The 72,089-nt window shown below is 37.4% G+C and overlaps 2 protein-coding genes across 2 annotated transcripts; both read right to left on the bottom strand.

Annotated features, from left to right (window-relative positions):
- Window positions 1–12,528: 12,528 nt before the first annotated feature.
- Window positions 12,529–29,545, bottom strand: tbx5a (T-box transcription factor 5a). Its single transcript, XM_051895149.1, has 9 exons — window positions 29,104–29,545; window positions 28,304–28,483; window positions 27,356–27,450; window positions 25,577–25,696; window positions 24,577–24,724; window positions 21,853–22,005; window positions 18,601–18,692; window positions 15,570–15,802; window positions 12,529–14,304 (listed from the first exon to the last, which is right to left on the bottom strand). Exons 2-9 carry the CDS (start codon window positions 28,445–28,447, stop codon window positions 13,718–13,720), a joined length of 1,572 nt encoding a protein of 523 aa, XP_051751109.1. The 5' UTR covers window positions 28,448–28,483; window positions 29,104–29,545; the 3' UTR covers window positions 12,529–13,717.
- Window positions 29,546–48,094: 18,549 nt separating this feature from the next.
- tbx3a (T-box transcription factor 3a) lies at window positions 48,095–64,558 on the bottom strand. The gene is made up of 8 exons (XM_051895237.1): window positions 64,435–64,558; window positions 54,382–55,681; window positions 53,523–53,790; window positions 53,033–53,179; window positions 51,722–51,798; window positions 51,356–51,510; window positions 50,422–51,044; window positions 48,095–49,613 (listed from the first exon to the last, which is right to left on the bottom strand). The coding sequence occupies exons 2-8, from the start codon at window positions 54,771–54,773 to the stop codon at window positions 49,194–49,196; spliced, it is 2,082 nt and encodes a 693-aa protein (XP_051751197.1). The 5' UTR covers window positions 54,774–55,681; window positions 64,435–64,558; the 3' UTR covers window positions 48,095–49,193.
- Window positions 64,559–72,089: the final 7,531 nt, after the last annotated feature.

The following is a 72,089-nucleotide window of genomic DNA, read 5'->3' as shown; positions in this document are numbered from 1 at the left end:
TGATGATGGCTGCAAAGCTGAAGACCAAAATAGTGTTGGTCATGTCCTAATGTCTCACCGAAGCGAATGCTGAAGGACAGATAAGTCTGACAAAATGCAGATGCTGTTATTTCTGTCCTGAGGATCTACTTACTGTCCATCGAGTCAGATAACAAAGACGGTCTGAGAGCTGCTCGTAGCTGCGTCCATTCTGCTGCTGTCATATTTCAAACCAAGCTCATCTTTAAGTACTTGTAAAGTGTGTTGTACGGGACGCACAGCAGCATCACCCCGGTGATTGGAGCCTTTAGAACAGAGAGAGACGTAGGCGCAGAGTAGATGCTGTTATGCACCACTTAAGCACTTTGATCACAAGAGTAAATACGCCTCCATCTACACAAGAGGCCGTGTGTATATGACTACGAGAGCCAATGTTATGATGAACGTGTCGTCGGCTCTCTGCAGAGAACAGGACTGAAGACTTTCTTCTGCGGCGGTTATGAAGATGTCGAAGTGACACTCTTGAGATTTATTTGCACTGTGTGGGACAGTAAAAGTGGGTTCATTTTTAGGACTTATTTGTCTTCTGAAGGAATTGAAAAATGTGAGGCATATTAGTGCATAGGTACTTAATAAACAATCTGTGACAAGAAGTCAAACAAGACCAAGACACTGGCCGGCAGAGCATTTAATGTCGCCTTTCCTTATCTAAAAATAACAGGATCGCTGCCTCTTACACACATCAAAGATCCTTCTAGACTCGCACACGCGGTTGATCCTCATAGGCAGACTAAACCAACAGAAAGGATTTCTCAAACATATGTGCTGACCAACCACCTGTGCTTTCATCAATCTCAGCTGTAGTCAGATTGCGAGATAAGCATGAGATTGTATATTCCATCCCAGAAGAGGCCGACTCTTTGTAGAAATGACAAAAACTTTCACTTGTGTCAGCTGTGTGTCTTTGTTATTCTCTCTCATGCTAATGCTGTGCTTGTGTTTTGAGCTGTCGTTCATTCACGTTTTCATCCTGTTATCTGGATCAATGGCATGACGCTCATTTGTTTTGTTTGTTTTTTACTAGAAGTTTTACAAAATCACACATATAATGACTTGAATACACTTCTTTAATTTCTGTTTTTAATTTTTGAAATAAAATTAATCTGGACATTTTTTTTGAGGCATGTAATATTGAGCTAAAATAGTCTCAAAATTAATTTCTCAAAATGTGCAAGGTAATACACATTCACAAAGCAGTAAAACACAAACTCGTAACTTCATGAATGTGAATTAGCTTATGCATTTGTGAATAATATTATAAACACATTTTAGTGCCATATCTGTTCTGATTTCAAAATGAGCAAAAAAGCATAAAAAATGAAATTCTTGTGCATTAAGTAGTTTGACATTCTTTTTTATTAAAGATAAATAAGTTAAAGTTTAAAATATTAAGTTAATAAGATTTTAGATACAATATTGTCTTTTTTTTGCCCTATTTTGCCAACAAAAAAAAAAGTTCCAAACAAAGCTGCAACAGAAACTGAGAAACACACAGTGGTTTTTCATTCCAGAATGAATCAGCATTTTTAAAAATGGAAATCAATTTAAGGTGGCAAACTGCAGTGAACTGACCACCGCACAGAATATGAAGAATATGAAAAGCTTTCTGAGTTTATGAATGTAAACTTTGAGCTTAACTCGTTCTGTATGTGCAGACACTCTGACACTTTATCAGATGTCTTTCTCTTGTGCTTTACACTGACGGTCTGCCCCTCCGAGGGGGTTAAGAGGGAAAGCAGCCCTTAAAGAGAATGCTGCTTAACCCTGACCTGTGTGTGTGTGTGTGTGTGTGTGTGTGTGTGTGTGTGTGTGTGTGAGCCACTGCCTCCACCGCCACTTCACAGAGTGTTTACATTCTAGCGATCGGTCTTTATCTTCCCCAAGCCTGGATCTCTTGCCACAAGTTTACACAGTATCACACAGTATACACAGTATCACACACACACACACACACACACACACATACACACACACTCTCTCTCTCTCTTCAGATGTGCCTGTCACAGTCTCATCCATCTTGACTGTAGCAGCCAAGTTAACTTTCTACAGACCTGTTTGTGTGGATGGACTAGATAGTATGTAATGTATGTGTGTGTGAACGGTATAATTTTAAAGTCACCATGAAATCAAATTTGACAATTCTTATTTTTTATGGAACATTGCAGTGTTTATAATAAATAATTTATCTGTGCACATCATTGTTTTAAATTCATGTTCCTCATAATCTTAAATCAGGGCAACCTGTCACTCACATGAGATCCACCAATAGCAAACCACAGCCATCCAATCAAGCCCCACCCTACATTTGTTCTTGTTTCAGAGGCCGTTTCACTCAGATTGTTTTTTTTTTTTTTTTTTAAAGTTTTTGAAAGGGTCCTCTTCTGCTCACCAAGGTTGCATTTATTTGATCAAAAATGCAGTAAAACAGTGAAATATTATTACAGTTTAAAACAGCTGTTTTTTGTGAATATATTGTAAAATGTAATTTTATTCCTGTGATCAAAGCTGAATTTTCAGCATCATTACTCCAGTCTTCAGTGTCACATGATCCTTCAGAAATCATTCTAATATGATGATTTGCTGCTCAAGAAACATTTCTGATTATTATCAATGTTGAAAACAGTTTAATATTTGTGTGGAAGCCGTTTTAACCGTGTACATGTTTTTTCAGGATTCTTTTTTAATTAGACCCCAAACATTTGAGCAGCAACCTGCATCACTGTTCAAAAGTTTGGGGTAAGGTTTTTTTTTTTTTTTTTTTTTTTTTTTTTTTTTAATTAATATCTTATTTAGCACTTTTGGATGCATTAAACTAATCAAAAGTGAGAGTTAAGATTCTATTTCAAATAAATACTGTTCTTTCTGTTCTTCAAAGAATCATGAAAAAAATGTATCACATTTTCCACAAAAATATGAAGCAGTCTCACTCAGGGACTGACACTATTCTTAGAATTTTTGCTTTCTGATTGTGCTATTTTCAGTTTCTTTATATTCATAAAAACACATATTCAGGCTAATCAGTGATTCTCTGCCAGTCCACCGTGATAAAGCAGAGTGAGTTTGTGCCTGTAAGCTGTCAACTGTAAGTCAATTTGAATAAACGTGCACTTACAAAAAATGAAATACTCTGACTCAGAAAATCTACTTTTCTTCAATGCAAAATTTTATTTTCATAAACAAGTAAAAAGACAGTAATAAAATAACAAATAAACAAAACAACTGCACAAATAAATGCAATAGAATAAAGAGAGATATGAAATAAACATGGCTTTAAGAATTTATGCACGGACCCAATATACTGTTACACAACTTGCGTTATCTTAACTAATTCGATTCCAAAACTGACTGTTTACACCTGGATACTTGCCAAGATGGGCATTTTGACATAATTTTGTGTGTGTTTGACCGTTTAAGCGCAGTAAGCCAGTCATTTTGGTACTTGCGACTCAAAAGCTATTTGAGAATGAGAGGCAGCTTATGTGCGCGTCACTGTATATAGATCAGTGGTACGCACACTTTTGGTGTGAGCTCAAAACCTGTGGAAATTAGTAAAATTATGTGCAATACAAGCTCTATGTGTGTCTCGTCATGTCCGTAAATAGAGAAAAGTTGCTCCGGCTACTTTGACGCGTGTCTGGTGTGGGAATGGCAGAGGTTATTTGTCACAACGAGTGAGAAAGGTTGACATGGAGCCTTTAAATCTCCAACCTCCGGGGAATCGCCCGGTTTAAAACGACGGCGAACAGAGGAGAGTCTGCTGGTGAAAAGAGAATGCGACAGAGCTCGTAATAAAACAAGAATCAACATAGGCTTGGCTTTTCAAAGAGAGTGAGAGCTGAGGGATTTTAAATGTTGAAGATGCAGAGATGATGGCATTTTTATTACACAATAAAAAAGTATTAATTTATTTTCAGTGAAGGACCGTGTCTTTTAATGGGTAAAGCTACAGTAACGTCTTCAGCTAGTCAGTTTGAGATCCTTTTTATATAAACTGGTTATATCTCTTTAGCCTAGTAGTGAATGTTTTATGAGCAGTAGGATAATCACATTCATCCGCAGAGCCAAAGCACAACCAAAACAATGTTCTTCTGTATATTGCATGCAGTTTTGTGTTTTAACCACTAGAGGGCCAAAAGTTACATAGTTACCTTTAAGTAGTAAAGCAAAGGCTTTGATTGACTGTTTTTAGCAGGTTAAGAGGAAGGCCGCATTATGATTGTATATTGATGACATTCAGTCAGTTGTATTGACCTGTTGCTCTTCACAATATCAGTGAGATTCAGGATGAGAAATACAGAGATGAATGGATTGTGTCTGCACCTGTAAACCAACCCCAGTTTATCGTGAACTAGTTCATGTGCTGGAAAACAGCGTTAAAGTCACTTTATACAATACAGGTTGTTTCAAATCAGCTTCACAGTAATAAACAGGAAAATAACAGAATCAATGATGCAAACTTCTGCTGTATAGCAGCTTCAAAACGACAATCGTGTCAAGCTAAAAATTCTAATCCAGCTAATGCATGTGTGTTTTCTAGAGCAAATATAGAAGTCAAAGCCTTTACGAACAAGACGACTGACTTTTTTAACCGAACTTCATTTTCTACAGTTGCCATACTGGGCAATGTAAACGATTAGCCTGGTAATCTTGATCTCAGGTAATATTCAGTGTTTTATATTTGTAGTTATTTTAGTTGTAGTTTCAATTTGTGCATGCAGTCCTTCATATCTTGTGTATCTTTGTTTGATGCTCATGCCAGTGAATGCCAGCCTGCGCTTTCTGGAGTCCAGAGGGCATATAAAACACACACAGCAAAACAACGACAACAGCGAGACATTAAGCTGTATGGATGGAGAGGGCAGAGCTGCTGGTGAGATATTGAGTGTTGGCATCCTAGAGAGAGGCTCTCCGCTGTGGCGGGTCTGTGCGACAGCGGCGGGTCGTGACTCCAGTCTGTAGCGGGAGCCGCTTTTATTGATATCATCAAGTCACACATTGGCCTCATCCGAGGTTCCTTGCTGTCTTGCTTGGCGTGCTGAGGCAGGAGCTGGTGTGTTCAGACAGCCCAGAGACTGTCATTCCCACCAGAGCAAGAGGCTTCCAGACCCCTGCATTTAGGGAGATCGATACCCCTCAAAGAACAGCTGGCGGAGTGTCGAGGGATCGGCCTGTATTGATTTCAGACCGCTGTTAATACACTGAGCAGATAGCCTTGCTTAGCACCCAGATTTTTTTATTATTATTTCTCTCTGTTGCTGCCTAGCTGAACTGCAGCTCTTTGCAGAAAATAAAGTGATTTCTGGGTTACTACTTTGAATATTTCGGCTGTAAATGATAAAAAGTTTATCAGGAGTTGGCAGCTGAGAATTATTACAAACTTGTTGTTTGTTGTTAAATCTAATTTACATGAGAAGAGAGATGTGCAAACTTAAAGGGTTAGTTCACCCAAAAATGAAAATTCTGTCATTAATTACTCACCCTCATGTCATTCCATACCTGTAAGACCTTCGTTCATCTTCAGAACACAAATTAAGATATTTTTAATGAAATCCGAGAGGTTTTTTACCCCCATAGAAAGCAACGAAATTAGGCCGATGCTGTTCACGTGAGCTCCACGACGCATGTTGACGCAAGAGCTGGCCAATACTGAGCCGGCGTTCGGACGTAAACAAGGAAGCGTCAACTGCGTACGATCCTGACAGGGTAGAGAAGAAAATGTTGAATGAAGTCGTTATTTTTGTTTTGTTTTTGTGCACAAAAAGTATTCTTGTCGCTTCATAACATTAAGGTTGAACCACTGTAGTCATGTTGAATATTTTAACAATGTCTTTAGTACCTCTCTTGATCTTGAATGATGGTAATTATGTTGAGTTCGATGGGGGATTAAAAAAACAACAACCTTGGACTTCATCACAAATATCTTAATTTGTGTTCCGAAGATCTTAGGGGTTTGGAACGACATGAGGGTGAGTAATTAATGACACAAATTTCATTTCTTTTTTGAAAAAAGTAAAGCAAAGAAAAATAGTTTTTCGTCCTACTGCGGTACTTCCGCCTACGTCACACGTGACCTTTCCAACGTGATTACGTAATGCATGGGGCATCGCAGAGCAGTGCAAGATGAGCATTTGTGATTAAACAGTATCTAATTTATGGAGATAATGTATATCACTATATGGAGAAAAATCCTGGAATGTTTTCCTCAAAAACCTTAATTTCTTTTCGACTGAAGAAAGAAAGACATAAACATCTTGGATGACATGGGGGTGAGTAAATTATCAGGAAATTTTAATTCTGAAGTGAACTAATCCTTTAATGTTAAGGTGTTTAACTGTTTATTTTAAAAATGGATTGTTAGATGCTATTAGGGTGCTATATAATTAGCATTAAGGAGGTCATGAATCTTTCCGTAGGGGTTATAATGTTTTAAATCAGAAACTGTCAAACTGGCCGTTCATCATTTTCATTTAAAACAGAAAACTTTTTATGCATTTTGGCCGTTCATTTACACAAAAACTGTGTTTTGGGGGCCTGAAAATGCAAACTTTTGAAAACTGGTTTCAAAGAGCACATTTTTGAAAATGATACCGTTATCACCTCTGTGTAAACTGCAAAAACCCATATTTGTGAAAACGGTGACATCATGCGCATGCAAGTAAAGCCGGGATACACTGCACGATTTTAGCAATACTATAAGATCATTACTTTATCACACTGTGCGACATGGATCTATTAAACTTGGGTATGACATGCATGTAGACTGTACGATGATGACACCTATTGACTCGTAGGCTACGATGCAAGTTTCTATAGAAGAATAAAAGACCGGGAAAACAGCCGTCTTTGAACCTGTCTCACTGTACGACATAGGACCACCGACTAAGAGCCACGATCACAGAATTCGCCACAATTTTTTCACGATGGCAATCTTTCACCTGGGACAGCCAAAAATCGTGCAGTGTATCCCGGGCTTTACGCGTTCAGTCTACAGGTGTGTAGTGTTTCTTTACAAAGTGACATCGCCATCTACTGGCCTGGCAGCAGAATACAGTGTTTTTAGTCGCTTTCACGGATCCGTGTGAACGGGGATCATTTTGACAATGTTGTTGTCTACATGCGAAAAAAAGCAAAGGAAAACCTTTTCCATTTTTAGTACATTGTTGTCATGTACCCAAAATGTAGAAATAAAAGGCAATTTTTTAAACCTCATTTTTGCCCTCTGCTTTAAATACTTAGTTTAGAGAGGCGTGTCTCCTTCAAGACTTCATTATAAACGCCCACTACTATGATTGGGTAACATCTTTGCCTACAAAATAAGTATTACACACGTTGAGCTCTTTTGAAAGAACAAGACTAACTGATTATGAAAAGTGTTGCTTACATTATTATATTTATACCATTGCATAAAAGGTTGCAGCGCTGCATTGTAGCTGAATGCAATGATGAACTTGATTTCTGCACTCTTACAAATGCTTTCATCATAACTGACAGTGCAAACACTGAGATTCATTGAGCAGGCAACTACAGTGAGATTTGGCAAGAACTTGTGCTGCTAAAGTGATTGACAGATCCAGTGATTATAAGCAGGATTGGACACCCATGATCTACTGAAATGCAGGATTTTAAGGTAAATCTGAAAGGGAAGGTATGGATGTTGATGATAATGCATTACTTCTGGAAGCGTATTTAAATGCTTACTCTCACTTTGGTTGTTTCATGTATGCAATGACTGAAATTTATCAAGTTGAGACTGCAGCATATACAGATCTTTCTAACCCATCTTATTATAGTATAGGCTGCATTTTGTACATGGACCTTATTGTTAATAAATCGTTAGTCCAGTCATGAGTATATAGTATGTGAGGTGACTAGTGGGCATGTCAAGATCAGTTTAGAGGTTCATGACTAAACTTCATGTAATTTCTTCCAATTAATGAAAGAATATTATTGAATTATCTGCCAGTGTTCTTTACATTTTGGTGACTGATGGAAAACTTTTGGTTAAAATAAATTTGGAGGAAGGTTTCCCACTAAGTCTTGTTTTCTCCCAAAGTATCTTCCTCATACATGAACATCCTAAGGAGCTTTTCCTTGTAACTATTCTGCTTTCCCTTTCCCTTCAGTTTCTTTTTTTCTGTAAAGCTGCTTTGTGTATTTTAAAACATGCTATACATATCAATTGAAATTGGAAGAAAACCCTCCCCGTCTGTCTCAATGTCTCTGACATGGAGATCATTTGTAGAAGTACCTTGGGATTTCCAATGACAGACTTGAGTGGACTGACAACACAGAGACTGTTCACAAGAAAGACCAAAGCTGAGGAGCTTCGGGTCAGTAAGACCTTGCCTGACATACATAAGAGTCTCGACATAGGGTACAAAGAGAGATCAATCCCATACAACTTCAGTAACATTTGAACATTTTTGCTTGATGGACACATTTACATGCTGTCAACAAATAATGAGAAAGACAGACCCTGAGATGGCACAGACCCACAGCCGCTCCCCACGAGACTAAATATTTTCCATATGGAGGAAAAATTCAGGTGAAGGAGCTGTAGCTGGGTGGACCAGACCATCCAGCGGGACTCTTACCTTTTCCCACAGACGGGCCGTAGGTGGAGGGAACTGGGTGCCTTATCAGTCCTAATGATTAGACAGCTGGAAGTTATTTTCCAGTCCTAGTTTCAGATTAGGCTCCAAAACCCCCACTGGACAATCCAGCCTTTCCATGACAAGGACAGATGGAGATGTTCTGACATACATTACGATCTGATATGAGTGCATTTTACATCAATGCCATGATTTTACCCTACGTTATCTCTGGGCCCGTGATTTTAACCATGCTGTGGCTGTTCATCAGTCTCACAAGGCTGTCTTAATAAATCATTGGACTTGGTGAGAGCATCCAGGATTGAAGTCTTGATCGATGGACTCTGTGGCTTCATTGTGATTGTGGAAGTAAGGATGAAAGCCTGAAAGCAATAAATTCTCATCTTTATCAGGTCCTGATGATATTATATAGAAGTCCTCCTGTATTGTTCGAGATGTATTTTTAATAATCAAAAAACGTGGAATCACTTTCATCTGATGAATGATAAAAACATTGACAGCCAATCAGAATGGACATTTTCACATTTCCGGGGTTGAGAAGTCGTCATAGTCGGGTAAACTTTGAACAAGTACAGTTTTTATGTTCTCATTTGCCCCAGTAGCAAAGAAAAAAAATCCACTATAGTGTTTCTATGACTTTACAAAAGAGGACAAAAATATCACAAAAATGATTACGTTGATCAGATGAGAGAAATATGACAGAATTGCTGTCACTCCCTCAGCCGTTTGCGTTAGAAACACACACAGCTGCGTTAACTAGTTTTATGTCATTTAATGCCAAGGTAATATATTACAAAGTATAGTGTTATAAATGTACATTAAAGGATTAGTTTGCTTTAAAATAAAAATTACCCCAAGCTTTACTCACCCTCAAGTCATCCTAGGTATGACTTTCTTCTTCTTTTTGATGAACACAGTCGGCGTTATATTAATAAATATCCTGACGCATCCAAGCTTTATAATGGCAGTGAACAGGACCAACGAGTTTGAAGCTCAAGAAAGTGCATCCATCCATCATAAACGTACTCCACACATATTTAACAAGTTATAGTAAAATATCTTGCTTTCGCCAGACTGCCTTCCGTATTCAACTTACGAAGAAAGTGTACCGCCTCTCGCAGTTCAAAACCCTTATGCTACGTCCTACGCCTTCCCTATTCAACTTATGAAAAAAGTTTAATATGGAAGGTGGTCTGGCAGAAGCTAGCTATTTTACTTTATAACTTGTTAAATATTAATATTTTTCTTACACAAACGCATCGGTTCACTTCAGAAGGCCTTTATTAACCCCCTGGAGCCGTGTGGAGTACATTTATGATGGATAGATGCACTTTCTTGAGCTTCATACTCGTTTGCCCCATTCACTGCCATTATAAAACTTGGATGCGTCAGGATATTTATTAATATATCTCAGATTGTGTTCATCAGAAAGAAGAAAGTCATGTACACCTAGAATGGCTTGAGGGTGAGTAAAGCTTGGGATCATTTTCCTTTTAAAGTGAACTAATCCTTTAATAACTGTGGAAACACAACATCAATCTGTGAAAAGAGTCTGTCCTCACAATGTTTTATATTGCAGCACAGGCTTATAATAAACACAACTATATCGTCCACTGGTGTGGACGCTAATATAGTTGTCATTACTGGTGCGAACTGCCCTTTATACTTTAAATTCGCATTGGAGCGTCAGCATTTAACAGGGGCACTGCCTGTTTCGAGCCTCACATGAGAGAGCAGTCTGATATCTTTTGGCCTTCTGGCTGTTTCTTACCCTCTCAACACTCCAGTTTCTTTTGCTCCAGACCCGATCTGGGTGCTGAAAGCCTACGGGCTGCAAATCCAGCATTCAGCACAGATGCTATATGTCAACAGGGTGATGCATGTCTCTGCTGATACACCAGACGTCTTTACATGAACCAGAAAACGTGCTATCTGACAAAGTCTCGACTTCCCTGTTTCTCTCGCCGTGACCCAGTTTTCCACTTCAGCTTCGATGTGTTCACTAACCAAAGAAAGAGATGCAAAATCCTGAAATAACCTGAGAATTCTCCAATATGTTTGGTCATCGTGGCGCTCTAGAAAGACTCAGGGAGTCAGTGTTTCTAATGACAGGGCTTTGACTGCTACAGTTTGGCCCAGGCAAACGTTTCAAAGCAGCTGCGCGACTCCTGCGGCAGACAGATTTGCCTCTCGGACCCTTCCTTTTTGAACTAGTCATCCGTCACGAGTCAGCCGCATTTCACTACATCTTAATAAAGTAATCCCCCTCTCGTTTTTTCTCCCCTTTGGAATGCTCTTGTTCTTTCTATTCCTCTTTGCTCATTCAGGCCTCTGACAATGATTTGTTTTCTTTTCAGATTCTGGGTTGAGTAGGGCCGTAGTTTATCATTACTCCAACTTCCCTCTATATCTTTTTTTGTAAATCTTTGGTTTGCTGGCCCCCTTTCCATTCCAGAATATTTATGTGAATGTCCATGTTGTTACTGTAGGACGCTGTTTTATTATTTCTTTTCTCCCTTTCCAATGATCTACATACATACACACATGTATACAGAAATGTCCTATTGATTAGGGTATTGGTTGAACTAACATTGGTAGAAATGGCCAATGTCAGCCATCAGTTAAATATATGGACTCTCACATTGGCATGTGTTTTTTCCCCCCTCCTGTTCTTTTTTACTCTTAATTCTCTTCACTAGGATTATTAAAGTCTACAAAGGCTCATCACATAATTAATGGCTATAACCCTCACCACTTAAACCCTGACGGCTAGTCCAGTGAACCTGCCTTTGAAAAACATAGCCTGTCTTAAAGCATTTTTCAGAAACCTACGGTATAATCCATCTTGGGTCACACATGCACGTTTGGCCGATCGGAAGATGCGTGGGGGGGCGCGCTCATAAATCAGCTGTTAAGCAGTAGGGACGAGGCCGGGAGGCTACAGGGTTAATGAATTTCTCCGGCTGGATGGGGGTCGCTGAGGGTCTCGGCGAGGGATAAGACTGGATGCGTAGGAGCAGGTTGTCCAGAGAGGCCCCATCAGTCAGATCAAAGGTGTCTGCAGGGAAGGTCACCGCTTTCGGCCAAAGACCTGTCCTGAGCGAGAGAGACTGAAGAACACTAATAAACAGTTCTGCCATTCTGCACAAGGTCTGTATGTTACTTAGTGTGTGATACACAATTATATTTCAGAATGCTTGAGTCTCTGTGCACTATGGACAAAAGAAAAAAATAGTGTTTCATTCTTGTGGAATTAGTGTTTTTCTTCTAGCCAAAAAAGTTGAATACACACACACTTTAAGCAATATTTGTAGGATTGTGTCCCTTTAAGTGTTTCAGCTATTTCAGTTTTTCACATTCACCGGTTCAGCGATCCGCTGACTGCCACTAGAGGTCAATGGTTAACTCCATTTTGGCTCAGAATGGACTGTTTTCTCAAGGGTGACATGTTGAAGATTTAGAGAGAGGCCTCAGCACTGGCGGTGTAATTGTTGGTTAAACCTCCTTTAATCCAAAGGATTATTCTACACAACTGCTAATTTGTCATGACCACCATTAATATCTGAAACAAAATACAAGACGTTCCTCAATCACAATTCAAAAGTGTTGCACTCAAATGGGCTTAAACAGTGAATAACTCTTAGAATAACACTTACATTTGTGTAGTTTATTGATTTTCAGTTATTAAAATGTCTATTATCACTCCAGTAAACTTCAGCTCCACCAATTCTGAAAAGCCATTATTCATAGTTATTCATACACTGTAAAAAAAAATATTTTCATGATTTATTATCTTTTACAGTGTAGAGTTAATAGGTGTATGGTATGGCATAGATTTATGCCACAGTCAGTAGAGTTGCATTAAATAAACTCAGAATTCAAGGAAGAATCTTTTACATTTATTCTGTTTTCTATGTACATTTTGTTGTATGTACAGCATGTTTGTATGTTTTTGACAGTTTTTTTTGTATGCATTCAAAATTTTAAACCAGTCCGATTATCTTTTTCTCTGTATCCCCCCCATCTTTTTTTTTTTTTTTTTTTTTTTTTTAGCTTAAAGGAAAGTTTGACTACAAAACTCAAAGTACTGAAAAAACAAATGTCAAAATGTCAATCTAGCAAATGGCCTTTAAGGTAAAGTAACATGAAGTTTTATAATACAAGAAAAATAAATACTATTAACAGGAAAAAAAAATCTGCGTGTCCAAAAATAAACATTTCCATACCGTTTGTTAAGGTACTACATGTTGCATGTAAATCAAAAACAATATTGTATCTTAGATGTTCTAGAATAACTCTAAAGCATTTTTAGTTGTCTGTGTTCTTACAGAGATACTGGGGCCAGTATGTCAGTGATAACTAGCTTATAGTACTATTGAACTACCAGTCTATTGTATTTTAGCTTGTATTGAGTGTTGTGCTTTATTTCCAGCTAACCGTTTAGCAAAAAGTGCTCATTTATCAAATTAATTTTACTGATGTTTTGCATCATGGACTTACTGGTAGTTTAGAGACACAAAGATACATAAAAGATTGCTTTAAAACTTGTAATATATCCCTGAACAAAATCTGCATCACCAAAATGTTTTAGTCTTCACCAAGTAAAAATCAGCACTTCTACCGTGATTTGAGAGACAAATGGTGCTCACTGACCAGAAGAAGGTTTCATGTTTTGTTTTTCTACAGATAAGATCCCAAAGACTTGTTCTATAACATATAACCTCATACTTTCAAAAGTACAAAGTCAAAAACAACTCAAACAATGAAATGGAAAAAATACTATAAAACTGGATTTTCTTCCCCCCTCAATTACTTTGCCATCTTTTTTTAATAAGGTTTGTCGGTTGGCATCTTTGTGCATTTGTCCTTGCATTGAAAGGGAAAAGTTCTTTGTCCCTGATATTCAGTCAGTATCATGCAAAAATGCCCTGCTCAAACACAGAGACGTTCAGTGCTGCCTTAGCCAGTTGAACTGGCCTCCGATATTTATGAGTCTCACAAGGCAGCGTAGATATAAAACATATAAATATGCAGGAAAGCGCCTCTCCTCCATGTTGGGGATCCAGTTAGCTGCCTTCATTCCAGTCGGGCATAATGCTGACGCTGTGCACGGCGTGGTACTGGTGCGGGGAGAGGGTGCGAGGGATACCGTGAGTGTACAAGTACTCGTTGCCCTGCAGGCCGGCGGTCGGCGACTGGATTCCCGCGCTTGGACTGCACTGGCGGCCCAGCGGCTGATGAGGCATTGAACCCTGGTACATGGCGTGGGTGTCGCCCAGCTGCGGTGAGGCGTGGCCTGCGACGCCGCTCAATCTGGACACCAGCGGTCCTGAGGTGAAATGAGCAGAGAAGTGCTGATAGGGTAGCCGCTCCATCTGCTGCATGGTGGTCACGGAGCAGCCGCCGTACGGCGAGACCCCCGCCCAGGTGTTGCAGCTGATGTCTTCCAGGCTGGGCACGGGCTCAGTGGATTGTGACGCGCTGGCATACATGCACGCCTGCCGCTGGCCAGACTCGGCCCTGTAGGGGGCGCCGCTGAGACCCAGAGACTGAGAGTAGCTCACGGGCCGGTAGTAGTGATCATCCTCGCTGGATGAGCTTTCCACGTAGGTCTTCTTGTACGAGTGCTCTCCTGCGTGACAGTCGTCCTCAGCTGCGCACAGACAAAATGGGATGGAAATGAATGTGGTATGATGTAGAAATATCACAAGCCAATCAAACGGGACTGAATCTTTGCTTCTAGTCACTGCAAAAAGTTTCCTTACTCTATACTAGGGGTTGCACAGACTACCACTCTGCCATGACGCTTTAAGCATGACGACGACTAGTCGCTGATCGTGGCCTATAGAGGGCGCAACAGGATAAAAATATCTTTGAAGTCCACCTTTACACTCAGTATCCTACAGTTAATTACTAATAAATGCATACTTCGAGAGCGCTCCACAAGATATGTTTGATTATACCATCTGGATGCTCAATATTGATCGGGTGAATGCACGTTTTAAACAACTTATTGTACAAGTTAATCGCCTTTCTAAACTGCGTTGCTACACAGACACTACACACGCATGTGCAGATAGATTGCGCTCATACAGAATCATTCAGTAGCGCAGAAATGTATTGTCAACACTGTTCTGTGATTTATCAGTAAAATAGCTTAGAACCTGAAAAGTTCTAGCATATATTTCTTAGTAACTAAAACGCACAGCTTCACTATCAGTAGAGAGACGCTGGCAGGTAGAAGTAATTCACATGCAAACGCTCTCTCACTAATGCATTCATATAAATGTAATCTTTACTGTGCTACTTTCTGTATCTGATTTAGAACGAGTAGAAATCCGTGAGAAATATAACGACCCAAAGACAAAAGACCTGATAAAAACATGCACGAGATGCTGCAAAAGATGCAAGACGTGAGCGCAAGGGTCATATATACGTCAAGCTAGTGCATATTTACATAATAAAACAATGGAAAAGTAGCGCATTGGAAAGGAAAATGCGACTCGACTTTAATCACATAAAAATCTGAAGTCGTTCAACCCCTACTCCCCAGCAAACATTGGTCCGACGGCAACGTCGTGTCCCACGGTAGGATGGCATAAATTGGTAAAAATATGTAACAGAAAATGTCCTAAAAATGCATTCAGTTACATTTTATAACTTTAATTTTAGAACTATTTTTCAACCATAACGGACGTGTTGGAGGGACGTCTTTTTGACGGTCATTAAACGTCGAAATGTTTGCTGGGTCTATACAATGGAAAAAGTTTGAGTACTGTTAAATCCTTTGCTGCCATATATTTGATGCAAAATTCTGGCAACCACAGCTGCCGTTTTTGCTGAAAATTTTACAGATTTTTTTTACAGTGTTCATTTACACTAAAAACTTTTCAGAAGTGAAATGGATGATGGACCCACCTTTCCTCTTGATGCAGTGATAGTCCTGGCCGTGTTCGTGGGGCAGTGGGTAAGAGGACTGGGACTGAGGCAGCAGATCCTGCGATGTGCTCGTGACCCCGTTCTCACAGGAATACTGGGAGCTCATGCCACTGGGAGTAGAGAGACCTTGGACATCTCCGCCAAACGGACTCTGGCTGGTGCCGACCCGCTGGCGTACAGTACTGCGAGGGACCACCGGGTACTCCTTGGTGCTTTAGAAAACAGAAAGAGCCATTTCATGCCATTCATTTACATGCTTTTCTTTCAGCCAAGGTCTCGAAACCATTCCATTCATAACTAACCACATCCACCACTCCGCTAGAATAATCTCTTCGCCATCTGTCTACAACAGGGGGGTTTTCATGCCAATTAATCTATGAAAGATGCATTAATTCCTTGACTATTTCTTTTGAACCACTGACCTGGTTTCCAGTTGGTCCGCGTTTAACTAAGACCAGACCTGCTAAGTCTCAGTGTTTGACAGTGGAGGACAGATAGGATATCAGGACCTTTGACTTCTACAGAGCACCACGGTGGAGTTTCTTTATTCTCTCTGTATTTTTATGATGCATTACTTTGCTTCGCTGTCTTTTTAACGAATAGCGGCTTCCTCGCTTGTTAGTCATCTCGGATAAAAGCGTCTGCAGAATGAATAACTGAGAATAAAGTTAATAGTAGTGCTGTGTAATGGATTCAGTAGGAGAATCGTACAGGCTTTAGTTGGGTCTTAAAGTCTTCAGGTCATTATCTGGAAACTCAATAGAAGGCTCTCGTGGGAGACATTAGTCAGTTCTTTCTCTGCTTGTTTGAAAGTAACAACAGACAAAGTTAACTACGGCATGGAAAGAGCATTGCCATTTTTTCCTAGTGTATCATGAAGTCTGTCATTTTAGAGTGGACAACGCCTGTGTTGGCTGCTGTCGTCCCTACAACCAGATTTTCTGCTTTGAAAATGTGTTTTTCCACACTCTATACAGCAGTCATCTGGAGAAAATAAGAACACGAGCCATGTGGTCTTTGCCTCCACTGGACAAACTATATCACAACTGCAGACAACTGTTCTGGATCGACATAGAGCTGAAACAGAGATATTGCCATGGCTGTAGGGGGAGTGGACAGTTTTCAAGAGGAACACTCGCATAACAAGTGTCCCCTCAGTCGAGAGCACTGCCTTTGTGAAAGCAGCCGTCTCTGGTTTGTGTCTGAGCTGGTTGAGTGTTTGTGCATGAACTAACACTACCCTGTTTAGTTCAGTTTTAATCTGCTAGGCCATCTGATGATTCTGGTCAGTTTTCCTGTTGTCTTTCAGACACCTATATAAAGAGTGAGCTCCTATGTTGACTCACTGTAAAATATCAGAAAACTTGAGGCAACAAGCTTCAGGACTTTTCTGAGTTTACTCAACTTATGGAAAAAAGTTGGTCGCTATGGAAGTTTGTTAAATGAAATAATGAAATAAATTTTATCTCAGAATTCTGACGTTTCCCCCTCAGTTTATATCTCGTAATTCCGAGCCTATAACTCGCAATTCTCAGAATTATTAGATATAAACTCAGAATTTTGATTAAAAATCCAAATTGTGAGATAAAAAGTCGCAACCGTCCGTTTTCCTTATTTTTTATTCCGTGGAGGAAATAAGCTTCCATAATGCAAACACAATATAATGTTCTGAGCTTATGTTTTAAGTTAATATGAGCATTGATATCACATACTGTGTTGTAGAACTTGTGTATCAGTTATATGTGTATTAAACTGAAAAGGTTATATAGAATTACTTCTATTCACCAAAGAAAGTTGAGTAAATGTGCTGAAACACTAATCACCATAATGGTGACGGACATAACACAACTTTTACAACAAAACAATCCATTTCTTTCTTTTGATGATTTTGAGAAGGTGATTCATGCCTTTGTTTCTGTGAGGCTTGAGTATTGCAACTCTTTGTATGTGAGTGTTTGCCAAACAGCATTAAACCCATTCCAGTTGGTTCCGAATGCTGCAAGCAGGAGCATATTTCCCCTATCCTGGCTTCTCTGGGCTGGTTGCCAGTGCAGTATAGGATTGATTTTAAGCTCCTAGTATTTGTCTACAAGTCCATGAATGGGTTAGCACTCTTACCTGTCAGAGCTCTTACACATGCACAAGCTTTCTAGGTTTTTAAGGTCTTCTGATCAGTCCGTTTTTATTGTTCAGAGGACTAGGTTTAGTAGTAGCGCCGAAGAGATGGAAACATTTTTAAAAGTCGTTTGAAGGAGCATCTTCTTTGTCTACACTGTAAACCCGAATAAGCTGGGCTAACTCAAAAACTGAGGTAATCAAATTTTTTGAGTTATGATGTTCCCAAATTGAAGTAAGCAGAACTATCAAGTTTTGAGTTTGTAGTACTCATGCATGTTAATTGCTCCTAACTTGAAGTACTGACTCATACAGTTTGATACAAATTAACATAAAAGGTTTAGTTAATTAACTTTTTTTTATTTTGAGATCTTGCAAATCAAATGAGTTAGCTTGAGGCATTGTCTGTATGTAGTGTTTTCTTGGTGTCTTGCCTGAGTGTTTTGTCTTTTAATATGGTTTATTTTATTATTGTTCAGCACATTGGTCAACACTTTGTTTTAAATAGTGCTTCATAAATTAACTAACTAATCAAAAACTCTAAAACATTTACTTCTCAATAACATATATTTATGTCATCATAAATCCCCATGCTTTGACCAAAAACAATAATGATTCAAGTGCATCAACAATGATCAAACTAAGCATGCTCAGCAGTTGGGCCCTTATCATCAGACTTGACATGAAACTAACAGACTTGAAACTAAATGGCCAAAAAATGGACTTTAGTAAATATTTTATGTAATGTCAACTTCTTCTACATTCAATAGTTCAGAATAGTTTGTTTGTCTGACAAAACAAAAATGCTGATATGTTTGTTTATCAAAATAATTAACTCATTACGCAAGCACTGGATTATGTACGATTATGTCACTCTTCACAGATTTCGACTCACCTCTGCATTCTTGACATGCGATGCAGCTCCATATCGTCGCTTCCACGAAAGCCCTTTGCGAAAGGATTGTTCTCGATCTTCAGCTGGGTGATCTGTAAAACAACCAACACACAAATGTGGTCTTTTCATTCATTTGGAACAAACAATGAGATCCTCAACCTGATTTGAACTCCAGATATCTTGTTATTAATGGCATGAGAGCATGCGTCGACATCTTAGAGCCCACAAGAGATTGTAAGAAGTTACTCCTAAATGGTAAACCTTGGCAGACAAAGCAGGAAAATTCAAAAAATGACTTGATTTCCTTTTTACTGTTTGCAGTAATGTGTTCATGGATTTGCATTGCCCACTGTTCTCAAATTGATTGTCTTGTATGTTTGTGTTAATTGGGGAACCCATTGTAATTGTCTTTAAAGCATATCTAATAGAATGTTAGATATAGGAGCAAAATGAGCTGCTCTGTGTGGAAATTGACAAATTATCCTGGTGGTTTACTAGTCTGCTTGGTCAGCAGATGATGAAAAGATGAAATCTCCATGTACCCAGCACTGAGGTTTGTTTGATGCTGCTCTAATATAGAAAAACATCTGTCAGTTTGGATAAAGATTGGTGTAGATTTTTGTCTTTGCATAAGCCTGAAAATGTCTAATAATTCCACATGTGAAGCAAGAATAATTAACGTGAATGCTTTCATAGTCTGAGATCTACCATCAGCGGCCTAATATAAAATGTCAAAAGTCAATGTAAAATATTTTGCTTTTTGTGAATAGTGTCCATGCATTTAAAAATATTTAGCTGATTATTTATAGCCGCTTTTAAAGATAATTTGATTATGAAGGGATAAAAAGTATTACTATTAAAGTGCCTCTGTGATAATCTGATTTGACAGATTACAAAATCTGTGAATGTGAATAAAAGATAAAGATAATAAAAATGGAAAAAAAAAAAAAGGTAGTTTTCAAGCATTTGTATGCGAGGTAAATCCCAAGTGCCTCTGGCAAATTTAGAAGCAGTTTTAAAGATGCTCTAGACTGTAATGAGTGAGTTCAGGGATAGTCCTCTAATGAGACTCTCTCTCTGGGAGGGTTTTGTTTTGGCTGTTGTGGTGTGTTTCCTAACAGGACCTGATCTTTGGCATCACTTTGGCTCTCACTTGAGATGAGACCTTGTAAAAATGTGCATGTTGAGACGCACCTTGAGCTCTTATAAACGCACTGTGCGCGTGACAGACTTTACAAAATTCAGTAGTTTTGTATATGACAGTTTGATCTCCTTAATGTGTACCTTTTTTCCATAAAAGTACAAACAGAAAAATTTCAAAATATGTCGATGCATTTGGGAAGGTCGACCATTGTTTTTTATCAAGTATTTTATGGTGCTGTATTGTTTTCGTCTTTATATTCAGTTTATATAATTATCTTACTTTTCACTGATAAATTTGATTAACAGAAGTACAGGTTATTGCATTTTTTTTTTTTTTTTTTTTTTAAAAAGCAAGTCTGTGCGTTATATTAGCAGTACTATACGGCGCGTTTTTGTTTGTATATTCGCATGAAATAACCACATTCATACGGCCTGTTTAATGCTGTTGATAAAGAATATGCGCCATATGCTCTGGTAAATTGTTGTATCTTTTATAACTTGTAACATGTTGCTCATAGTGAGATAAAGGTGGTCCACACATGATTATCAGCGTTGGCTTGTTTAGCTGCAAGCTTAAGACCCAAAAGTTTATTCAAAATCAATTATTTTTAATGGCATACAGGTGCACATGCTTTTACCCTTTTAAAATTGCTTTCTTAAAAAATATTTGTAAAGACGTCGGCTAAATTAACAATCAACATGTTGCATGTAGGCTATAGGATAAATAAAACTTTAAAAAGCTGACTGGTTAGAATTAAAAGTCATAAATAATTAATAGACTTCATCCGTTTATTTAAAAAAAACAGCATTTTTCGCTTTGTGTTAAAAGCGAGGGCGAAAACACCTTCCTTCAGCTCAGCGATCTCTTTCACTTCAACAAAAAATTATTTCGGTCCTCACAGACAAATTTTCATAATAAATTCGAAATATCTTACATTCGAGAGCCGTCAAATAAGCGAGCATTTGACCGTCCCAGTGTTATACACCAATTGCAATCAATGAATAAATACAGGTAGGCCTAACCAAAAGAAGTCTGAATTGAAGCGTGTTAAATGTGTGCAGTTCGATGTTCGTTCTCACATTATCACACAGACCTCAGTTATCCAGATGAGTGTTAGACACACTGAAGCAAAGTGTCCATCTTTGCCATGTTCCTATTAGCGATTTTACGGAATCACGGTGTCATTAAGGCTTTTAACTGGATAAAAGTTACAATAGCAACGGTCCATCCAAAAGTGCAACAAGTGTGACAAAAACAAAGACATGCAATCATTTTATCATAAGCACAATAACGCATTATGTACATAATTGTTTTATCTCTTTATTTAGTTCTATTTGTGCAAACGCTTTCTTTCCGTAGACGATCTGTATTTTTTTAAACTTTCAAGAGAACGACATGCGTAACATTTACGAGGTATAAATGTCTTGGTTTGGGAGCTAAAATATTATACAATAATCGAATTTTGAATTCACGTCTGGAAATATTCTGAGAAGCACAACAGCTGACCAATCAAATAATTTTTAGTAGCCACATAAACTTTTCTGACATGTTTTATTCTTTCTTTCTTTATTTTTTTCTGTAAGTAGAGTATAATTCATGGAAATCTAATAATGCACGCGTTACTTTATTAACTGCAACACAGTCAGAATCTCAGTAGAAGGTTTGATTTCTGGAGAATCGCTTAACCGAGTAATGAATTTAGTGAATTCAGAGAGAAAAATCTAAACAAGCACTGAGATAAAATATATTTTAATTACATATAATGGCTTGTTAGCCTACATAAATTAATATAAATGTAATTAGTATCTTAACAATTCCCCGTTACAATAAGCAACAATATTTCTGATTGCTGAACAATCTCTTTTTTTTTCGGGCAGATCGGTCAGAGCCACTATCACTGTCAAAGTTAGGCTCGTAGTTTGGCTGGAATCATTTTACCAGTCATAAGCTCATACGAATCTGTCACTGACCTGAAACAATTCTATACTAATTCAACAATTCACACACACACACACAAAATCTAATCTATTTTCTTACTTCATGATTTGAATGTTAAAAATGATCTCAACATGATAAACCTAAAATATTTGATCAATCTAACACCTTACCTTATGGTTTTGGTAAGACGTGACTGCAATGAACGCCGTTTCTGGAAACACATGAGTGCAGAAAGCGGTGTTTTTGGATCCAAATCCGTTATTTTCATCTGCCTTCACGATGTGGATCCTGGGTTGATATTTATGCATGGAATTCAGGATGATCTGGAAAGAAAATAGAGCTTAAATATGACGACCAAACGCCTCATAATCAAATGCGTATTATTTCTCGATAATATACAGCAATATATAATATAGCTATAGAAAGACATTTCATATAAAATGATGCAACCATGCGTGATTAATGTAGCCTAACTGCGAAAGACCGACGCTTACAAATTGTTATGACTGAACGTTTATCTTTCTATCAGCTGCGTTTTATAAACACTTTCATTTTTCAGATACGTTTTGAGATCAATAATCGGCGCTGTTGCGCTCCGTCTGTTCGCTTTCCTTGGACAAGCCTAATTGTAGTGTCGGATTTTGGAATTAGAGCCACTTTGCTAAGACAAATCCCGGCTTTTAATATAAGCACGAACAGTTTTGTCCTCCTGTTACATATTGTTCAAACTAGACCGAGTCTGAGCAGCGCTGGATCTGAAGATTTACAGCACTGCAGAAAAATCTCCATATAGTAGCTGTTTTAGCAGTGGTCACTTGTCTTAAATATGGATTTTAAATAGAATATTGCTTTTTGCTCAAGTTCTTGTCGGCTCTGTCGGCTGTTCTTTTCCAAGTCAAATGTGTGTGTATAATGTAGGCAACTTTGTCTAAACTTTGCATTCTGGATGTGGATGCCAAGTTTACACACACATGCATTCCTCTTTTCCATTTTCATGCGTTTTCCCCTCGCATGCATTCTCCAAACAACTGCAGCGTTTCTGCTTTGATCAGTGACATCGGTCCAGTCCCTCTGAGCCGCTTTTGGCTCAAATCAACACTGAGACTTGGAAAGCAAGGCTTGCTGTAAACTTTAAACACTGCTCTCAGCTGGGAATATTGCTTTTGCTCCAGATCGACAAGATGATTTATTAGATAAATATAAATATATAATAATATATAAAAATGCATGTGATGTCAAAATAAAATTCTGAAGCACACTGTAGGCCTACTTGGATACTGCAACCAAACAGAAAATGTGGAAATCTGCATGGACATCAGAAAAGTTTTCTGTGGGACCACCCACTGTTCTGGATGCCCTGTTGCTCCATTTCTCCATTTGCCCCCGCGCTGTATGATAGTTTTTAATGATAGTGAGCGATCACTGAGGGCCATGAATGTTGCCCCACTCTTTCATGTTCCCGACATCACAGGGACTCTGAAACCCTGCAGATTAACAGCCTTTGTATACCTCTGTCCATCACTCATCACACTCTGCCATTAGATATAAACAGTTTGAAGCACAGTTATCCAAACTCCGCCATTTTGACTCAGATATTTCTGGATGGCTGCGAGAGGCAGAGAATGTGTGTATGCCTATTGATGAATGGTACTAAAATGATCAAAGCCAGTTTGCGTCGATCTAAAAACGCCTTGAACTTGGAACATTCAGACTGTGCTCAAGTTAACTATTGCTTTTACTGTGTTCATACTTGGTAAGTGACCCACATGGGAATTATTGTGAGTTTCTTTCAGACATCTTTATCTCATCATTGGAGTCTAATTAAGACAGAGTTGGGAAATATTGGCTGGTTTTATGTATTTCCTAACAGGTTCCAGCTTATAGCGTTGCATGTTCAGCCTTGCTTTTGAGACTAGTAATTATAAATAGGTCTGAAATTATTTCAACCACCTGGAACAACAAACCGATAGATTGTTATTTTGGTCGAGAAGCCGGACTTCATTTATAAATCCCAGGGTACTCTTTCGGCACAAAAGGGGGCACGCCAAGAACCGCTGCAACCAATCAAAAATGCATTCTGGACAGAAATTTACAACTCGGCTCACATTCCAGCCGGGCTCCGATTTCATTCTACCAGCTGAGGTTTGGCAGCAAAACAAGCTTGATCGACTTCAACCTTGTGATCAGAACTAAACAGCAAAGCGCTCACAGTCACAAATACACATATGAGGCGTCTAAACACCATCTGTTTGCAGGAATAAACTCAATGCACACTCTTAAGGTGATCTGGGCTAAATCTGAGAAATGTTGAACAACATGCTCTTGAATTAAGAATACCACTGTAGGCTGAAAAACTCCTCTACACTAGCTTAAGCCGAAAGTGGACGCTTCACATATCAAGATTGCTGGTACCTGGAGAATGAAAAACAGTTTACAGAGCGTAAATTTGTAATCTGAACTAAGTGTGTCCACATCTGAGGCTGTCTGCTGGTGCATTTGTTGTCACAATTATCATTACTGGATTTAAGATGTGTTTTGGTTATTACACTGTTCTGGCGTTTGTCAGTAGCACCTATTCAGGGCTGTATTTCCTGAGCTAGAGTTCCGATGCAATTCACCCGCAAAATGCTACCTAAAAACTCAAATCCTCTTTCTCTGCTTGGCCTGAGGGAAAAAATGAGGAATGCTTGTCATGAGTTCTGTGTCTGAAAAAAATGGTTACTGTTTATATTCAAGTCAAAAATCACTGAACCAACCTATACACATCGATTTATGCCGACAAAACAAGTAGCTTTTTAGGGTGTGCAATCCAACATGATTTTGTCAAATATATTTCTGTGTTCAAGGGTTGGGGTTAGTTTCAAAGCAAAAACATCAGACAAATATTCACTCACATGTCCAAAGGGATCGAGGTGGTTGTTTGTCAGTTTAAGCTTCTGGAAAGACACCAGTTGCCGCATCCAGTGTGCGCCAGTGGCCGGAGAATCCGGATGGACGTACAACCTTCCCGGCATGGCAGGTTCTGCTTTCCCCGTCACAGACCTGAGCCATAGTGCAAAACACACTCAACTGCATCATTGTAACTTCCCTCCAAATTTTTATACTTGCAATATTTTATATTAGTTACTTGTGATTATTGATATGGTTCTCAGGTTTGAGATTCTCTTCATTTGTCCCATGCATTAATTAGTACAAGGATGATTTCATTAAAACTAAAAGATGTTTTGTTCCCTGAACATGTGTTTCCTTTATTGAAATTGAAACTTGTCAAAATGTGATTCAGCCTCCATTTATCATGCATCACTGCCTTGTGCATTGTACATAATGTCTTTCAAAGACCGGTTTATTTGGTTAATGGCTAAGATGATGGTTGATCAAGAGGGTCGTTAGTTCCAGAACATGCACTGAACGGGTAATTATCGGGGATGTTGGCCTGTGGACATCCTCCCTCAATAACCTCAACAATTTAAAACCACTGACCCTGAAAAAGGAGCATAAAACAAGTAGCATAATACTGTGTTTTCTGTTTTGCTGTAGGAAGCAGATGGAATCGAATATTATATAAAGGCTGTTTTTCCTCATCCTTTACATTTTAAAGTGTAAATATAAACTATCAATTGTTTTAAACTAAAATGAACAAGTCTGTGTAACCAATATTTAGGAATATCTGAATCATCTTCTTTTCTTAGTCTTAGTTAAGCATGCATAAAGACCACAAATGAATCTTATTTAATTATTTCATTAAAAGGAATATGTGACAGTTTGATAGGTCTTGCCAAGAACATTTGAGAAGCTTGTCTTTAGTACTAGAAGGTGCTGGGAAGCAATATTGAGAACTTTAAACGTAAGACATCTAAATAATAACCTGAATAAAAGAATTGATGACTCACGAACCATTTGTTATCGGCGAATTTATAGCGGTGGTCATCGGCTGGCACAACATCCATCAGGAGAATGTATTTGGTTTTTGGGTTCAACCCGGTGACCTTCACTTTGAAGCTTGGGAACATCCGCCTGTGGATGAAAACGGGACAATATTACAGCACGGATTGCGTAAAGGCTGTGTTGAAGCTTTTATTAAATGATAATAATAATACTAATTTAAAGTATATTTGTTAATGGAAGAAACAAAACAACAACAAAATCCATAATTTTAGACGTATAGACGAGAAGTGCGTTCTGGAGATACATTTTGACACGCCACAACTTTCAGATTATTTCAAATATAGGCTTTTACGATCGTGTTGGACACCCTTTACTACCTTTAGTATGGTAAATCTGATTCAGATTAATTTCGTCGTACACATGCCGATATAGGCTTTAAGTCAACGCTTAAATTACAGAATATAAAAGGAACATTTTAGGACAAGAAACTAAAATAATGAGATATTGGGGTGAACTAAAACTATGAAAATGTGCATATATGTGCTTTCAGTGGCACAACTTCACACGTGATGCACGGATTCACTTTAAGAAACACATGTATTAAAATGCACAAAAGAACAGAGCAGTTTGTGTCGATTTTGTCAAGTGTTTGATATATGAGGTAGAGAGGGATTTTTTTCCCCCCACTAAACTGTCGAGAAAATTCTATTAGAACAAAAGCCACCTTTGTCCAGCTCTGTGCAGAGAGAAAATCATAAACTGCACATTTTGAAATCTGCCGCGATGTAATTGTTATGAATAATAAATGAGAAGAACTGCAAGACAATTTGCTGCATGCATACGGAGATTTATGACATGAAACATCATCTTAATCTCCCTCGATTAGCTCGGTATTTCTCGAACTTTACCTTGCCTTTTTATCTTCTCACACTGACCATAATGTTAAGCAACAGCACTCAGGAGTTCATGCACACTGATTTCATGCTTTAAACTCGCATGTGATTCCTGAGAAACCTTTACTGTGATTAAAGAAGCCAAATGTTTTGTCAATGAAAGAGGCGCTGAATCACAGTTAGCCTACATGTTCAATATGTTTTTAAAACACTTCTTAGCTATTAGAGAGAAATAACAGCAGCCTTTGTTGTTAACGATTATAAACATTTATAATTTACAAACAGTTAATACCCATTGTAACCTTAAAAAAGCTCCTCTAATTTTATATTTCAGAGGCCATACGCGATGATAGCATTTTCAAGTGCTCTTTTAGTTTTACAGAAAGATCCAAGTTCAGTGCATAACTTTAACATTATTGGAAAAATCTGCATCAAGAATACAGACGATGATTGTTTCCAGCTCATAACTAGGATAAAAACTCATCTTAAATGATGGAGTCAAACCATTGTTTATTGAAGTACGCGGGATTAGTCTGACACTGCAAACTTTCAAAACACATTCTTAACAAAAATAATTTAAATTGAATTTAAAATTTAAATAATAAAAAGCTAAATTAATCGTTATTGTAGTGTAGAAATCTGAATTTTATGTTATCATATATAGAGCCAAGCAAACCAGTCTGTGTCGATAAAAATTAAAATGGAAAATGTATAATTAATTCTAATTCAATAAACTATTTCATGTCCATTGCAGTGGGGAAAACAGACGAAGGAATAGGCTCATATAATATAATTATATACAATCATCCAATGATAATAAAAATTGCATTGCGTGCATTTTTTCTTTGTTTATGTAGGTTATCTGAAAACTGCATAGAAAAGATTTGTGTCTTACCTCCCTGCTTTGGTGATGATCATTTCAGTTCCCACTTCATGAAACTTTGTCCACAACTCTCGCTCGTGTAAGTAAACTTTTATCCCTTCCATTCCCTTTTAAAAAGACAGATGCAGACGTGGAGAATGAACAAATGCACTGCATCTTTTCAAGCATTAATAACGACGCTGCCGCTACTCAAAATGGCATCAAAATGCGTGTGCAGAAAGGAGGAGAAAAAAGTTGTTCAGCTTTAAGTATCTAGATCAATAAAAGTAACTAAACCAGAATAAATGACAATAAACTCCAAGCTTAAGTTTTGATTTTGTACTAAACCAGAATTTTAAAATCTGAGTAAGCTAACATTACCTGAAGTTCTTTTAGAACGACAATTTGTTATTATTTTCGAATGGTGTAGTAGCAAAGAGAACATTTTCAGAAATAGCCTATGTGAACTATCTACTGCCAAATATTCCCACATGTACACACACCTTCATGATCTGCATTACTTTTAGTTGCAATATTTTGTTTTGATGATTTTATGCATCTCATTCCGTCGATCTACATTTGAATCCTCTTCGAAAGCACTCGTGTTACATTATGCCTCCTCGACCATCTGAACAAAAAGTTATTAAATTACTGCACAGCTTTAATTTTCTTATGTCAGCGGCTGTTCAACAATTAACAACTATTAAGCGATCTAAATAGGCTCATTCCATACACTTATATTGTTTTTATAAACAGCTAGTTATAAATACTAAACCCTGACCCACACACTAACCCTAACAGAAAACTTTCTGCAATTTTACACTTTAAAAAAAACTTTGTACTGTTTTACAAATAGAATGTTTTGACAGATGAAGCTCACTTCTGGGTAGCCAAAATATGGTTAAGTAGACACGCACGCACACACACACACACACACACACACACACACGCAATGAAGTGGTTGAAGACAGTAGCTGTTACCTGTTGAATGTAGGTTGTCTGTGATGACGGGGATTTGCTAGCGGCTCCATTCTGCTTGTCTGATTTACCGTCGTTTTGTACATCTTTTGAATCAGTGTCACTGGGAGAGTTTTGGAGTCGAAAGGTGTCTTCGCTGTCCGCCATGTCAGAAGGGCCTGTGAACTACTTCCACCGCGAGGCCTAAATGACAGAAAAGAAAGCGTTAAACAAGCGTTTCAGTTGTTCGGTTCCCTTCAGCCCATTTTGCACCACTTTAATAAGTCCTTGCCATTGATTACAATGAAATTATCATTGTGCTTGTGAGTTTTGCATTTATGCTAACGAAATAAACTTCCAAAACAGTCTTCATTAAAAACTCTCCCATATGGTCCTACAAAAACAAGTGCAGTGTTCATAATATTGAAAAGTCTGTTCACATAAATCATCCAGGTAATCGCAACTTTCTTTGAACACAAACACACACATTATATACACCTACACATTAATACAGCCTACGTATTAGATACATAATTCATAAACATATAGCTTTTTAAACAATGCAGTTCAGTTCTCATTGTCTTCCTTGAAGCGTCTATGAATTCTATGAATGGGTTAGGAGCTATAATCATTGCAACTTTCTTTTGAGAGATGGGAAAAGTGTTTGATAAATAATATTCTGTAATTATAATGAACCACAATAGAGCATTCTATGCATCACGGATGATTTACACATCTGTATGCCGATGGTTTAAGCTGTAGCGATGGCCTAAGTGCAACAACTCAATGAATCAGACTCGAAGAAACTGACAATTGGACAATACCTTAAATTCCGATGCAGTTTTGCGAATCCCTGAAACGGTACAATAAGCTCGTAGCAGTTCCAAATACTCGCGGTTTGATAGCGAACTTCCCTTTGAATGTCAAATATATTCCAAGCGTGAAGCTCACGGGATTCTGCTCGGTGAACCCATGGATTTCCTCTACGTCCTCAGTGAGGCAAAAATCTTCATCCAGATCGATTAAAAACGAGAATCGTTCTTCTGGTGGTAGTGATGGACTTGCACTAATGGCAGTTCGCACGCATTCGGAGGCTCTGTCTAGTATTCCTCGAGAAAAGAAGCACAATCACCTCCTCCCTCGCTCTCTTTCTCTATCCGTCCCCTCTCTCTGTCTCTCTTCCTCTGTTTCTCTAATGGTCAAACCCCGTGCGTTACGCTGGAAAACGGAAGCGCTGGGACGAACCACGTAGGTAGTGTGGGTTCGTCTGCAATGCCGTGACAATATCGGTCCACCCACAGTATAACTGCCCCCCACATTACCCCCACCCGCCCACCCTTAATCTGTATCCTTCTCTGAGGAGACATTTTATACGCACATATATAAAATAAGTTTGCATTTCATCTTAGGCTACCAAATAGGCTAACTAGAAATGTGTGTAGGGTATTTTGCATCTTGTCAGGTCAAATTTGTTTTATTAAGCAGGCCTGAAAAATTTCTTAAATTAAAAATAAAATTCACATTTGTGCATTTGGCAGATGATTCCATCCAAAGCGACTTGCATTGCATTCACGGCACATCAGTTCTTGCTTTCCCTGGGAATCGAACCCATGACCTTTGCTCGCGCATGCTCTAGTGTTTGAGCTACAGGAATGCATAATTTAAAATGGACAAAATACATTGTGATACATGTTTGAAAGCTTTTGGAGATTAAACCTACTAATCCTGAGAGTAAAACAGACACAGGACATGCAAAAATGATTAGAACGCGGATTTCATTTTATAGGACGTTTGAAATAGGAAGTTTGCGCCACATAATGTGTGCAAGATACAATCGTGTGTTTGTGAGCGCGTGTTTGTTGCGTTATGATTCAATAGTGTTAACGTCTACGAGACGGATCTTCCGTGGCCTGCATGAAGCCGTAGATTTAGAAACCAGTGTCGCTGGCAGCTGTGTGTGTAAATTACTACATATTTTACACTTGTCGGTTTCCTAGACAGACTTTTATGTTGTCGGGTTTGGTATTGGATTATTTCCTCAAAATAGATTGAATTTCATCGCTGAAGGCTAAAAGCGATACAGTTAGAAATCAGATTAGATTGTTTTTGACGTAAGTGGAGTTTGAATTCAAGTTTGTCCACAAATTAAACTGATACATGACTAAAGTGATAATCGATATTTTGGTTTCAAACCAAATCCACATAGGCTACAGATCACTTGTAATAAAAGAAAAACTCGGACCCCGCAGGTCACCATAGATAAAGGCTCCTCAAGTCACTCGTTATAGCACAGGATAGTAAAGCGCTAAATCTAGTCAAGAAACTTCCCTGAACTCAGGAACTAAATATAGCAGCTGATAACCCAGGGCTTCAAAGACAACAGCGTGCGAACCGGTGTGTTGAAATCACAGTTCCATGAATGAACAATAATATGACCCGATTTCTACCGCCTCGGGCCCAATTGCGATTCACGATCCGTCGTGAGCATCAGCTCTCTTACAATACATGGAAATCCAACAGACCATTTAAATGCAGACATTTAATTCATGGTCTATATTAATGAGTAATAGTGCTGTAATAACAACCCTCTGATGTGATGAGCTGGTGCGTGTTTCAAAAACATTGCATCGCCACTCTAATTTGTGGTATTATTATTATTATTCCACAAAAATGAAAGAATGCAATTTATTGAAAATGCTTAAGAAACTGAATATATATTTATATATGCTTATATATATTCCAGTGCTTACAGGAAGACAATATGACAATAAAAATATCATGCACCTGCATCAGAGATTATTATCCAAAATCTCTAGAATTCTCTGCAAAACATCTTGTTCTTGCAAACGTTTCAGTACAGAGTGCATAAATAGGCTAAATGTGTGTGAATCAGTCTAGTTCGCAAGAAACAAAATATTAACATTCTCTTTATAAGTTAATAAGTTACATTAACAAGACATTGACCTATTAGTTATGAAACACTAGAGGTAAGAACATTTAAAATATATATTTTTAAATTTGCCAATAATTTCCTAAACATAGTAGATAGAAGATTCAAAATAATTATTTAGTGGTTTAAAAGTTTCCCGCCCGCTTTTACAGTTCATGACATAATCCTTAATTTCTTTTTCAAAACAAAAATTTAATCGCTCAGGACTTTTCCAGTTGATTTTGAGATTTAAATGTAATTCTGTTTGAATCCCTCCGTGTGGGAAGGGCAAGATTATTCCACAAGTCATTTGCCAACTTGCATTGCACAAAATAATTTACCAATGTGAGAATGTAGCTATATAGACTTATGTGGCATAAAACAACTTTTCTCTTAAGTTGAAGCCACGTGGTTCTTTTTAAACATTACAAAAACTTTTTAAAAATGTATCTTGTTGACTTATTTCTGCAGAGCAGTTCGTTTTACGTTGCCATTATTCTACCTTTGGCTCTAGTAAAGCTACAACATATGATGACTTTTTGTGTTGCTTTTAGAGAAGATTGTAGGCTAACAGTAGGATGTTGAACTTTCGGAAAATTGCACATGTAGTTAAAAAAGTTTTAAAAAGTTAGAAACAAAAGCTTGTGAATTAACAAACAATGTACATTATTATTGTTTTTATTAGTATTATTATTGACGAGCTTATGCCTATTGAATTACCCTGAGGCCCAATGTTATCTAGTTAAAAGTGCACGGTCTACTTTATTTATTTATTATTTCTTGAGCACGTGATTCCTCGTATGTGTTTAATTGGATGGCATTTGAGCTAGGTCGAGTCTTCGCTTTATTTTAATCACGAAAATTGTGCAAATATTTGTGCAATAAACTTATTTAACTGAATTTAATTGAACAATGCAGCCTAAATGCATAGGAAAAAAAATGGTCGGTTTGGCCATCTCATCCTCAAAAGACCAGAGTTTCACTCACCGTAAATTCAGAAATTTAGAAAATTTAGTAGGCTAAATTTTACACATAAATTCTGCGCGCGCATATTAATAAGGTAACGTGTATATATCATCATCATCCTCTGTGAGATTGTATTTTTTTATATTTAGATACATTTAACAATAATGATTAAAAAGGAACAAGTAGTAAAGCCCATGAAGTTTTCCCTAAATTTTGATTCGCTCTTATATCTACTTTATGCAGTTTGTTTTAGCGCTATTTATTTTGCTCAAGACAAGAAAAAGTTTCCGTGTGGGACGTTTGTGTTTCCAAACTTCAGTGTGTTTTACTTTTATACAAATACATTAAATCTTAAATCTACAGTAATTAATTCAGTCTACTTTAACAAAGCCTCGCTGGTTCTCTATTACCAGAAGAGAAATATATGAAACGAGGATCTGATTAAGAGGAATTAAATCCAAACCTGAATGTTCCTTCAGTGCTGTGAGTGTCTAGACTGACGCAACTGTGTGCATGTGTGTGTGTTTTTGTATACATGGTTTATGAGGACACAAATGTGTATAATAACATGGGTATTACAACGTAAACATAAACCAAATGGCTTAAAAAACATACTAAAATTAAAAAAATGCAGACAGTTTCCTGTGATGGGTAGGTTTAGGGGTAGGGGTAGTGTAGGGGAATAGAATATACAGTTTGTACAGTATAAAAACCATTACGTCTATGGAGAGTCCCCGTAAACCATATATACAAGTGTGTGTGTGTGTGTGTGTGTGTGTGTGTGTGTGTTTGACAGGTTTTCTAGAAAAGTGATTTAATTGGGTTCGTTCATTATCTTGAATAAGTGGAGAAACAGTTATAAACGCCATAAAAATATTTTCGGCCTAAATGTAATATCATTTAATATCATATCGTATTACCCTCTAGTAAAGTGGAAATTTGTACAAAATGAAATTAAAACATACTTATTAGTAGCCTATAACAGATTGTCTGGACTGAATGGATACAGTAGGCTAATCTTCAGGAACGGTACAGGCTACATCTACATCCCCTTACAAACTGTCCTTTTTACTCGTGTATTTATACACTGCCCCCTTTTTTTATAAGCAGTTTTAGCTTGATGTTTAGCAGCAGAAGTTACACATCCGCGGACTCTGAGTCTGACACGGCCACACATGTCAGCCCGCGGCTCGGCCCGCCCTCCTGCGGCTGATGCTGCTTCTCTATAGGGCGATAAGATATCGGAGCAGCGCCGGTCCCGCAACACCTCTCACCTCTCTCACAGCTCCACAGCCCGCTGGGGCCCCGGGCGCTGGGCTGGAGCTGACACATTTCTGCTAACAATCACATCACACACTGGACCCGCATTCCGCCTTTCTGGTCCCCTTGGCTTTTTTTCCATCCACTTCCAGAAGAGCCTCCGACCAATGGGTGCGATCCCTCCCGCTGCGCGCGTGTGTTCGGAGGTCACGGTCATTAAAACAGTGCGTGCGTTTTTAAAATATCATGTTTGATATGATCAGAAGTTCTATGATCAGCTGTGGAGGAAAAATAGCAATTTTCCTAAAAAAAAAAAAAAAAAAAAAAAATCACAATTAAAGTTCTTTTGCTATATGGAGTCTCTTAGTAAAAAGGTCCAATCGGGTTCTAGAACGCTTTATAACAAAAAAGTTCCTATAAAATGATTGTATGATACGTTCATATTTAACAGATTATTTCATTTTTCCAGTGATTAAGTATTTTTTTAAATTCATAAATTTAAATTAAAAAAAAAAAGTATTAATTAAAACTAAATGCATAAAATGATCCCACGATGGAACCCCTGTAAGGTATAGAACCTTGCAGGGTTCTGACGGAACCCTTTAAGACTCCTTATAGAACCCGTTATTCTAAGAGTGGCACATTTTCAGAAAGTTGTGTTTTATTGGTTACTTTGCTATAAAAGGTAGAGAAATGCCACATGGTGAAGCATTCACCTCTAAATTGTCATTGTTGTGAATGAGTTGTTTGCTGAATAGGCTAATCATATCAGAGTTTTTGTTCGATATAGTTTCCCCACAGTGTATCACAGTTATGTAGAATGTTTCTGAAAGAAGGTGAAAATATATTTAGAAATGTTTCATCTTTGCATGCCAAGCCTTATAGTATAAAGACAGTTATTTATTCATTTATTTACATTTGCTTAACAATCGCGTTTCCTTGACTGCTGCCAGACACTCGAGCTCGTTGTAATATACTGCCCTCTGTTGGCTATTGCTCGGTATTGCGGCTTTTCATATTAGTGGATTGTTTTTAGACTGAACGTGGAAACACAATGAATGAACATAAAAATAAAAACAACAACATATCATTTCACAAAAATAACAATAAAAAATGCTCAAAAGCAACTATAAAAGGTTCACAAGGTAAAATAAAGACATAAAACAAACTTTCACACAATATCAATATACTCTTTATAAAAGTATTTTAATGCATTAATTAATGCAGCGTATAATGCATTGTATGGTCTTATGAATAATTGTCACCACAGTTATAATACGTTATAATACTTATCTATTCATTGTTACACATTTACAAAGTAAACATTAAACACATGACAAACAACCAGATGTAACAAGGAATCTGCAAATATTATAACGCATTTTAACTTTGGTTACAATTATTTAAGAAAAGATATTGTTACACTTGAGGCTGTATTCCGGTGCATATATACACCGATCAGGCATAATATTATGAGCACTGACAGGTGAAGTGAATAACACTGATTACAGTTGCAAGAAAAACCACTTGCAGAATTTGTGAAAATGTGAATAATTTTAACAAAATAAGAGAGATCATACAAAATGCATGTTATTTTTCATTTAGTACTGTCCTGAGTAAGATATTTTACATTAAAGATGTTTACATATAATCCATAAGACAAAAAAATAGCTGAATTTATTAAAATTACCCCATTCAAAAGTTTGTGAACCATTGATTCTTAATACTGTGTGTGGTTACCTGGATGATCTACGACTGTTTTTTTGTTTTGTGATGGTTGTTCATGAGTCTCTTGTTTGTTCTGAGCAGTTAAACTGAGCTCTGTTCTTCAGAAAAATCCTCCAGGTCCTGCAGATTCTTCAGATTTCCAGCAACTTTTGCATATTTAAACCCTTTCCAGCAGTGACTGTATGATTTTGAGATCCATCTTTTCACACTGAGGACAACTGAGGGACTCAAACACAACTATTAAAAAAGGTTCAAACATTCACTGATGCTCCAGAAGGAAACACGACGCATTAAGAGTCAGGGGGTGAAAACTTTTGAACAGGATGAAGATGTCCAAATTTTTCTTATTTTGTTTAAATATCAATTTTCTTCATTTAGTACTGCCCTTCAGAAGCAACAGAAGATACCTACATGTTTCCCGGAGACAAATTAAGTACAATTTACCTTGATCTTCAAATTCAAAAAGTTTTCACCCCCTGACTCTTAATGCGTCGTGTTTCCTTCTGGAGCATCAGTGAATGTTTGAACCTTTTTTAATAGTTGTGTTTGAGTCCCTCAGTTGTCCTCAGTGTGAAAAGATGGATCTCAAAATCATTCAGTCACTGCTGGAAAGGGTTCAAATATGCAAAAAATCCTCGAAAACTGAAGAATCTGCAGGACCTGGAGATTTTTTCTGAAGAACAGAGCTCAGTTTAACTGCTCAGAACAAACAAGAGACTCATGAACAAACATCACAAAACAAAAAAACAGTCGTAGATCATCCAGGTAACCACACACAGTATTAAGAATCAAGGGTTCACAAACTTATGAACTGGGTCATTTTAATAAATTCAGCTATTTTTTTTTTTTTGTCTTCTGGATTATATGTAAACATCTTTTATGTAAAATATCTTACTCAGGTCAGTAATAAATAAAAATGAACATGCATTTTGTATTATCTCATTTATTTTGTTAAAATTTTTCACATTTTCACAGATTCTGCAAGCGGTTCACATACTTTTTCTTGCAACTGTATTTCTTCATCGCGGCACCTGTTAGTGGGTGGATATATTAGGCAGCAAGTGAACATTTTGTCCTCAAAGTTGATGTGTTAGAAGCAGGAAAAATGGGCAAGCGTAAGGATTTGAGCGAGTTTAACAAGAACCTATTTGTGATGGCTAGACGACTGGGTCAGAACATCTCCAAAACTGCAGCTCTTGTGGGATGTTCCCGGTCTGCAGTGGTCAGTATCTATCAAAAGTGGTCCAAGGAAGGAACAGTGGTGAACCGACGACAGGGTCATGGGCGGCCGAGGCTCACTGATGCACGTGGGGAGCGAAGGCTGGCCCGTGTGGTCCGATCCAACAGACGAACTACTGTAGCTCAGATTGCTCAAGAAGTTAATGCTGGTTCTGATAGAAAGGTGTCAGAATACACAGTGCATCGCAGTTTGTTGCGTATGGAGCTGCATAGCTGCAGACCAGTCAGGGTGCCCATGCTGACCCCTGTCCACCGCTGAAAGAGCCAACAGTGGACACGTGAGCATCAGAACTGGACCACGGAGCAATGGAAGAAGGTGGCCTGGTCTAATGAATCACATTTTCTTTTACATCACGTGGAAGAAGGCAAGCCGGCGGAGGCAGTGTGATGCTTTGGGCAATGTTCTGCTGGGAAACCTTGGGTCCTGCCATCCATGTGGATGTTACTTTGACACGTACCACCTATCTAAGCATTGTTGCAGACCATGTACACCCTTTCATGGAAACCGTATTCATTGGTGGCTGTGGTCTCTTTCAGCAGGATAATGCTCCTGCCACAAAGCAAAAATGGTTCAGGAATGGTTTGAGGAGCACAACAATGAGTTTGAGATGTTGACTTGACCTCCAAATTCCCCAGATCTCAATCCAATCGAGCATCTGTGGGATGTGCTGAACAAACAAGTCCGATCCATGGAGGCTCCACCTCACAACTTACAGGACTGAAAGGATCTGCTGCTAACATCTTGGTGCAGATACCACAGCACACCTTCAGGGGTCTAGTGGAGTCCATGCCTCGACGGGTCAGGGCTGTTTTGGCAGCAAAAGGGGGACCAACACAATATTAGGAAGGTGGTCATAATGTTATGCCTGATCGGTGTATATGTGTGTGCTTCTCTCCTTCCATTGGTTCTGCTGTCTCTCTTTGTCCTGCTGTTCCACCCTAATTGGATGTGCCGTCAGCATGCGCAGTTGTTGGCCATGGAGAGCGCGGGCATCTTTGAAAAGAGAAACGGAAGCGCGACATCCCCAGAGGGCGAGAGAGAGATAGAGCAAAGCATGTGTTTGTTGAATGCTGTTGAAATTGTGTTCTCTTATCTTTGATTGTGAGTCCTGTAAACATTGAGCAAGCTACTGATCATGTTCTTTTTTTCTTTCCCTTATTGTTCTTTTCTTTCTTTTAGTGGTGTGGTGGCCACTTATGTAATCTGATAAGAAGTTGCCTTTGAGTCATGAACACTGTAGGGGCTAGGTGCCATTTATTTTTGATAAATTGTCTCCTATTTATGCTTAGTTAAAGAGTTAGGGAAGTTCTTGTATTTTCTTTTGTTTTATTTTGTTCTGCATAGGATATTTAGTTTCTGGGTTAAGGTAATTTACTTTTTGTTTATTATTTTGGCCAGGCCTAGCCCTAAAGTTACTTTTGCATTCTTATTAATTGTTTGGACTGCTGGCAAAACTTGTTTTCCTTCAACCTCACAATAAAAACAAGAACCCGAAAAGTTATTTTAAAAGTAATCTGCTTGATTATTTTCCTTTATGTTTCACCCCTGAACTCTAGACCTGGGGTCGTAACAATATAAAGAGTTATATTGTACATCATGCATTATACATAAAGGCTTTAAATAGTGTTACCTTTTTTCCTCAGCAGGACACAGTTAGTGCTGATGGAAGAGATGAGTTTTCAGCTGTCCAGATAGGGTTGGTAAGACAGGCTGTGTCTATGTAGTGCACTATGTAGTGGTGTCCGAAAACATAGTGGACATTATCGAGTGCACTCGTTCAATCCCACAATGCACCTCTATGATTCCCCCATCTCACCAGAAGATGGATCTCACTCATTCAGTGGACTATATTAGTGGAGTAATGTAGGGAACAGTGAATGAGGAATAAGGGTATAGGGGGTGATTTCAGGTACAGCTGTATCTGAACAATCCTTGTGTTTGTTTGTTTGTTTGTTTGGGTACTTAATCTGAAGTTCACGTAATAAATAGGGTTGGCGATTTTTGCTGCTCTGTTGAAAATTTGGGACTACTTGTTCACCACCTTCTGCTCTAACATAAAAGATGATCTTTTCTATAAAGGGTTTAATGAGTGAGATCCATAATAATAATAATCTAACACATTGTTAGCATGTTTCTGAGTGTTACTAGCATGATTTAGAACATTGCTACCATGTTTTAGCATGATTTGGCACATTGCTAGCATGATCCAGCATATATTAGTATAATTTAACACATTGCTTGCATGTTTTAGCATGATTGAAAACATTGCTAGCATGTTTTAGCATATTGCTAGCATAATTTAACACATTGATAGCATGTTTCAGCATGTTGCTAGCATGATTTAGAACATTGCTAACATGTTTTAGCATTATTTAACACATTGCTAGCATGTTTTAGCATGTTGTTAGCATAATTTAAAACATTGTTAGCATGTTCTAACATGATTTACCAAAATTGTTAACATTTTTTAACATAATTTAAATATTTATAGCATGTTTTAACATGATTTACCACATTGCTAGTATGTTTTAACATGTTTCTAGCATAATTTAACACATTGTTAACATATTTTGCAAGTTGCTAGCATTATTTTGAACATTGCTACTATGTTTTAGCATGATTTAGCACATTGCTAGCATGTTTGAGCATTATTTAGCACATTGCTAGCATGTTTTAGCCTGATTTAACGCATTGTTAGCATGTTTTAACATGTTAATATAATTTAAAATGTTGCTAACATGTTGTTAGCATGTTTTAGCACATTTTTAACATGTTGTTATCATAATTTAATACAGTAAGCATGTTTCAACATGATTTACCACATTGCTAGCATGTTTTAACATAATTTAAATATTTCTAACATGTTTTAGTATGTTGCTATCAAAATTTAGAACATTGTTAGCATGTTTTAACATGATTTACCATATTGCTACCATGTATTAACATAATTTAAATATTTTGCTATCATAATTTAACACATTGTTAGCATGTTTTTGCATGTTGCTAGCATAATTTAGAACATTGCTAGCATGTTTTAGCATTATTTAGAACATTGCTAGCATGTTTTAGCATTTTGCTAGCATGATTTAACACATTGCTAGCATGATTTAACACATTGTTAGCATGTTTTTGCATGTTGTTAGCATAATAAAACACATTGCTAACATGTTTTAACATGATTTATCACATTGCTATAATGTTTGAGCATGATTTAACACATTGCTAACATGTTTTAACATGTTACTATCACAATTTAACACATAGCTAGCATGTTTTAGCATTATTTAGCACATTGTTAGCATGTTTTAACATGTTGTTAATATAATTTAGCATGCTGCTATCATGTTGCTAGCAAAAATTTAACACATTGCTAGTATGCTTTAACATAATTTAACACATTTTTACCATGTTTTAACATGATTTACCTCACTGGTAGCATGTTTTAGCACGTTGCTAGCAGCAAGTTTTTAGCATTATTTAGCACATTGCTAGCATGTTTAACATGATTTAACACATTGCTATCATGCTTTAGCATGTTTAAGCACATTATTAGCATGTTTTAGTATGTTGCTATCACGATTTAACACATTGCTAGCATGTTTTTCCATTATTTAACACATTGTTAGCATGTTTTAGCATGTTGTTAGTATGCTTTAACATAATTTAGCACATTTTTACCATGTTTTAACAATTTACCTCAGCATGTTTTAGCACGTTGCTAGCATAATTGATCACATTGTTATCATGTTTTAGCTTAATTTAGCACACTGCTAGCATGTTTTAGCATGATTTAACACATTGTTATCATGTTTTTACATGTTGCTAGCATGCTTTAGCATGTTGCTAGCATGTTTCTGCATGTTAATAGATTAATTTTCTAATTCACTGAATAAACCTCAACTGTTGAAATGAAAGGGTCATCTGACAGGTAAGCATTTAGTGAGCGAAAACTCAGTACTTAATAGTGATGTCCCATAATTCCCATGAATATTTATTTTGTAAGTCTAAGGCAAATATTACTTTTTTTTGCTTACAATTTCTGAAACTATGACTCATTTCTTAAAACTCTACACACAAAACCACTGAACACACAAGATGCAAAACGTCACACATCTCAAACACGTCATTCAAAACTATTTTAACTCTTCCAAATATGGTGTTTTTGCATAGTAACTCTACACATAAACATCAAATGATTAGCCATAAACACACCAAACTACACACGGATGTGACAGTTGTAAAATGTTTTTATCTTGTCTTTTGCTTGTTCAGAGTGCAGCGGAGTACACAGTAGTTTGTCACACGTACATGTATGTGCACAAATACACTGTACAGTGGCAAGAAAAAGTATGTGAACCACGTGCAGAATCTGTGAAAATGTGAATAATTTTAACAAAATAAGAGAGATCATACAAAAATGCATGTTATTGTTTTATTTAGTACTGTCCTGAGTGAGATATTTTACATAAACGATGTTTACATATAATCAACAAGACAAAAAATTTTTGAAAATTTGAAAAAATCTGAATTTATTAAAATGACCCCATTCATAAGTTTGTGAACCATTGATTCTTAATACTGTGTGTGGTTACCTGGATGATCTACGACTGTTTTTTGTTTTGTGATGGTTGTTCATGAGTCTCTTGTTTGTTCTGAGCAGTTAAACTGAGCTCTGTCCTTCAGAAAAATCCTCCAGGTCCTGCAGATTATTCAGATTTCGAAGATTTTTTGCATATTTGAACCCTTTACAGCAGTGACTGAGTGATTTTGAGATCCATCTTTTCACACTGAGGACAACTGAGGGACTCAAACACAACTATTAAAAAAGGTTCAAACATTCACTGATGCTCCAGAAGGATGATGCATTAATAGATGGGGGGTGAAAACTTTTTGAATTTGAAGATCAAGAAATATTGTACTTAATTTGTCTTCCGGGAAGCATGTAAGTATCTTCTGTTGCTTCTGAAGGGCAGTACTAAATGGAAAAAAAACTGATATTTAAACGAAATAAGAAAAATTTGTACATCTTCATCCTGTTCAAAAGTTTTCACCCCTGACTTTTAATGCATCGTGTTTCTTAATGCATCGTGTTTCCTTCTGGAGCATCACTGAATGTTTGAACCTTTTTTAATAGTTGTGTTTGAGTCCCTCAGTTGTCCTCAGTGTGAAAAGATGGATCTCAAAATCATACAGTCACTGCTGTAAAGGGTTTAAATATGCAAAAGTTGCTGGAAATCTGAAGAATCTGCAGGACCTGGAGGATTTTTCTGAAGGACAGAGCTCAGTTTAACTGCTCAGAACAAACAAGAGACTCATGAACAACCATCACAAAACAAAAAAAACAGTCATGGATCATCCAGGTAACCAAACACAGTGTTAAGAATCAATGGTTCACAAACTTTTGAATGGGGTCATTTTAATAAATTCAGCTATTTTTTTTGTCTTATGGATTATATGTAAACATCTTTTATGTAAAATATCTTACTCACGACAGTACTGAATGAAAAATAACATGCATTTTGTATGATCTCTCTTATTTTGTTAAAATTTTTCACATTTTCACAAATTCTGCAAGTGGTTCACATACTTTTTCTTGCAACTGTATATACTGTATGTTGTAGATTAACTTTACAGTTATCGAACTGAACTGAATCAATACTGAACTGACTTCAGCTGTATAATGACACTATTGGCTTTTCAGAGCTGCTTTACAGCAGAATTTGAATTTGTTGCTATTGTGAAGCCGCTTTGAAACAGTCTGTATTGTATAAAGCGCTGTAGAAATAGAAATAACTTGTGTGCATACTCAGTATATATTTACAAAATAAAGAGAAATGCAAGGGTGAAAATTGTGTTTCTTTCTTTTTGATTTCTAAGTGATCAATTTATGTATAAGTGTTTTCACACTTGATCATTGGCTGTAGATAATCAGTAAACGTGTGGTATTTCAGTGGCAGTGTTTTCAAAATGAAACACAAGCTGTTAGTTTTGAGTGATGTGTCTAATGTAGAGAACTGTGTTTAGTGTTTTGAAAAAAGTTTTACAATTGCAAACTGCATGTAAAGCAGATATGTTTGCAGATTCAATACATGAGATAGGCCTATAGACAAAAATGAGAAGAAACAAATTTAAATTAATGTAATCATGTGTGACGTGTCACACAAGGACTTCTTGGAATGTCCTGTTACTGTTTATAACCGTAAATTATGTGGTAATTTAAAGTGTTTACTGTCAAAAACCATTTGACAGTAATTTACAGTCAAATTAAATATAATGCATATTTTTCATTATGTATGGTAAGGCAACTTACAGTTAAATAGTTAAGTTTTTTTTTTTTTTTTTTTGTAAAAATTACACGTTTTTTTTAGCATTAGTCATTAAGAGCCACTTTAGATGAAAACTCCTGAGGAAACAAACCTGAGCTGTAAATGAACTGGTAAATGTCGCCCTCGTGCGGCGTGACACAGCATCACACCCGCGTCATCAGTCATTTCTGGTTTCAATGAGAAAAAACGCCTGCGGAAAATACAGTGACCAATCAGACCCATGTTTCCCTATTGTTTCCCAACCAAATCTACATCTAATACTTTTACTTTTTGTTTTGTAAAGAAATTCGCAACAATGGATATCATTGTTACAGAACTTATCTAATTTCAAGCATTTCAGCAAGAAGCTTTTAGATCAAAATGTTTCAAAGGTCATGATAAACAACTTGAATCTGGACGTTCACAGTGTCCCAGTGAGATTATCATTCATATTCAGTTCATCAAGGCAGTGAACCAGTGAGGAAAAAAGTGCGTAAAGAGAAACACTTCATGTGAACAGAAGGTGGCGCTAGTTGACCAGAAGTTACTGATCGAAGCGGTTTATTTGATGACTGTAGAAATCAGGTTCATTCAGCCACAGAAAGAAGGTCAGATGTCTTTGGAAGATTAAGGTGACCAGCAGATTCTGGAAATTACCTCAGTGGTCAAAATATCATTGAAATCTCACTTTGTTGAATTAAAATATGAGGATGATACATTTTTGTAATTGTTGTGGGTTCCATATAAGCTACTACTACTAAGTTAACATTCATATTATATCATAAATAAATATTTATGACTTTTGCAGGTCAAACTGATGCAATTCACCAAAAATTACACTCTGTTAATATACTGGGGTTTTGATAAATCGTACGAATTAGCCACCTTGTAAAATACGTACGAACACATACAAACAGATTTACTTACATTTAACACGAATAGTTATAGCACTACAGCACTTGGATACATCTACACACAGGTCATGTGATCATGAGGGACTCGACCAATCAGGATGCAACATCAGTCCAATGAAACATCCAGAATAAATTCCTGTTTGATAATTGGTTTAGCCAGTTTATTATGTCTCTTGTCTAGACCGCAGAAGTCATGTAAATAGTTTGGATGAATAATAAACCTCTACAGTCTCTTGTTTCCTGAAGCCGCAACACCTTCACCTACAGTAATGAATGAAGCAAATGTTGCCATAATGTATTATATAGTTCATCATTTTTATCTGTGTTTTATTAAAATACAGATTAAAGCCTTGACATGAGAAAAAAACTTCCAAAATACACTGTTATGTGTTTATTTTATTACACTATATCTTTTTGCGTCTGTAGATTTCAGTCTCAATCCATCTCTTTATAGGCGGTGAGTTTGAGTCAGAAATCTTACACCAAATACACTTACAACAGTTTTATTCATATCTATATTCTGAAGTTTTGTTTTACTCCTGGACATTTAGTGATAAAAGAGAAATCCAGAATCCTCTCTATAAAAACCTTTAATATGTCGACAAAATCAAAAAAAGAATTATGAACCTGCTTTATTCAGATGTCTGTGCTGGAAATGCAAATTAGTGCATATTTAATTAGTGCCTCATTTGCATATTTACATATCAGAAAACCTGTAATACAAAACGTGTTTGCAATTGTTAACGTAATCAATCAACTGGAGAAGTATGATGGTATCTATCAGTTTTCCTCGTATTCACCTGGAGTGTCTTGTCTTAATAATAAATGAAAGTCAACATGATTAGGTAGTGTCTGTAACTTGTGGTAAAGCTTTGTGTGAAACATATTGTGTGCTGCATGAACTGCACTATAGGATATATTGGAGATATTTAAAGATGTTTGGACTCAATGAGTGGGAATTACAAAGGCATGATTAGTCAATCGTTTCTGTAAGGGAGCATTTCATACATCCGTCATGTGCAAAGGCTGAAATTTAAGAGTTTTTCTCATTGATATGAACAAGATGTATTCTTACTGAAAATTTACAGACATGCATAAAATTCAACCAAATTATGTCTCTTAAATATTTTGAAAATTGTACCATTTCTGCATGTTCAGCAACTGTTTGCGCTATAGTGGAGAGTTCAGGAAACTCTGGTGTGAGAATTTCATTTCCTTACATAAAAAACCTTGCTTAACATGTTGCAATACAAATCAGCATTGATGAGAAGAGATGCAACTTCAGTCTTCTTTCACTGTGTCTTTTGATCACGTGCCAGATCTGTGTGTTCGTCTGAATGACACATGAAAGAGCAGACTGAAACTGCTGCTGCAGAAGCGCGTTTGGCCGTAAGCACGGGTGGAGGTGTAAATATCACACGCGTTTTCCTTGTGATGAGCAACATGCGATGAGTCACTGGAGCGAGTATCTTTGTGAGTCATCTATATGGCAAACTGTTGGCTATTGAGTGCAAAGTGTGTGTTTGTGCGGCAGGCATGAACTTTTCCCATATCTGGGTGTGGTGGAAACCTTGACACTGAAGTTGTAATTCACCCCAAAATAATCATTGATTCATTGTCGTTCCAAACATGTACGACTTTCTTTCTTCTGTGGAACATAAAAGAAGATATTTTGAGAAATGTCTGTTTTTGGCTATACAATGGAAGTCAATTGGCAGCAAATGATGACAATTTTTATTCAATTTAACAGCTATAGCAAAAAAATGCACACAATATGGCAAGGTGATGCATTATTCTGCTATGGTTTTCTGCTATTGTTTATGCATTGTTCTGCTATTTTTTAAACTATTGTTTAAAAAAATACTGTATTGCTTGCTTAAAAGGAACCCAAAGTATGTTGGAAATTAACATTTATTGGTATGTTTAATAAATGAGCATTTATTAATAAGATTAATGAATAACAATTAAACAATAAACATTTATTAAACTGCTTATTAATAAATGTTCACCTTTTGATTATTATTGTTGCCTCTAGTAATCTGATTTTTAATTTCCAACCTATTTTGGGTTCATTTTAAGCCAGCCATATAGTAATTTTTAAACAATATTTGGGTTAAATAAAACTGGCCAGCACGTTGGGCAAACATTTAACCCAACCGCTGGGTTAAAGCAACCCAATCGCTGGGTTTGTCCATTTTCAACCCAGCATTTTTTAGAGTGTATAGGCCTATAGTAATAAACTTAAATGAGCTTATAGTTGTTTAGTACTTTAACTATTAAGGACGTTAAAGATGTGAATTTAAAAGAAAGGTATTTAGTTCACAAATAAAATATCATTTTGAACACGCTATGAAATTAATGAAGAAGGTCAGTAAATTAAGAAAACAACAAAAACGCTACAGAACCTACAGAAAGAGAGTATTTTCAAAATATTAGTAGATGCCTGTAGAGTTCTGTCACACAAACATTTGAAAAATAAATATTTTTTTTTGATTTAATCCATCGTTCTCTCAGGATGAAAGTGAAAGCGGTGATTCTCAGAGCTTCGGATCACCAGCAGGTGGCGCTTTGATCACGTTGATCAACTCCTGCAGCTCGAACACAAAGATGCATCCTCATACCTAAATGTTCTTTATACTTATTTTCAAACTATATAGATCTTACCACTATTATAACAAATTATACTGGCTCTGGATTACAACGTTGAACATTCGCCCACAAGCACGAATGATTTTGCAATCAAATCATATCAAATGTAGAGAGTCACAGGTTCAATCACGCATTAGGCTGGCAGTTTTCATCCTTTGTTAAATAATTTGGTGGAAACTATTATAATTGGGATCCAATCAAATAAGAGTCATTTGAGAATGATCTAATATTCCCATCAGCGCATATCCTGCTGGAAATATTGAATTAGAATTTTAAATGGTCCCGTAGTCTTATTGTATCCTCATTAGATTTTTATTTTAGTATTTTTACTTTATTATGACGTTCAGAATTATGATTTAATTGTTTGTAGCCTATATTATGCATCTCATTATCTTTTGACATGGGTGTGAATTCTGTCATTTACTCGCGCTCGTGTCGTTCCAAACGTGACTTTATTTGTTCTTCGGAACACAAGAGAAGTTATTTTGAAGAACTCTGGTCTCAAAACAACATTCGACCCGTCTGAGTTTCATTATATATATGGACAGAAAAAACTGAGACATTTTCTTTTGTGTTGCAAAGAAGAAAGTAATGCATTCTGGTTTGGAACGGCATGGAGATTAGAAAATGACAACAGATCTTTGTGTGTGTGTGTGTGTGTGTGTGTGTGTGCATTATCTTTTTGCAAATTTCTGCAGATTCCATTTCAATTACACCAACCATTTATGAAAGATTGGCCATGTCTGAAATCTAACATTCAAATATTTTAAATAATCCTTTCTTTATTTTAATGTTTTGACATAGGTTAGAACATGGAGAGTTGTCTTCACATCGAAAGCTTTAGAGTATTGTTGTATTGTTTTAATAGAATATATTAGTCAAACAGGCAAACAATGAAACCCAGTCTGACCTCTTTACCTAATGAGAAGTTTAACCGCACAGCGATACATATTTAGGTCAGAATCCAGTATGTTTCTTAATGGATATATTAGTTTTTCACGTCGCTCGGAATGTTATCAGCATTGTTTGCTGTAAACGGACTCCTGCATATAGACTTTTAAATAATGACACGTTAAATAGCCTGCTTTTTCAAGTTAACACTTGCGAGAACATGTATGTAACTGACACTTTGCTCTTTGACATGTACTTTGCCCTGTGACCGCTGGGTGGCGACACGCTTGACTTTATCACAGCAGAACTCAGACGCTCCGTCGCCGCCGTGTAATAAACACGACTCTGATAACGAAGGCGCCAGGTGAGCAATAGAAGGAGCAATTGCGATAGTTTACGTGGTGTTTACCACTGTTCTTCAGCGCCAATGCCGTTACTTATTAACCATACTTTATACAAATAAAGATATAAGCGATAAACTCTGACTCGAGGCTCCAGAGAGTGAGCAGTCAAGTTATTTTACATTCTTTCAGGTTCACATCGATCTAATAAACATGCACGACGGGCCTTATAAAGCTTAATGTACAGGGAAGAGTTCATTCTACGACATGTTGAGATATTATCACTTTCTCGGTATCATCCTTCATTAAGCCTATCTTCCCTACATCTGTAGCTACAACACGTGAATGAATAGCTATAAGTAGAATCACTTCATTTTGATTAGTACGTTTATTTCGTTAAAAACTAAGCAAGTTGGAGTCCGAACACAATGGGAACACAATGGAAAACCTTTATTTCCTTAGGCTTTTTCTGCACTTTTTTGGAGGGGCAGTTTAGGCTCATAGATCACAAAAAGTCAATTTAAACACACACTTTGACTAAAGCATTTTTAGTTGTTGTGAAAGAAAAGTGTCATCACTTTCAAGCCATTGATGCATTGTGTTATCGCCTTTAATTTGTTTGAACCAAAGCACTTAAACACACAACAGTTAATCAAAACGATGATGGCACATTTATTTTTTCCGCTAGAGAAACTAGCGCTGTGTTGTTACGAGTGAAATCGCAAATGAGAACGTAATCAACAAGGAAAATGCTCACAAACTATTTTACACATATATCAACAATAAATTAAGTTAAGCTCCCTCAAACAAACAAACAAACAAACGAAGAACCTCAGTTATATACAAGCAATATTCATATGAAATAATTACATAAATATGTTATATATATATCGTTATTTACATTTGTATTTATTATAACCATTTTTGATCCATATGATCCCTTTTATCACGAAGCTGGATTTTATAAGCAATTTAGTACCGCGTCTGTTAATCTAGACAATTAATCAGTGGTCTGTGGACTGATTGACAACTTTGGACAATAAAACAACATAAATGTTTGACTAGACTGCCTTCCTCAATTCACGAAAAAGAAATAAATAAAAAAAAGTACATATATATATACTAAGGGTTTACTGCGAAATCTCCGTCACACTGCAAAATATTCTTAAAAAAAAAAAAAAAAAGTATGTAGATTTCGTTATTGATGAATTTGGGCTTCAAATAATGCAGAATAAAACAGTTAACTTAAAAAAAACAGCAGTCTTGATTAGGTCTGGTCTTATGCCTCCGGCAAATTTAAATCATGAATGTTTTCAAACACATCTGATAAAGTAATATCAAATTAAAATAAAGCAAGAACCTATCAGAGTGCATATTAAATTAAATCACTCTCAACCTGACGTACAACATAAAGAGGAGCAGCAGCTTTATTCATTTATTCAGTCTCTGATATCCTTGCCAAACTGTTCGTTGTTCAATACTTCTCTGGTATTTAAGTTGTTGGAGAAAAAAAAAATCAAAGTTACTGTTTTAATTTAACAAAAGAACAACATACATATTAGGTGTTTATTCTTGTTTTACCAAAGTGCATTTTGAGTCTAAACTTATTTCTCCGATGCAGGTCCGTATTGTAAACGGGTTAATCGTCGTACGCAACCTGTAGGTCTGTCAATGTCTTCATCATGCCCGGTCTATGGAGACACACTGCGTGCTCTGTCCTGTTTGGATTCGAGTCCACTGACCAGGCGCTGGATGCTCTGTAACTCGGTGCTTGAATCTTTGTCGGCGCAGGTTTTTGGTGATAGTGATACTGAACCGGACGAGCGGCTGGTGACCTCAGAGTCTAGAGGAGCTGAAGCGGGACTCGTGTTCATCCCGTCTGCCTTCAGATCCATGGCACTGCTCGCCATGGGTGGGAGAGCCGTCGTAAGCAAAGTGCTATCGGGGACGCTCGCTAAAGAGTAAGGGCTGTACCTCAACCGGGGCCGCACCGCGTTTAGAAAAGGATGACGATGGACCGATGAAGAGGCGGCAGATGAAGCAGCAGCCGCGGCGGCCATATATGTGTAAGGATACGGGAAAAGACCTCCAAAAGGAGACATAGCCAGACCCTACAGATAGATAGAGAGATAGAGAGAGATAGACAGATAGATTAATAAAATATAACATCTGAAACAGTTTGTGCTCATCATACACAGTGCAATATGTCTGATGCAAACTGACTAAGAATCAACACATGAACGTCAATGGCGACGAAAATTGGATATTAAAAAATGCCGTTTTTATCAACACCAGAGGTAAAAAAAATGTGTAATTAAAAATGTACAGTTCAACAACTCTGATTAGAAGAAGCTTTTTGGTTTTCTTGGACCTATATTTATATTCAGTCATTTTCTCTTGACACACACATACGCCTATATATATATATATATATATATATATATATTTTTTTTTTTAGAAAAAGTGGCAACCTGCAATTGTTACCTTAAAGATCTATACCTGATTAACCCACAAAACTAGTTACTGTTACTATTTGAATGTTAATTTGTTTTTCAGCATATATATATATATATATATATATATATATATATATATATATATATATATATAGGCCTATATGCTATCTTTTTTATAAATTAATTGTTACGTGTTACTGTCTGCACACATCCGTCAAGAACAGCTTTACTGCAAATCCCAGCAACAGTTGTCAGTTGTTCTATATTTGCTGACAATTTATGGACTGTGCAACAAAGACCATTAAACACTGCAAGATATGCCACGCCTCGTTTTTTTCCCACCCCCAGAAGTCCTAAATGCAACCACAAAATCCCTAAAATGCTTCATGCACATCCTGCAACGGGTTAGGGCTATAGGACTAAAGCATCCATGCCACTTGCTAATCATCATTAATGGTCTTACCTGCGACGCCAGGACGTGCTGCTGCAGATGGAAGGGCAGCGGTGCTCCCGTGAGGCTTTGCGAGGGTGATGGCATGCTGCTCGTGTCCATCGAACTGACCCCTCCGGAGGAAACTGCTGCCAGTATGGGGCCCATCCCTGCGGCCATGTTGGAGAAAGCGCCTCCCATATTGAACTGACTAGGGTGTAAGAGGAACGGATGGGCACCACCCAAGTGATTGAAAAACTGCTGCCCGGCCAAACCCGGCGGAAATCCGAAATTGTGCAAGTGGTTTTGATTTAAGTGCGCAGCCCCGTCTGTTTGGACAGTCAATGGCATGTAATTCTCTTTGCTCACTGTCCGGCAGTCGTCTGTTTTGGCCTGTTCCCGGCCTGGACTCTTGAGCTCCTCGCCGGACCGAGTGGTGCTAGAGATGAGCGTGATGGGACTCTGCCGTGAGTCCGCACGTGTTTTCTCAGTTCTCCGACCGGCAGAGTCACTTTCACCAAACAGATTTTTGCCTAAACTCGCATCGTGATCCTTTGAATCCTCAGTCGTGGTGGAAATTTTGCTCGAGTCTGGGCCCTCTTTCACGTTCCCATCTTTGTCTTCATCATCACTATCTTCATCACTGTCACAAAAATCTGCGAGAAGAAAAATCGTGACAATTCATCAGTCAGTGGCAACACAAAATGCACATTAAATAATACTAATTTGGTGTCTTACATGGTAAAATACGAGGGAAATTCAGCACATTTTAATTACACTCAACAAGTGATTAGTCTGGAGATTCTAAATCGTTTTTTTTTTTCCCTGACAAAAGCAAGAGCAGTCTTTGTATCATTAGCCTGAGAACTGATTCGATTGTCATTGCAGTCATATATCTTAGGATATTCTAAAAAAAAAAAAATGTTGATTTGATCAGAAAGAAAACGATAGCGTTGGCTTATCTAACCTTTAAAGTTCTGTCCAACAGTTGAGACCGCAGGAGACGAAGCCTGGCGCAAACATTTGATGGACGCTTGTTCGCCCGAGGAATCGTCTGACGTCCCGTTTTCTTTTTTCTGCTGCTCCTCATATGAACGCATCGATTGCAGAGCCAGCTGTTTTCTGTGTTTTCGAAGACAGAACATTGAGAAAAAAAATTTCAGTGCAAACAAACGAATCATTTCATTAAATATGTTCGCGAGTTTTTAATGAGTCTCTCTTTTAAACGAATTAAATGCATTCATGCAAAATGCATGCCTCTATAATAACTAATAGTGTTCTGAATTTCACAATGTTATGGAATGCTATAAATAAGCAACTAGTGCAGTTGTACCTTTTTTCGCGTCTCCCGTTTCCAGTGTCACGAAATCCTTTTGCAAAAGGATTGTGATCAATTTTCAGTTGTGTTATCTGAAATGTAATGAAAGGTAATCGGTACATGAAAAAAGATAACTTGCATGTTTTTCAGTTTCATTAACCTATTGAATACTCTTTTTTGCACGTATACAGCATATTAAAACATATTCAAAGGGCACTTTAGGACTCTGACTCATTACGATCACCTTTCACATTTATTGTTTAATTGGCTGGCCTATATGCTTGTTTTGTATTAATATACCAATATTATGCCTGCAGTGACTTGTCTAAAAAAAAAAGTAAGTTATTTTTACAGAGGCAACACTGGGATTTTCAGGAAACAATGGAGACATTTCCAGCTCATAAATATTGGAAACCTTTTTATATCTACAACCTCACAACATGAATTCAACCTCCTCTCCTTGTCACCCCATAAGCATTTAGTGTTGTAACAGTTTGTTCCTGGAGTGTTAATATTTCAGCCATTTTCTAAAAAATATACACACACAGAGTCTCTTTTTCTCTTCTTCAGTACTTCCCACTATGGCCAGTCCTTCCTTCTCATTCTTACACACACACACACACACACACACACACACACACACACTGGGTTTGCATGTTTTGAGGATTTCCCATAGACACTGTAATTTTTTATGCTGTACAAACATATTCTATCCCCCTACACTACACCCATCTTAAAAAAAACTTTCAGCATTTTTACATTTTTAAAAAACATCACTTAATTTATTTATTTATTATTTTTTTTTAAATCACTTAATATGATTTATAAGCTGTTTTCCTCATAGGGACCAAAAAATGTCCTCCCAAGGACAAGGATTTTGGATATTGCCATCCTTGTGAGGACATTTTGTCCCCACAATGTAGGGTTTACCAGGACCACACACACACACACACACACACACACACAAGCATGTTCCCATGAACAAACGTTTAAATAACTGCTTAAATTTTGAATCATTTAATTAAATGTAAGATAACGTGCATGTGAAAGAGGAGAAAGTGAAAGAACGACAGTGTATGTGTTTTCTGTATTTTTGTCCATGTGTGAAGGCTTTGCAGTATGATGTAGGCCTCAGTGATAAATCTAATAATAATAGAGAATAAATGCACTGCATAACAACTACAAGAACGTATATGACAAAAGTACTGAACGCACCAAACATTACTCCTCCTGTAAGGACGCGCTTTATGTAGTTACAAATTTAGTGCAAAGTATTTAGGTTAACAGTTCAATCAGATTCAACACAGAAAGTTCGTAATGACCAACCTTGTCGTTCTGGTAGGCAGTGACAGCAATGAAATCAGTCTCGGGGAACACGTAGGTTCTGAACGTGCTGTATGGGAGTTTCAGTATGTCGTTGGCTCTCACGATGTGAAATCTCGGCTGGTATTTGTGCATGGAGTTTAGTATCGTCTGAAATATAAATAAGGCCGAAGTTTCATCAAATATTCTTGACTTCCAAACATTTTCATAAAGGGTAAAGAAATCGTATTTAGGCTATGGGGCACACTTTCTGCATACTTCTTGTCCACTAACAAGTCGAAGCCTGCGATTTTTTTCTTTATCAACGTTTTTTTTCCCCATGCTCGGATTGTATTTATGTGCACATAGTTGAAATGAAATTAGTTAGACATATCGCGATAAATACATAAAAATACATGCAAGCACTGAACATATGTATTTGAACAACAACCACAATAATAATAATAATAATAATAACTGAAAAAGTTGATAGACGTAGCTAATTGGTACTTACAAATCCATGCTTGTCGGAGATGTTATTCGTCAGTTTAAGTTTGTGAAAATTGACGACTTTAGACATCCATTGCTCTCCAGTGGCCGGACTGTCGGGGTGAATGTACATCCGTTTTGGCATTTCGGGGTCAGCCTTTCCCGCCACCATCCAGCGAGAGTTGTGAAATTTATACCTGCAGTCGTCAGCCGCAACAATATCCATCAACAGAATATATTTGGCCTTTTTGTCCAAGCCCGTGCATCTGACTTTAAACGGAGGGAACATTCGCCTATACAGAAAAGACAGATTAGCAGAGTTATATTTCTATATCTCAGTAGCTACAACAAGAATAAGGTTGTGGAGCAAAATTTTGCTTTCCAGAGAAACAATAATTTCAAACATCTGAGATGATTTTGTTGTGTGTGTAAATGAAGGGTTAGGCCCAGCCATTAGCCTTAACGTGAAGAATAACGGCAAAACTAAGTTACAATCAAACCGTGCTAATTCGACACCATTGCATAGGCTATATTTTTTATAATAATGCAAGCTGTGAATTTCACTGTTCGAAATCAGCTTTTATGGAGCAAAATTTGCTATTCCAGATGTTCGCATTCGATGAATATTAGATTGAGACATTTATAGGCCTAGTTCAAGTTGGGTTGTATTTTTTGTTCAGAAACATTTGCATCAACATCTCCCAAATTAAATAAACAATAAAAAAGCAATATTCAGCTATCATGTGTCCCATAATTGCTCCTCAAAAGAAACCCGTGAGTCACTCAGATCAATAAAACAATCAGTATTCATGTTTGATAACTACTATAATCTCGGTGTCTGTTTGACTTAATTGGAGGTCGTTTACTGAATAATTCCAGTTTACCTTCCCGATTTTGTGATAACCATTTCTGTGCCGCGCTTGTGAAAAAGCTCCCAGAGTTCTTTGGCTTCTAGGTGCACTTTCGGGTCGTCTTCAACCTCTTCCTCGGGCTCGAGTGTCTTCAGAGGCCGGAGATGCGCGGTGGCGGCTTGGTGTCCCAGTGAGGAGAAGTGAAGGCCGGTCTCTGCTGCGCCCATCAGCTGCTCCATTATCGGTTTGCCCAGCGCCCCGGGCAGGGACAGGGAGCCGTTGGGTGGCAGTGCCAGGGCCGGGAAAAAGGGCGGCTGGTGACCCAGCATTGCACTCATGGCAAATTCCGGACCCCGGTGAGGTAAAAACGGGTGATATGCCATACTGGATCCTTGAATAACTGGATCTCTCATCGGGAAGCTCATTCAAGTCCAGATAGCAGATGCGGTGTTCCTTAAAACGAGCGTCTGGATGTGCAATCAGCTAAAAATCTGCGCTGGAGAAGTGCTTCACCAAGTCCAGCGTCCCTGCAACACCTCAGTGCGTGAGTCTCTTAATTGTTGCACTAGCTGGATTCCAACAAAGTGTGTAAAAGAGAAAGTGAGAAACAGCTATCCATTAATCTTCGCGGCTGCCGCTTGTCTTTTGTCAGCGCGCTATGAAATCGAGAAGAAAAAAAAAAAATTAAAGGATGAAATTAAAGACGACCGAGTCACTGTATGTCTGCTTGCGGCGTATGTCGGTTTCCTTGGGCTTTCTCTAAAACAGACATTCCTGTAATAATGAGATCGTCCCGAGTCCTGCCAAAGAGATGTGTTGAAATATTTCGTTGCCTCGGAATAATTCCTCTGTCTTTACTTGTTGGAGGTATACACCTTCACACGCTCGCACACACACGTCCTCTCACGCACACACATTTCAGCAGAGCGCGATATGCGGAGAACGGGGTCCAGCACAGAGATATTCCCAGTGCTTCTGAACTCCATAGGCTTCAGCTGTGTGGATGTGTTGCATGTTTCGAGCAGCAGCTCTCTGTTGATTGGCTCTTTGACGCTTTCGGACCAATTGTGTTGCTCTGTAGGCGTGGTTTTAACAGGTCGGGTGGAGGGGAAAGACTTCAGACTTATAAAAAGGTGTTTGAGAACTCTGTTGCTGCCGCGAAACAGCGCTGCCTCGCTCGCTGTTGTGTGAATATGTCAACATCATTAGGACACGCATCTGTCGGTCTGTGGGACCCAGAGAAGGTGAACTTCCAAGTCTCGTGCGCACAGCGTCACTGTTGGCCTCTTTTCGCGCACAGAAGGTCATGTACTGCTCCGGACGAGCGTTTTACCTGAGAAACGCAACGGGGAAAAGACAAGCGCGTCAGAATAATTAACATTAGTGAAGAGATGCACATTATTAACTGGAGATATTGCAGTTCATAAGCGTTGCTATGTAGGAAATAGCAAAGTGCCGTGTCACAAATAATCGTGTCCGAAATGTTAAATTATGCTTTCATTTTTATTATAATTTTAAGACAGTTTTAGGGCTACTGTCATATTGTGACCAAAACAACACGTATTCGATCACACTGTGCCGCAACGTCAGCGAGATTTAATTTCATGTAGCCTAGTTTATTTTATAATATCTAATAAAATATATCGCCTTACCCCCACACACACACACACACACACACACATCTCTCTCTCAATTTTAAGAATTTGCTCGTGACGCTTGAATACGACTACACAAATATTCCCCTGATTTGAGTCTCACTATATTGCTCAAGACACCAATAACATATCGAACAACCGAAAGGTGTATTAAAAAAAAAAAAAAAAAAAAAATCACTGACAAAATCCCTCGACTAAACTCGGCTTAATATTAAAAATATAAATGCATCTTTGGAGGGGGGGACATGATTAGGTAAAAAATCTGTTTGACAACAAGCTGTTGTTTTCACTCAATTATCAGTGTCTTGCTCAATTGTCTATTTCGAAATGCCTCAGACAGGTCGCATGTTGATAAGTGAATGCATCTGTCCTGTTTGTCAGTGTGTGCAGTAGCCCAACACTGGCGCCGGACACAAAACACTGGATTAATTCACACGTAAACAACAGAGGGTCGTGGACAGTTAAACAGTGCATAAAAAGTGACTCAATTATCTGGTCAGCAGAGCAGAGAACCAGCCTGTGAGATTTATCACCCTTCATCAAGTGGCCAAATACTGTCACTGGTCATGTTAGACCATCTCAAAAGGAGGCATATTTCTTCTGCGCAGTTTTAATAAGCAATGACGCAATACTAATTTAGCTATAGGCAAAGATAATGAAATGAAAGCATATAAATGCAATGTGAGATATTTAGTCCTTTGGTCGCTATGCATTTTTGCTATACTGTACATTTTACAAAACGTATTTTACCCTGCAGGATTGCTTATGCAGTTCATGAAAATAACACTATGTAGTCTGATGACTTCTTATTGATTGTAATCGGCATGACTGGGATTTTGAAATACTATTTTCGCTACACGTGAGCGCGGTCTGTGTGACACGTATACGTGTTTGTGTAAATGAATCCTATAAAAAAATATTAATTTATTAATCTCTAGAATTAATAATGTTTCCAAAACATGACAAAATGATCTATATACACGACTTCATCGCTGCTTTCCCCACTGAACTCACGGTGCATCAGCATCTTGATCTGCTGATTTCTTTGTTTTTGCCTTGGTGTTAATTCATTTTTAAATAATCATCTCTAATTCAATTCCTTTTAAATGTGGCAGTTAAAAGGAATGAGTTTTACAGTGGTATCTTTGTTCCTTCAGTGGCTACCAAGTTAATTTAAAAGCAGCTTCTACAGATTGGTCTGTATTTATAAAGATTTACAGGTTAGTTCTCACGGATCACAAGAAAAAAAGTATTTTTTTCCAGTATTTTTTTATGAACGTTTGCTCAATTTGTGCAGATATTTGAGCATTGATTGATCTGTGAACAAATGCAACTGAGGTCAAAGAGAGGTACAAGGCAAAATGTGGGAAAGCCTCCGTGATCATTCTTGATGCAGTATCTCCATAATACGGTTTCCTAAATCTTGGCGGAATGTACATACCAGGAAGGCAAATCCTTTGCATTCTTCTGAGGTATTCAGCAGTTTTCCCCACTGACAGAGTTTTTTAATCCATTGGCACACAGAAGGCTTTGTTTAGAATTGGATTGTGATGCAGTGCAACATACTTTTTATTCAGGAAAATAATCTGTCATGATCTTGCTGACTTTGAAGTCATTCAAGTCAGAGACTTTCCTCCATACACACTGGTGATACACAGATGTCACAGGCACATCATTTCATGAGGCGCTTTATAGCACTGAGGTTGTGAATTTTGGCACCACTTGAAGTTTTGCCACATTTGACAAATCAGTACCACAATTTCAAGTTTTGCACCATTTTCACCAATTCGTTTAAATGGTCTTGAGGTTATTTTTGAATAATAATACCCCATTTAGCCTCTCAAAAACCTCTTAAAAGAATTAGCAAATTATGTTTGTGGACTATAGCATGTCACTATGTGAGACATATCAACTTCCCAAAAGCATTTCATATCAACTTCCCATGCATTTTCCAGAACTTACCCACTCTCACTGAAGGTTTAGTCAGATTGGATGATAAGCAAAGGGATCTGAAGGTTTATGTCAGGCCTCTGTGTGCTCTGGAACTTCAGAGATTTGGTATTTACTGCAGGGAAATTCTTGTCAATTCGCTGCAGGGCTGTCTAGTTTGAATTTCTTTCCAGCATTACCAGATTTTATTTGATAAATGCTACCTAAATGTTGTGGTGAGGATGTTTTTAGTCTTTTCCTTTGGAGCACATACACATTTTTTTCATCTGCATTCAACTTATCATATTTTAGTGAGTAGGTAACTGTAGCTGCTCTTCATGCAAAATTCTTCACATCTAGGTTCATTTTAAGAAAAACTATACATGTTGCTCAGTGTCTGCATAGTCCCTGCATATATGCTGGAATTTAAATAATTTTCCCACTATGTTTGACTGCAACTGGGTCAAGAAGATTAAATTATGGACAAACTAAATATGAAATTCCAGAGAATACTAAATAAATGCTCTTTTCTGGGATTCTGTCCCTGATTCATGGGAACTATTGCAGGGTCATTGCAGTTATTACACTGATTAACTCATTTAAGAGCAGCAGCATCTAATCCTGTTTTATTCAGTGGAAATATTTGCTCCAGTAATGAAACTTTTTGAGGCTGTAATAACCATATCCTTCATGATCACTGTCCTGTGAAGTGTATGTTGTATATTGTCTCAGTTAGATTAGTTAGTTGTCACACAGTTTATATAACTATCTTTCTATCAATTAAAGCATCAATAAATCTGATAGTGTTGAAGTTGATAGAGTTGCACATGAAATCCATCCATTTCCACACCATTTAAATAATCTACCTGTTTCAATATTTGAAGCCTTTTATTCTTTTCCAAAATAGTCCCTTGATGTTTATAGCATAGATGCAGAATCTCTTTCACATTAATGGATACGTGGCTCTTGTTTGGGAAGCGTGCAGACAGATTTTACATGTCATTAAAATGTATGTCACGTCATTAAAGAAAGTTTAATTTCAACGTGCACTTGTATGGCAACACATATGGCAAAGCAATCTCTTAATCTATGCTGTAAGGCGTGTTAAGAAAGCAAGTTTTTTAATCAAACGCTCACTCTTTTGAAGGTTTATCTGTTTTCAGTAACCGGCTGACGTAAAGTGACTTCTTGAAAACAAAAGGAAGTCGATTGCGGTTTTGAGCTTTCATCTATTAAAGTTCCCACAGATGTTTTGCATGAAGAGGGGGAGTGTTTCAGAGTCTAGGGAACCTGATTGGAGCAGAAAGCGGCAAATAAGATGGAAGCGAACTAAAGAAATAGCTTCACTCGTCTAAACGTATAATATAAACAGTCGAGCGCCGGTGCTATGAAGACTTCTCATTTTTCACCCACACACTTAAGGGGGATACAGAGTGTTTTAATTCCTTTAACAACTATATGCAAAACACACACACACACATACACTGTGTAGGACACTACAGAGTTTGTTCATCGTGGTATCCAAGCCACACAAAGTTCAATTTGATTCTCCAGAAAAATTTAGGTTGAAATGGCTTTAATAAAATTCGTGACTGTTTTACGTTTTTGAAAATTGGTGACAAATTCGTACGATCTGGATTTGCGTAATAGCCTATCTGCTCACTGAAGAGTGTAGCTTCATGCTTGTTTTTTTTTTTTTTTTTTTTTTAAATATAGGCTACTATAATAGTACGTACTAATCACATCGTATAAAATCGTACGAATTAGCCAGTTTGTAAAATCACTAAGTGCAAAGGGACATGGATCATTTTAAGAGATCTAGTGATTTAGTCTTCACAGTTGAGATCTTTAGATTAGTATCCTAACTTCTGAGGCATATGAGACACTTTCATTATTCATAGATCTCAAGGTTTAAGCTTTCTGTCCATGTGACTGCCATGCTATGCTGCATTAAGAAAAAGAAAACGAAGAGATTGGGAAGCGATAATAAACACACTCCCATACAAAGTTCTTGTTGGGAAAAAAAGATATTTGTTTATTTTTCTTATGAAATCACCATTATAATATAATCTCTTTGTTGGAATTTCTTGCCTTGTAGTGTCTAAATCCAGGCCTATTTACTTTGCATGCACACTGTGCGAAGTGTCTATTTTTTAACCAATACGTTTTATTTTCGTGTAGGCCTACTGTCTGTGCACTTACTCATTAAAATCGTGCCTTTGTCTGTAAGAAACTGTGGAAGCAAGGAGAAAGACCTGAGTTTACGACAGTATTACGTCCAAGATAACAATAATTTGGGGAAAACTTGCATAGGCTAAATAAATGAATAAATAAACTACAATTTAAGTGCGGCTAAAGTTGTGTTTAGATACCCAGCTCAAATTAATTTATGGACCTTTCAGCATCCACCTGTATGTGCGTTTATGACACATCGTAATTGTGTTTGACTCTCCAATCAAAACAAACAAATTCATACTTTCTCTGATTTCAGCATGCACGCCCATATTCAAACACCCAATGCACCATTCAGCAAACCAATTAAAATCCGATTAGGAAACGTTTTGCTTTTCAGACCAAGGCAGAAGAGCCCGTGACCTCTCAGCACCGGGGTCATGTACTAATAAGATCCATGGCCCACAAAGAGGCTGCAGAGCTTCACAAATGTCCTTGACGACCGACTGTGGCCTATGAACCTTTGACATACATAGAAAATTAATTGCTCACTGTATTAACGAAGAAGGTGGGATATTCCAGTTAATTAGTCGCGACTGGATAAAGGTGAACATTATATGGTTTGTCCCCAGTCCCCGGTTTGTTGTTGGGGGATCAGCTTTTGTGTGTGTTAAATGAGAAGTGAGTATCGCTGTGCCTGTGTACAGTGTGCTTCTGTGAACTGGCGACAGCTCCAGTCCATGGGAAAAACGCAATCACAGGACCTCATTATCTCATTTTTCTCGCCATCTTTAGGGAGCAAGCCTTAATCAAACGTGGCACCCTCTCTCTCTCTCTCTCTCTCTCTCTCTCTCTCTCTCTCTCTCTCTCTCTCTCTCTCTCTCACACACACACACACACACACACACACGCTCGCTTTTGCACGAAACTAACAGTGCAAAGAATTTAGTAAATGAGGAAAGTGTCTGCGGCATTCTGTTTAGAGTCCATAAAGCTGAATGAGAAGCAGTTAACAGCGTGAATGTGTAATCCAGTATACCTTCTGAAAAACATTAAGGATGTTGGGAATTGTTTGCTGTATAGTCGTAAAACACCAGTTGGTGTTAAAACTGCTTCCCAAAAAACGCAAGTTGATTTCAAATGTTGCTGTGATGACGTTAGCTAAACGTTGTATGTTGTTGTCCACCTTCAAAAATTAACACTCTGATCTAATAATTCATAAATGATACAATGAATGAACACACATTCTTTTAATTAATGAACACATTTATTGATGCCAACTAATCCAATAGAGTAGCCTATATTTCACCTTCAACTTCTAGTTTTATTAAAACGGCTCCACAGCAGCCTAGATATTGCATCAGCAAACAAGCAACACATTTTTAATGATGCATTTCAGATCCATTCCCTACCCTGCAGATATGACTCCTGCAATCAAAAAGCAAAGATTGTCAAAGAGATTTACACCTGTCTCGTTGCCCCTCAGCCCATAGATTAGACTACTGGAGCCAGGTTGTCTGGAACCCGTGAGCTACTTCACCCTAAATCCGGATTAAACATGATAAAATGATCAGCAAAACGCCGCTCTCACATGCACGATGAAGCGAACCTCTGCCAACGCAAACCAAACAACTAAAGTAAAGCGATATTATAAAGCGCCAACATTGTTCCATATACTTGCCGGTCCGGCGCGTTTCTAGGCTGACGCTCTCTGCTCTCGCAGGAAAGTGTTTTATGTCATAAGATTATTAGACTGCAGTCCGATGCGGGTCACTGGACCCAAGACACTCCCGGTTAGAGGGAGTCATTTCTCAACAAGCCTTTTAAGTTGGCGAGCGAAGGCGTATTATGACAGACTTCCCTACGTTCCTCTTGGAGTAACCAGCAGGCTACTAGTGCCCGTGTTTCATTATGACCTGCTGGAGTCGAAGGGAACATCTATGACTGCAGACAACAATAAGTGCAATAAAAGATACTGATCTGACAGAGCATGCATACGATCTTTGATAATGTCGATTATGGTGCAGTCTTATTTAATTTATTCCCAGTCTGAGGTTTTAGGTTTTTTAGAGCAAAATGTTTTCATTCAATCTGAGAATGATGCTAGATAAGAACGATGACAATTTGCACGGAATATGAGAAAAGATTATTAATGTATTATGATGTTTATTTCAATGTTTACTAATACCCAGTGTTCATATTCTCATTTTAGGGTTGTCTGTCGTGTGTTAGAGGACAGTTGCTTTTTTTTATTTAATCAATAAAAATTGGGTTTTAAATCCAAACTTTAATTGTGTTCATATAGTTTACATGTGGATACACGTGATGTGTTTAATGTGAAATTCATCTAGATTGACGTTGGTGAAGCGGAAACAATTAACACGATTAAAACGTGATTAAAACGGACTGTGCATTACATAACACAAACATTACACTTTAAATATTTCTGCATATTTATAAAATACAGTGCGAAAAATTAGTAAAACGCAAAGATATTGAAGCTATGGTTTAATAAATTGCACAAAAAAGAAGAACATTGTTTGATGTATTTACATCCCATTTAGATTCATTCTTTAATTGCTGATAGGCTAATTATGCACTTGGACCTTTCAGTTTTAGGCTTTATAAACATTTAGGCAACATATAAGGGGAATTAACATGTACAATAACCTAGTAGTCCAACCTCTAATTATTAATATGCATCTTTAAAGACAATTTTTCTACTAAGATGTGCAGCCGAAATTGAAATGTTTTAACCTTTAACCTAGCCACTTCTCAAACAGGAATATCAACAGGTTACTTTCAGGCATTAAACATGTTTTATGAACGCGTTGGTCAAATGAAATTCATTTTTGCTTTATTGTCTCTGCCTACATTGAAACAGGTTCTGGCAGTAACTACATGGAAAATAAGGTAGATTAATTCAGGCCAACACTAACTTCAGATTTTAATCGAACTTTGCGATTATATTCGCATCAATAAATTAAATCCCGATTCATTCAAAATTTGGTGAAATCCTCAAGAAATCTAGTAAAAAATTACTACTAAATGAATTAATTCTCATCCGAAGTTCCGGTCCGTTTTTAATTTATTTTATGTTTTCATTGTTTAATTTCAGTTGTTAATCTCCGTAAATGACGCTGCCCACTTTACATTTAGAAAAACATCACTTAAATTAATTAATACAACTGAATGTAATTAATACAATAATATACATCACTACATATAAATCGTAAAAATGTCTATTTCTGCTGTGAATTGGGGTCGATATATGAATATATGGATCAGTGACACTGAGAGGCTGAAATCTGGCTATGGATGTACAATCAAACTTCCCGCGCTCTCCATCACATCCATCCTCCATACACTCTTTAACATTGTTATAATAACTCTTTGCATCATCATAACCATATAATAGCGTAGCAATCACATATCTGAGTTTACCGCTGCTGTGCAGAGCCACGAGGTTACATAAACCACATGGCTGGTGTGACCAGAAACATGATCCAGACATCATTCTTGAAACTTGTCCCTTTGGGTGAAAGGAGGGGTGTGAGTTATGGACATGTAGCTTTTCCATTTCAATAGCCCATCTGGGTTTCTACTGTAAGACTTGCTGCATGAAATATTCAGGGTTCAGTGAAAATTGATCTGAAGGTCTAGAGTGAGGCTTCTTTCCCGTCTTTAGCTATCTACCCCTGAGACTGGTAAGCAGTAACCAGTCACACTGCAATATTTGGTGTCAATGTGTCCAGATTACCTTGCATTGCAGCAGTCTCACAAACATATATAGGCTATATATAATTCCTATTTGATATTTCATATGTGTGCCAATCACACTTTAAAGTCACCATGATATTCCATTTTTATGGAATATTACAGTGTTTATCCAAAATGATTTATCCTTGCACATCATCATTGTTTTAAATTCATGTTCCTCGTAAACTTGAATCAGAAAAACTTCCCTCTTCTCTTCTCTGATGATAAGAGCGGGGCAACCTGTCACTCACATGAGATCCACCAATAGCAAACCACAACCATCCAATCAATTCCCCACAGGAAAAATCAAGCCCCGCCCTACATTTGTTCTTGTTCCAGAAGCCATTTCACTCGGAACAATAGGGAAGCACAACTTCTCTTTAACTGAACGGACACCATCCATCAATGTCAAAGAACACATCCAAATTCTCATGGCATCTACGCAGCTGTATTAGAAGCCTTAAATGGTTTGACACTTATCACAGTCTTTTTAGAAACCAATTCGGGCACGCCCACCCATTCACACACACACACTCATGCACAAATCATCCATATGCCATTGTCTACCTACCGACAGTGCAAAGCTGTTACGTGCTCCGTGAAATGTCAGTAGTCCTCTGCTTTACCTTGGAAGTGCGAGAGGCGCTGTGCTTTTACCGAAAGCAAAACAATCTGAGGAAACTGGGAACAATCATAGGCAGGCTCCAGCGAGCTGCCATAAAAAAGCCGACTGCTCCTCGCCTCCAGTTCGCTCTATGACCTGATGAAAGATCAATGAGCCACTGCACCCTCCAGTGCAGCAGGAAACAGACCAATAAAACAAGAGACACCAAGGCCTCTTGCTTTCCATAAAACAAGTTGCACTGCATGAGTATCGTATAAGATTGGAGACTTTGCAAATTCACACATGCATTTTTCACACTGTGGATTGGAGCATTTCAAACCCTCCGACTTCAGCTAGAGAATTGTATTGTGTCTCAATGGCCAGTGCACAGACAGAGCAGATGGCTTAACCCCGCTGGCGAAGTACAGTCTCGGTAGCTCCAGCCTCCTGAGAGAAGGGCTGAGCAGGGTATTTCTCAGGGAGGAGCAGCTCCAGCACGCACACCTCGGCGCTGCTGCTCCTGCTGGACGGAATGCAGCAACAGACCAAAGCCTGCCAAACTCAGCTGAACCGAATTGAAGTAAAATGTTACACAAATGTTTGGAGATTAGCACTGTGAATTTAATAAGACTGTAGTTGGCTGTGCATTTGCCTAAGCTGTTAATAGTTGATCATGGACACTGGAGAACACTGTTTAGGGAGCTGATCTGACTGTTTTGACACAGCAAGGAATTATACCGCTGAACCCACCTAGAATATTCAAAATCTACTGTCTGACATTCCTGTGAAAATGATTTGAAATATTCCCATTCTTCATTCCAAGAAAAGTTAAATTGGGTTCTATACAGAACTCTAGGGTTCTTGACACAATTTTAAAGAACGCTTTGTTCAAAAAAGGTTCCGTAAATGATTGCATAATACGTTCACATTTAACCTTCTGGTGCTCCTCGCGTAGTGGCCTTTTTTATTATTATTATTATTATTTCAATGAAATTAATGTACTATATTTTAGTTTGATCATGTTTTTTATTTTGTATTTTAGGGTATTTTGTGGTTCTAAATTATATTTATGCAGTATAATCCATTTATTACATGTTAACCACTTTTTGAGCATAGACATGAAAATTAAATTAACTTAAACTGTCATAAATCTTGAGACACTTGGCAGAATATTGCTGAAGTGAAAAGTAAAAAAAAAAAAAAAAAAGTGAACTTAAAAAAAAGTTATGTTTATTGTTATGAAAATGAACAAAAATAATATTTTAAATTTTTATATGAAATATATATTTCCCAAAAACTCTAAAACTGCAAGAAAATCAAAGCCATAAATCTAAACGAGTTGTGTTCCAATTTTGAGGTTGATATCTCAAAAAATGAGCTTTCAGTGTGATTTTGTTTGGGTGCAGTACTAAACGCTTCCACTAGATGAAATTATTTTCCAGTGCATTTCCAATGCAGTCATTTTTGATCGTGAACAAGTATAATTAATTTTTATATGACCATTTAATCTTTTCCAATCATGTCCATGATTGTTTGTGTGTGTGTGTGTGTGTGTGTGTGTGTGTGTGTGTGTGTGTGTGTGTGTGTGTGTTCACATAGCAAGTGCCAAAAACTGAAGTAAAAAAATTCTAAAAAAAAAAAAAAAAAAGAAACATGACAATTTTTCTGTCAGAAATTACCGAAGAGCACCAGAGGGTGGTTATTTCATTTTTTTATTGTGATAATGTATGTTTATTAACTGTTTAATTCATAATATTTAATAAAAAATTAATTAAAACAAAATAAATTAATAAAATGATCCCATGATCATAAAATTTTCTATATATGAAGCGCCTGACGGAACCCTTTAAGATTCTAATTTCTTCTAAGAGTGGCATGTAAAATACGCCCATGCATCATTACTCTTACACAAATGTTTCGGACATTTAGTACTGTGAATTCAAAAAGACTAATTCGCTGTGCATTTGCCTAAGCTGTTCAGAGTTTATAAAGGACACTGGAGAACACTGTTTTCAGGGAGTTGATCTGACACAGTAAGGAATTATACTGCTGAAATCAATATTCAAAATCCACTAACATTCCTGTGTAACTGATCTGAAATATTCCCGTTCTACGGTCGCACTGAGACACAACAACTTGTGAAGACCAGAGACAGACAGCCCCGATCTGTAGCTTGCATTCTTGTGTGCTTTGCAACAAGCTCTTTATGTAATATGTCAGGCGGGGGAACAGATTTTGTCAGGTGGAGATGAGGTTCATAAGTTCATGGCTCGTTTAAACTGAAGCATTCCATTTAAAGTCTTTACATTTCCATTTAATTCCAGCTTCCCCTCCGCCCTCCTGCGTCTGCATGCAGTTGGATCCAATCAGATTCGCTTCTTCTGAGATGCATGTGCAGAAACGAATATGATTAAGGCCTTGCTTCTCTCTCTCTCTCTCTCTTTACGCGGCTTTATTCTGAGAGGTGATTCAAACACACTGAGGTTAAAGGGTTAGTTCACCCAACAATGAAAATTCTGTCATTAATTACTCACCCTTGTGTACTCACCCTTGTACTACCGTCGTTCATCTTCGGAACACAAATTAAGATATTTTTGATAAAATCCGATGGCTCAGTGAGGACTCCATTGACAACAAGATAATTAACACTTTCAGATGCCCAGAAAATTACTAAAGACGTATTTAAAACAGTTCATTTGTCTACAGTGGTAGTCACTGCTTCATGAAGCTTCAAAGCTTTACGAACCTTTTGTTTCGAATCAGTGGTTCGGAGCGTGTATCAAACTGCCAAAGTCACATGATTTCAGTAAACGAGGCTTCGTTACCTCATAAGTGTTTTGAAATTTCAGTGGTTCACCACGGGGGGCGTGACTTTGGCAGTTTGATACAAGCTCCAAACCACTGATTCGAAACAAAAGATTCGTAAAGCTTTGAAGCTTCAAGAAGCAGTGTTTTGAAATCACCCATCACTAGATATTGTTGAATAAAGTCGTTATTTTTTTTTTTATTTTTTTTTTTGGTGCACAAAAAGTATTCTCATCACTTCATAACATTAAGGTTGAACCACTGTAGTCACATGAACTGTTTTAAATATGTCTTTAGTAGCTTTCTGGGCATTGAAAGCGTTAATTATCTTGCTGGCTATGCAGGCCTCACTGAGCCATCGGATTTTATCAAAAATATCTTAATTTGTGTTCTGAAGATGAACGAAGGTCTTACAGGTGTAGAACGACATGAGGGTGAGTAATTAATGACAGAATTTTCATTTTTGGGTAAACTAACCCTTTAAGGCAAAACAGCAATGACTTGAAACTGCTGATCTTCAGAATAATGACAGTCATTTAATTGAACTGAACTGAACTTTGAACAGTTTTGATTTTAAAATAGCAACTTTCACCCACATTGCATGTAAACAATTTCATTAGAACTTAAAAAGCTACATTCCTTGAAGAAAAAGACCTATACGGAATTTTTAAGGCGCTTCTTATATAGACCCTTTTAGGGGCTCCATCATGGGACCACTTTATGATTTAGTTTTAATTAATACATTTTGTTTTAATTTCCAATTACAGAAAAAATAAATTTTAATTACATTTTATGAATTAAACAGCTCATTTACATACTTTATCAGTAGAAAAAATTGCAATAATCCATTAAACATGAACGTATCATGCAATCATCGAAGACACTTCTCTTTATATAGTACCTTTTTGGCATAAAGGCTTCTTTAAAATTGAGTCAAGAACCCTATAGAGTTATATATATATATATATATATATATATATATATTACTGAACCTTTTCTTCTAGTGAAGACATGAAGACTTCATTAGTATTTGTTACTGTAATATGAATCATCTGTTGTAAAAACATGTATTCATGCATTGCTTTCAACAGAAGCTCTTATCCTAAAAAAAGCAAGAAAGAAAGCTGTTAGCGCACATCCATATTCTTAAAAGGTCAATTGCAGGTGTTTGGCTGTTTGAAGATGCAGTGCTGTGCATTAAGTGTACGAACGAACAAACTATTCATCTGCTGGTAAAACAGCAGATAGCTTCACCATTTCCTCTGCTTGATTAAAGCTAGAATTACTCTGGTTGTTTGTGAGGACAGCGTCTCGGTCCATTTGATGAGGACAATTAGAGAATGAATACATCAAGAAGACTCACTGTATATCTCTTAAAATGTTTTTTTTCTTTTGAGTTAATGCCAAAGAACTTGCATTATTAATGTGCATGGAAAAGTATCAGTCACAAACACTTACATTGCATTTGGCAAATGATTGCATAATTGGCCTATAATCCTTCAGCTCAGTGATTTTAATGTATAGTTTCAATAGTAAGCAATGTGGTCTGGTGAACCTTGAACTTCCCGATCACTTCTTCCCTTCAGCGTTTTCTCTTCGGCAGTAACTGCTCTTAAATCGCTCATCTGTTGGAGGTGGCAACACCATCATGATATTACGTCCAGATGTGACTCAGTCAATGTTAGATGTCATATCTTATCGTGCAACATATGGTCTCTATCAGATTCAAATATGAATGTCCAGCTTCATTAATGCACAGACACAGACTCGACGTCTCTGGACAGAAGCAAACATCTGGTGTTCGGTGTTTTTCCAGTGCGTGTTTTTAGGCTGCAGCACTTGATGTTCCATGTTTTAGGATGGACAAGTGAAGTGGCTTCAAAGAAATGGTTTACTTAGCTTAGAATAATTTACGAAAGATTCCCTCTATTACAAGGGTCACCTATAGGCCAGAACGACTGATTTCATTTGGAAAAGTGCTGATGCAACAGATTGGAAATGATTTGCAGTAATATTCAAATAATAAACCAATTAGCCATAGAGATGAGCACTAAATGTGTGATTTTGACTGTGCTTTTTGACTTTCCCATCAAAAAAATCTTAGTAGTTCAATACTGTGCTTTTATGTAAACTATATAAAGGCTCTTTTGAGCTTTCTTTTCATCAAAGAATCCTGAAAAATAAAATGTATGATGGTTTCTACAGAAATATGAACTGTTTTCAACATTGATAATAATCAGAATTGTTCGTTGAGCAGCAAATCATCATATTAGAATGATTTCTGAAGGATCATGTGACACTGAAGACTGGAGTAATGATGCTGAAAATTCAGCTTTAACATCACAGGAATTAATTACATTTTACAATATATTCACATAGAGAACTGCTGTTTTAAACTGTAATAATATTTCACATTTTTACTGTTTTTACTGTATTTTTGATTAAATAAATGCAGCCTTGGTGAGACACATTAACATTAACAAACTATACCAACCACCAAATTTTAGTTTTAATTTTTTTTCTTAATTGCTTGCTAAATGTTTGATATGTGTGTACCATGTTTGTCAATAAACCACAGTGATGTAAATTCCAGATATTAGCAGCAATGTGATTTTTGTGTTAATTAACCTTCATTCTGTTCTTAAAAAAACAACCATTTATAAAGGTTTCTTTAGCAATTGAAGCCGCCCGTAACAGCCGAAAGCAATACCTCTAAGAGTCACGTGATCTTCTGATTCAGCAGACTGAGAGCTAACCAGATAAATGTGTCAACAACAAAGAAAAAATGTGCCTGTCTACAGTAAATCAGCGGGGCATGGCATCTTTACAATATACTAAAGCCCAATGGAAGTGATGTGCACTCTGTTACCAGCTAGTTCTGCTTTTCTGACTCTAAAGATTATTGAGCAAATGATCAATTTGTCAAGTCTTAAGCAAAGAGCATGTGGCAGTCTATGGCAGTGCAGTTCAAGCGGAGGCTTTTTATAATGATTGGATTTGTTGTGATTTGAGCTCTTAAATGATCAGGACAAAATACTGAGCTGGTACGTGTCTCTCCACGTTCCTCCACGGTGAGTAAAACCACTTTAAATATTCACAGTTGTCATCCTCAATCTAATAACGTCATTCTTTGAAAGCTGTTGTTCTTGGAGGCTCACCAGGACTTTGATGCAGTTCAATCAGTCCTTCATAGGTGTGGCTTCAAAGTCTTTTCTTCCTGTCAGTGAAATTAATTAGATTGCAAAATACCTGAAAGAAATAAAAAGATGGCATTTATAATAGATTTCCAGGAGGCTTTAACACCTCGAAGACTTTTTTTTTTTAAATTTTCATTATTGTTCTATAGTTTTTATTCATTATTATTTCAGTTTTCCGTTTTAGTTATTTTAGCACATCAAGTTAAACTAAATGAAAATGAGTTGCTTTGGCAACTAGCTGAAATCAAATAAGTGTAAGTTTGGTAACACTTTACTTAAAGGGGTCCTTGATTATGATTTCACTTTTTAATCTTTAGTTAGTGTGTAATGTTGCTGTTTGAGCATAAACAACATCTGCAAAGCTACAACGCTCAAAGTTCAATGCAAAGGGAGATATTTTCTTTTACAGAAATCACTTTTTAAGGACTACAACAAGCTTCTTCCTGAGTTAGTGACATCACAAACCTCAAAATTTACATAAACCCCGCCCCCGGGAACACACAACAAAGTGGGCGAGGCCATGTTGGGCTGCTTTAGAGAAGAGGAAGAGTTGTTGTAGTAGAGTGTTGTTGACATGCCGTCATTTTACGCCGGACTGCTTCACAAACGAGGCTCAATTCAATGCTGGATTTGCACAAAAGATTAACATGACGGCACATGCTAGTGGATGAGTTGAATCAACTCCACAGCAACTACATAAATTTATCCACTAACCATTCAGAAACATCCAGTTTCATTCTAAAAGTTGTAACTTCTTCCTGAGTCTCTCCATCAGTGTCGACTCCGGTTTGAACAATGTAAGGCTGAACACCGTTACTGACAATCCTCATTTTGGCTGCGTGAGATTCTCCAGCTTTGTTGTTGTTGATCGACCGAAGCGCGAGCTGTTAAAGCTCTGCCCTCTTCTGGAAAGGGGATCGGGAGCAGCAGCTCATTTGCATTTAAAGGGACACGCACAAAAACGTATTTTTGCTCACACCCAAATAGGGGCAAATTTGACAAGCTATAATAAATGATCTGTGGGGTATTTTGAGCTGAAACTTCACAGACACATTCTGGAGACACCAGAGACTTATATTACATCTTGTGAAATTGGCATTAAAGTTCCCTTTTAAAGCCTTTATATATAATGCATTATTTAGGCACCTTATAAAAAATTGCATGATCTTGTGAATTGTTACACCTTTAGAAAGTATAGGTAACAAATACCACCTATAGTAAGTACCAACACTATCTCGCGACCAATTCGTACGCATTTTATGAGGTGGCTAATTTGTACGACCTCACTTGTATGAATTCTTACAATTTGTCTAAACCCAAGTGACGGGTAGGTTTAGGGGTAGATCATTCATATGAATTCATACGAATTGGGCAACTCATAAAATACGTCGATTTAGCCAAAATCGTATGAATTCGTCTGAGTGAACTTGTACGAATTCGTACGAATTAGTCACCTAATAAAATACGTATGAATTGCTGTGAGATTGGGTTGATGTAGTTACTTAACATTACTCAGTACTTCAATGTATCATTACATCTTAAAATAAAGTGTAACCAAAGTATAATGCATTAAAACAAGAAATCTGCAAATATTGTAATGCATTTTAACTTTATGATAAC

This window comes from Ctenopharyngodon idella, chromosome 5 (genome assembly GCF_019924925.1).
Source record: "Ctenopharyngodon idella isolate HZGC_01 chromosome 5, HZGC01, whole genome shotgun sequence".
In the NCBI taxonomy this organism is placed as follows: Eukaryota; Metazoa; Chordata; class Actinopteri; order Cypriniformes; family Xenocyprididae; genus Ctenopharyngodon; species Ctenopharyngodon idella.
The sequence above is the reverse complement of the archived record's forward strand: the minus strand, read 5'-3'. Positions and strand labels throughout refer to the sequence as shown.

Excerpts from the sequence above, each read along its gene's own strand:
- tbx5a (XM_051895149.1), bottom strand. The coding sequence starts at position 28,447 with ATGGCGGACAGCGAAGACACCTTTCGACTCCAAAACTCTCCCAGTGAC. Across the intron at positions 27,451-28,303 it reads AGACAACCTACATTCAACAG|GGAATGGAAGGGATAAAAGT; the intron begins GTAACAGCTACT and ends TCTTTTTAAAAG. Across the intron at positions 25,697-27,355 it reads ATCATCACCAAAGCAGGGAG|GCGGATGTTCCCAAGCTTCA; the intron begins GTAAGACACAAA and ends TTTCATCCACAG.
- tbx3a (XM_051895237.1), bottom strand. The coding sequence starts at position 54,773 with ATGAGCTTCCCGATGAGAGATCCAGTTATTCAAGGATCCAGTATGGCA. Across the intron at positions 53,180-53,522 it reads TCTCCGACAAGCATGGATTT|ACGATACTAAACTCCATGCA; the intron begins GTAAGTACCAAT and ends TTTATATTTCAG. Across the intron at positions 51,799-53,032 it reads CTGCCTACCAGAACGACAAG|ATAACACAACTGAAAATTGA; the intron begins GTTGGTCATTAC and ends ATTACATTTCAG.